Here is a 51,885-nt window from a genome sequence, read left to right as displayed (position 1 = left end):
GTATCAACCCAAGATGTGTAAAATTTCATAATGTTTCTATGTTTCAATGTCTTGAGAAGATGAATTTCACAGTAAAGCCTCTCGAGATCTTCGGGGTTTTGCAAGAAATCATATAGTTTGATTTGATTCCAAGCAACTTCAATTCCTTGATACTCATCAAATGCTCTATATCTGCATCAATTCAAAACAAAACAAAAATTCAAAATCATCAAATGCCCATTTTTACAAACTCGGAAAAACAAATAGTTGCTTCAGAAAGTAATCAACTTGAAGAAAACCCAAAACAAACAAAAAAAATAAAAAATCAAATTTTTAAGAAAAATAAGAAATGGGGTATAATAAATAATTGATGAAAAAACATGGGTTTGTGTTCATACACTGTCTTGGAAGCTCCTTTACCAAGAACTTCATTGTACTGCAACAAACAAGGAACAAAAAACATCATAAAACTGAGTGAGGAACCAAACATGATAAAAATGAAACAAGAGACAAAAACAAAACATGATAATATTAATTAATTACTTACTCTGCCATATCTACCGGTTGGATCAACTTCAACAAAGTCAGAGTCATCTGTTTCACCATTCATGTTGTTTTTTAAGGTTCTTTGTTACTTGCAGAAATAATATCCAGAGAGAAAGAAATTATCTGTTTCTCCGTCGTGTATGAAATGTAAATAAAATATTTATATATGGAATGGACCGCAACCTTTCAAAGAGAAAGAGATATAAAATAAAAAGTATAATAAAAAATTGCGGAATAATTGACGACAGCCAGAACATGAGATGGGGAGAAAAAGATATCAATAATTTATTTCATTACTTTATTTCTGTAAATAAATCATGAACAATAACTTATACTTATTTTTCTAGATAAATCATTAATAATCATCTATACACTCATCAGTACATGGCTTTAGTTTCCATATTTTTTCTACTATAGATTTTTTTATTTTTTTTTACTATATAAGTGTTTCCATATTTATAATTCTACCGTGTTCAGTTTTATCAAATTCACATTTCTAACGCAACATCCTCATTTATTTAAAATATAATATATTTGGATTCTCTCTAACTCATTCTCTTGAGTTGTATGTGTTGTCATCATCTCAACTGTCTATTTATATTTTTATTCTCTCTTTAAAACTGTTACTTTTACTATAAGTCATTGGATGAAGAGTAATAGAAATGACAGAATAGAAAGAGCGGTAAATGATCGATTTCAGAGCACAACATATGTTATGTACAACATCGTCGATCTTACTACATTTTAATAAAAAAAATCTTCAACTTGATGGTAGGTGCATATCGTCGGAAATGGATTCCCTGCAATTACTATTTGACTGCAGGTTAATCTCAACCTTCTAAATTTATTAAATTATATTATTTTGTTGATCAAAATTCAATCTAAAAATTTACATGCAATAACTGCATGGGATCCAGGTCGATTTACCGTCTCCTCCCTTTCAACCACCCATCTTGAATTTGATGTTTAAGTCTCCTTATATTTCTTCACTGTTTTGTATTCGTTCAGCAAGAGCAGAGTATTTTAGTATCACATTCTCCATTTCAACCACTCTCACCTTGAATTCAATGATTTACATCTCCTTCTATTATATTTCTTCGTTTTTTTGAACTATGGACTCGAGCTAATTAAACTGGTAAAAATGTGGTATGATATGATCTCAAACTTTCATCTCTAAACTAAAACACTTTTTCTTAGTGTTCAACAAAAAAAAAAAATTGTCTCAAAGTCTCCAACCTCTAATTTAACTTTTCCCATAACTCTCCAAATAGGACTATATTATCACGAAAAAACACATCTCAATACTAACTACGTTAGTTTTCACTCAAAAATATTGGCATCACGTACCATAGGAAAATGTTATTTAAACACAATTTTCTAATAAAAATATAAAAAAAGCTACACTTTTTGTTTTTTTAATATTTTTTACATGTTTCATCAGTATGATGTCGTATTTTTGTCCAACATTTTTGTGTTTATATAACATATTTCTTTATAAATATATTAATTAAGGGTTCAAACTCGTAATGCCCTGCTTCTACTTCAACATGCATGTGTGTGTCTTGTTGGTAAACTCCGACAAAAATAAAAGGAATATATTGAATAGTCTCAAATTGCAAGTCACTAGGTTTGATTTAGTGGTAAGATATTTGGTCTAGTGCTAAGGAGTTTGGATAGCATGCATGAAGTCAAAGGTTCGATCCGCTCTATTGTAAACCAAAAATAGTCTCAAATTGCATGTTATTTTATTTCAATTTATTAACCTTAACAAACGTAGTTATAATAATTTGATCACTTAAAAATCTTGGGTGTTATAACTAGTTTACTAAACTTAAAATATTTCAAACAAAATTTTGTGCTCATACAAAAAAAACAACATCAAATTTTAGTAACATTGCGTCCTCACAAACTTTGTTACATTATATGTTGTGTGTGGTAACAAAAAATTTATTCATAATTTTTCTTACAGAAATTTTATTTATAATTTTTTTTAATTGGGGTGAATTGACCAACTATAGTAATTTTTGTGGGAAGAAAGAGTAACATTAATATTATAATTAATAAATAGAGATAATGACTAAATTTGTCAATGAAAAGGAAAAAATGAGCTCCTATATATGATGACATATTGTGACATGCTAACTTTGAGAATGTGTCACCAAAGACTAGCAAGTAGCATGCCTCTTCATACTATTGTGAATTCAATATTAATATCTCTTCTTTTTTTACAATATTAGGCATTGATACATAGGGGTGTGCATGGTTTGGAAACCACACCACACCTAATTGATGGTTTTGGTTCTAAACCAAAATTATTTCAATAACAAACCGGTTATTTTTTAAAACTAATTTGGATTTGGTTATTAATCGGATCAAACCAATTTATAACCAGTTTGTAATAAAATTTAAGTTATTCACATGATCCAATTTTAAATAGGTTTTTTACTTAAACTAATTTTTTTTATTAGTTAATTAAAAAAATAGATTTATTAATTATTTTAAAAACATAATTTTTCATTAATTTTATGATTGAATTGGTTTATAATCAACCCACAAAATATTTTTTTTAAACCCAAATTATTTTTTACTTAGCCGAAAACTTGTTTTTTATATTGTTTTAAAAATATTTTTTATTATTTAAAAAAAGTGTAATTTTTAAAATTAAAAAATCTGATTTTGAAATACAAAAAAAAACTAATAAATAGGAAAAAAATTAAAATACTAAATTTTTGAAAAACTAAAAACATTAAAAACGGATTTTTTTAATTATTTTAAAAAAAACTGAATTTTTTAATTATTTTTAAAAACTAAAAAAATTAAAAACTGATTTTTTACTTATTTTTAAAATAATTATTAAAAATCTGATTTTTAAAATAAAATAATAATAAAATAGCATGGGTGGTTGGTGGTGGCCGGCCGCCGGAGCACCACCACCGGTTGCCGTGAAAGTCTCCTGAGGTCCGTCGGAAAACCGTCGTCCGCCACCGCGCCGGTCGGAACGCCGCCGCGCCGGCCGCCGGTGGTCCGGCGTTGACCGCCGGTTGACCGCCGGTCCTCCACCCCCTCTTTTAATTAATTATTTTATTATATAATAAAGAATTTTAAAAAATTGAAGATTGAGCCTGAATTAGCTATTGGGCCTAAATTTTCAAACCAATTCCAAACCAAATTACAAAAATGTGGTTATGGTTTATAATTGGTGTTTTTTTATTGGAGTGGTGTGGTTTTTTTTTTTAAATGGATTTTGCAAACTAAAATTGGATATGGATTGGTTAGTAATTTGGTTAAGAATAGCCAAATTTTTTGCACACCCCTATTGATACCAGTATCTCTCTTCTTCTTTTTTTACAATATTAGGAGGGTAGTATTTGTCAAAAAATATATATAAGGAGGTAGAATTTTTTTTTGGTTTACAGTGAGCTGGGAATCAAACTCGGAACATATTACATACTACTTAAACCCCTCACCACTAGACCAAACCTAGTGGTTTGAGGTAGTATCTTCTTTGTTAATAAAGAAATAACTTTTTTTTTCCCTTTTTACAACAATAAACTCAGCTTCTTTTTTTTTTTTTTGACAAAAAACTCAACTCAACTTTGCTCATTTCATTAGTGGTAATTAATCGATTTAATATAGGATGAAATGTAATCTTAAACTTAGTGACTAACATGATATTGACGCTCCAGCTAACAAATGAAGGATCTTTTTGTGTATTCCGCATTTAAGAAGTTTAAAAATTATTTATTCAGAATAATTTTTTTTAAAGAAGCTATTTATTCAGAATAATTAATTTTATTTTTTATTAATTATTATTTAATAAGTGTTCTAAGAATGCATGCTAACAAAACTTGTATAATATAACAATCGTTAATTGGTTTAGTGGTGATCGACACTTGATTTGATAGGGAATACCACAGTTCAATGTTCTGCAACTATGATCGGAATGAGACTGAAATCACTTGATGCGACCCAGAACCATATTAGGTTAACCAAAAAAACAAACTTGTATAATATAACACAGTCACGAGATAGTGGCTCCATAGGTTATAGGAATGATCTGAAATGTAAATTTGGCATGTGTCCCTGTTTGGAGGTTAGGGTGCATTGATTGTAAATTACAGCACACGTCCACATATATAAGTCGGTACTTATCCACCTCTCATGCAAACTTCTCTGTATTGTTATGTCGATAATAATCGAGGAACTAACAAAGTGTACAAATTTACAATAATAATTTTGATTTCAATGCATCACTTATACAGTATATTTAGGTTTGTGCTGATAAAAAGTTTAAGTGACTTGCATTTCGAAAAAGAAAAAAAAACTTTTGACTAGATTTTCCATTTGTATGTTGAACAAGAATTAATTTTGCCATTGTCAAAAAAAAAAAAAGAATTAATTTTTCCATTATTAACAGATTGGTTCTTTGTTATTTATTTTATTTTTTAAAAATAACTAGTGGCTAGACTCACATATTTAAATGTTGAGAAATATGAAATTCGGAATTCGAACTTCGGTCACTCCAATAATATCTCTGATAGCTACTATTTAAAGTTCTGAACTACACTCCGACCACACTCTAATAATATTCATGACAACTACTATTTGAACTATACTTACTGGACGATCATTTGTTATTCTGCTTTGTCAAATGGTATTAATTGTCTGTACATGAAGTGATAATTCCAAATTTTGAATGAAAAAGTAAAAAAATAAAATTACAAATGAAAAAGTAAAAGTTAAACATCATATAAGTGAAAAAATTATATTTAGTAAAAAAAAAATTAAATACTCGATGTCTTACCATTTTAGATTTTTTAATATTTGGTGAAATCAATTTATATTTTGTCATAATCCTACTGTGTTTTCATTGGGGTTAATGTTTCTAAGACCACATGGAGATGCGCCACTTCTCTACAACTCCATCTAAAATTTTAAGACATTAGATATATGAATCACTCTGTTCATCTTGTATAGAGACCGATTATTATTAATAATATTTTGCCGTTTAAAAAAAATCACTCTCTTGTATATACTATATTATTTGATGAGACTTAACCATTTATATTGAGACTCAAACGCTTTAGCACTCTAGCTTATATATATATGGAAAGCCCACTTTTGGTGCCAAGGACCATCGTTTTGGTTGTAAAATTTTCAAAGTTTGGTATCATATACTATAACATAAAATTTAGTAATTTTCATGACGAAACAAGTAAAATTATGGTCAAGGAATTGATCATGCAAACTTACAACATGCTATATATATGATTAATTAGATTTAGATTTATAAAGTTGAAGAAAAGGCGATGAAAAATGTAGATGATAGTATAGTACTATAAGCTAACCTTTACAAGTCAGGCAGACCCACCAGAGATGGCCAAATCAAAAAGGACAGTGATGAGTGATATAATTGGTATAATGATCCCACATGCATGTTTATGTTTATCTATAATAACAAAAATTATGGTATTCACCTATCGTTAGTTGGTTTAGTTGTAAATGATGTTGGATTTAGTAGGGATGACCACGATTCAATTCCCACGATTGTGATTGGGAGGAGGTTGAAACCACTTAATGCTAAAACGGATCACTGAACCAGATTAGACGGTTCAGTAGGCCGGATACCGGTGGTGAAAACAAAAAGCCTTTATGGTATTCATGTAATATTGTGCATGATCAACCACAATCATAAAAGCATGCATTAAAAATATTGTCTGCTTCTTCCCCTGCCGTGCACGCTGTACGTACGTCTTGTTTTCTTTAGACCAAAAAGCAGACACTCAATCACCATTCATTTTAATTAAGTTTGGTTTCATGCTTAGTTGTTTGTTCCCAATTGTCAATGTCCGTGGGGACTTTAGTGTATTAACTTAATTAATTAGGGTAGGCGCTTATGGTGGCTAACTAAAGCAAAGAATTATCATTAGCAAAAGCGACACAAATACATATAGTGTGTATTTTAATCGTCTTGTTTTGTCAAGTAGTTTGGACTAAAATTATCTTTTGAGATGAATAAGTGAAGAATCATAGATTCGAATTTCAAATTCTATATATAAATGTATAATATCTTTGCAAACTGAACTAAATGCAGAAATGGCAAAAAAAAAAAAACATTTTGTAGTTACAAAATATATTTAGTCCTATAATTTTGATAAACTTAATTACCATCAAACTAAATATACACCGAAAGCAACTCTAATGCATTATTCTAAAATTTATTGGTAGAAGAGTTCTTGTTACGACCACTAAGAACATTTTGATTTTTTCAACCTCAAGTCCACATCTCCGGTAATATTATTCATTTTGGGGTTAACCTAACACGATTTTATCCTTTATAGAAAATGTGTTTCGGTGGTTTAAAAGTTGTGAGTGTTGTATATAAACTACATTTAGTCTTGATTACAAAGCAATGTGAGACTTTTTTGGTGTATTCAAAACTCTTTCAAACACTACAAAGCATATATATATATATATATATATATATATATATATATATATATATATATATATATATATATATATATATATATATATATATATATATATATATATATATATATATATATATATACTTTGTTATGGTTTAATGCCGTGATGTTATAAGAGATGTGGAAGTTGAACCAAACATATGCTAACAATAAGTTTATTCCTCTAACAATAAAAATTAACTTACGTATATTACTTTTGTACGATAGAACTTACTTATAAAGTGAGTTAATAATATTAAATATGCTTGGATTTCATCCCCAAAAGCTAGCTAGCTCAAAGGGTGAGGTTGCTCTTACATATTTATACACTTCACATCCCGAAAACCTAAGCAATGTGAGACTTCAAACAAACTCCAACAACACAAACTCCTTATTCAACAAATAACACAAATATATGATTCTTATCATTTGTGTATCCATCATATGATTTGAAATTTTGTCAAAAAGTATTAGTGGTCTATACTGGCTTCCTTTTTTAATAGTTATGGCATAAGTATCATTAAGCAAGATAAGCATGGGAATTTTCTCCCCTGCACTCGTGGATATATATATATATCTTTTTGACTACATAGTGGCTTGATTCCACGTTATAAAAAGCACTTCCTCTTTGTTATATATATTTATATTTAAGCGATTATAGCCTTCAAGGGAAAATACCTTAATCAGTGTCAATTTGGAACGGTAATAATTTAAGCATCCACCCACCAGTTCTTCTAGAACTAGAAAGGATTATAGAGCAGCAACTAAAGTAACATTTTCCATTGCCGGTTGTTTTGTATAATTAATTTGATTAGATCATTTCCATTGAGTGTGATACTTTTGTGGATTATTTATAATGACTTTTTTTACCAGTAACTTCATTGAGTGCACCACTTTCTGGTTCTTTTCCTTATAAAAAAGTCATTTCTATCATCGATCAGCACAAGTTGTTTCATGACCTAAAATAGGATCTAATAGTACTTAAAATAATACTCAACTCCATAAATTTCGAAGATGAAGATTACCTACCTATGATATAGTATAAGCTTATCAAATACAAATAAAATAAAAATTATAGTACTATATAAGCTCCATAATGTGAGACTCTTTGGTTTTTATTATTAGGTTAAATTAAATATTTTGTCCTTTAACTTAATAATAGTTTCATTTTGATCTAGTAATTATTTGTCGTTATATTTAGGTCCCTTAACTATATATACAGTATTTGTTAATCAAATTGGTCTAATATTATATTCTGTTAAATTTTAAGCATTTGATCATGCAACTCTATTGGATCTTATGATGCACTGTCGACAAGTAATTATTTTCTTCTTCTTCTTCTTCTTTCTGGCGTCTTGGAATTTGATGTTGAGGGCACGAAGGTAGGGGAGTAGAGCATCTTTGACAGGAGTGCCAAAGGTATCATCTCCGAAGGGCGCTGTCGACAACTAATTATTTTCTTCTTCTTTGAGAGCCAGTGACAATTGCTGTTTTTAATTATGTAAATATTTAGGTCATTATAAATTTTTCAAATACCTACAAGCAAGTAAACAAACTTACCAGATTCTGCAGTAGGCCCTGAGCTCTTGTAATATTTCATTTTTTTTTTTATAATTTTTATAAAACTTTGTTGGAGAATTAATCAGGTTAGCTATGTTGTAGGTTGCAATCACTAGTATAGAATTTGACAGAAGCATATGATAGAATAGAAAATAACACAAAATCCAGACTGTTGGAGATTAAAATATTCCAACAGCTACGCTAAACTCTTGCTCTTCAGGAGCCAGTGATGCTACAAGTACAACTGCCTTCCAAGTAGTTATACAACCAATATAACTTTAGAATATCAACAAATGCTAAAACAATGCCTTTTAAGATCAACAGAAAAAATTATACTTTCAACAACGAGGTCAGCGCAATTTTGAAGGGAATAATTGTCTGCATTTCTCGAAACAATGGAAATGGGATCTGGATCATCGGCAGACATATTACCTACAGCTCTTTGCTGCACCATTTGCAGCCATTGGTTTAATCTAATGGCTATGAGATAAACATAACACAATAAAAAACTGTAAAAAAAACCAAAATATCCGCTCTCACTGAGATCTGAGATCAATGAGTATAAGAGAAGAAGAGGTCATGACTCACGACAACAGCAACAGAAAGTCCATGACAGTCACTTGTTCACAGAGGGTGTGATTGGCTCAAGTACTATGATGAAAATGTTGAAAAAACAAATAGCTAATAAGAAAATGTTGAAAAAACAGAAATGTGATGGATTTTAGGAATTGGGTGGAAACGGAACAAATTTTAGGACACTATGGGACCTGTTTCAGCAAAAACAGTAGAAAACCACAACCAAAATTTTGCCAAAAACATTCGCACATAAACCAAAATATGGTACTGTTAAGTAGTGTATCATAAAGCAAAAAATAATGACAGCAGAATCGACTACGACAACCCTATAATCATGCTAAAAACCTACTACAAATGCGCTGAAGGTCAAGGATTGGGATGCAGTCCATAACAAATTAACTTCTAACATTTACCTCATCAAAAGAAACTGTGAGAATTGAAAGATAAACAATCCATATGCATCCCCGATGCCATAAACATACTCTATGATAGAGTCATTGATGTTATAACAAATTCAAATTCGAGCATCATTGGGGACATGTATACCTGGGTCAACAACCAGGAAGATAATAATCACATAAAGGAGAGACTTGACAGATTTTGTGCAAGCCCCTCCTGGATGACTGGGTTCCCTGGATTCACCAATTATCATTTACTTCGCTATACTTCTGTCACAATCCTTTAATTTTAGTTTTTGGCACTAACCTTGATTACAGGGAGGACTCTCAGCCCAAGCCGCTTATCAAAAGATTCGAGCATATATGGCTTAAAGATGACACCAGTCACCAAATTATTAAAGAGGAATGGGATAAAACTGAGGGTAACACCCAAACTAAACTTCTGATGGTTTTTGAGAAGATTTATCAATGGGGCAATGAGAAGTATGGTAATGTGCCTAGACAAACTCAGGAGCTCAAGGACACAACTCCTACCAAAGGTGACCTTGAGCAGATTAAGAAGCTAGAATACAAGCTAGATGATCTCATAAAGCATGAAGAGGAATGGTGGGTTCAGAGGGCTAAAGCCAATTGGCTAGCCCATGGAGATAAATATTTGAAATATTTCCACTTCAAGGCTTCCCAAAGGAAAAGGAAAAATAAGTTTGGAGATTGCATTCTGATCCTAATTCTTTACTCAGTCAATGCCTAAAGGCCAGGTACTTTCCAAACACTGATATCCTTCATTCTCAGATTCGTGTTAACCCGAGTTACACTTAGAGGAGCATCCAACAATCTACTTGGGTTATTCAAAAAGGTGCGTGTTGAAAAGTTGGCAATGGCAACAACATTAGTCTTTGGGATGACAATTGGTTACCTATGCAAAACGGCTACAAAATCCTGACTCCTCAAGACAGAAATTATAACATAACTAAGGTTAAAGACCTTATCAGTTATCACCACTCAACCTGATATCAGATGGAATAACATCCTCATAGATCAAGTTTTTCTCCCTTTTGAAAGTAACATTATTAAGCAAATTCCTCTTCTCCAAGAACCAAATGATGATCAACTCGTGTGGCCTTACACTAAAGAGGGAGTTTACACAGGCTATAATGTTCTTAAACATTGGCAAGATAGCACTACTACACGCTCAGCAACCAACTCCTACAATCCTATTTGGAAAAGAATTTGGACTCTTCCCACCATCCCAAGACATAAGGCCCACCTATGGAGAATATATCAACAAGCTCTCCCTGTTAGAAGTGCTCTCAACAAGAGAGGAATCCAGTGCATTATCCTGAGCCCCAGATGCCTTCGGAAGGAGGAAACAATAAACCATGTTTTCATGGAATGTCACAAAGCAGAAAAAATGTAGTTTGGCTCTAAACTTGGGATTAGGTTTAATACCAACCACATAAATTTCACTGACTGGCTCACTCACAGCATTCACAACCTAAATAATGAAGACCTCAGTTACATTGCCTCTATCACCTATGGACTTTGGTATGCTCGCAATTGTCAAGTGTTTGAAAACAGAGATATTGACGATACAATTATTATTCAAAAAGCGCTAGATAACATTCTAGATTATCAAAAGATCACTGCTACAGCACAAACGTTTCAGCAAGGCGCTAGATAACTCTTTATATGTTTCCTATACCAACCATACATATATATCAGAGTTAAATGTCCCCAAGGCATAGCTCAAGTGCTTAAGCTGCGCCTAAGACATTTGAAAATAGTTTGAGAAGTAAATGTCCCCAATTTTCAAAGGAAGGGGGCTAGTAATCTAGACTTCAGTCGCAGTATAAGTAAAGTATGATAATTGTTTGTGATAGAATCAAACTTGGGTTCCTGAACGATTCGTCCTATGAGGAGCTCATGAACCTCAATTACTTGTTAAACAAACAAATTTAGTAAGTAGTAAGTAACCTTAACATATGAGTAGACCCAAAGATTTCACATTGACACAACAAAAACATTTGAGCTTATTAATTATTATTTCACAAAAACACACAACACAAATATGAAACAACCATCATATAGTACAGTGAGGACACACAACACAATATGATTTGTAAGAGTAGATATAGTTTGAGATTGACTCACAAAATCACTTGGCTAACCCTAATTCTTTATCAATTGCAATTTTGCCAGTTTCAAGGTCCTCATCAAAAAACATATCCCAGTGACCATCCCACTTGATGAAAAACTCAGTATCTTCATGATACTTCACCCTATGCACATCACCAGCAGGAGTAAACAAGTAATCCCCAACCGTTAGATCATATCTCTCTTCCTTCGTCAAATTCCAAACACTCTTCTTCCCTTCAATCACTACCAAATCATGTCCAAACGTATGATGATGAGCCGGCTCCACACTCCCGGCTTTAAACCTCACGAACGCCGACGTCGGAGTCTCTCTAACAATCTTCATTGACCCTCCCGGAATCAAATCAATCGGGTTCAATTCCCGGTTCTTCACCAAACAACAAACCGCACACGTGTCAACCGGTTCACCTTTTCCAATTTCCGGCATTTCAACCAGTGACTTGTCTAGAGAGTTCTCAATCTCCTCTGGCCATGGTTTGTTATCATTTGCCGGACACGGAGACTTGAACGGCGTGTTCAGCCATGTGTTAACAATCTCAATTGCGGTTTCAGTTGAAGTGTACTTGCCGGAGACGGCGAGGACGTTTGAATTGTTGATTGATCGAGCATTTACAGCGTCAGAGGGAGTAAGACAGGTGGTGGCAAATACGCCGGGGAATTTGTTGGCGAAAATGGAGACGCCAGCACCGGTGCCGCAAGCGACGAGACCACGGACCTCCGGGGAGGAAGATGATATGGATTGAGAGACTCTGCGGCCAACTTCAGCGCCGGCGGAATAGTAAGAGGATGTTCCGAGATCTTCGACTTGGATGTTGAGGGAACGGAGGTGAGAGAGCAAAGCATCTTTGAGAGGTGTGCCGAAATCATCGGCTCCGGCGATGATTTTGATATGGTTGTTGGAATCTGCCATTAGAGTGATGAAAAGCAGTAGAGAGAGACTCAAAAGGAATCTGGTTTGAACTATAATCGATTCAATGAATGTAGACAAACTCTAACTCATCAATAAACCCATATGAAAAACCCAAAAAAACAAAAACATTTATTTTCAGTATGAGTTCAATTCATAAAAACTTCTATATATATATATATATATATATATATATATATATATATATATATATATATATATATATATATATAAACTTTTAATTCAACGGTGAATTTTGTAAAATTCGTATTTGTTATAATTTTATTCACTTGATGACATGGACCACTTAATGAAGTGGTTCCTATTAAAATTTACCTATTAATTTATGCTATATTTATTTGGATCCGTAAATTTATTTGCAGATTTATCATGATTTTTATTTATAGTGGTGTTGAATTTGCATTTGGATTTCCATATATATATATATATATATATATAAAAAATAATTTCGTGGCTAAAAGTTTTACGATTAAAGTAAATAAGTGAGATATTTTAAACCATAAATCCTAAAAATTTGTTCTATATAGAAATTTAAGTCTTTAAGGGCCCGTTTGGTGCACAGGATAAGAGACAGGATAGGATAACTGTATCATATCCTGCCGCAATCCAGTGTTTGGTGATACAGCAGGATATGATAAGTTAATCCTGAAGCTTATCCTATCCTGTCTCTCTAGTTATAATTCTTATCCTGAATTTGAGCTGGGTTACCGGCAGGATATGATAAGAAAAAAAAATTACTGATTTATTTTATAAAATATATTTTAAAATACATAAAATAAAATTAATAAAATATAAATAATAAAATAATTAATTTTTAAATATATATGTGATTTTCTCATATGGGTAATTTTGTAATTTATATATTCTAAAAAATCAAAATTTTACTAAAATTACAATATTTTAAAGTAAAATGATTATTAAAAAAATTGACAAATAGGGATATTAATTTAAATTTTATAAAAAATTAAATATAATTCTTTTGCAATAGTAGTTTTATTATTTACGTATGAGATATATCATATATTTATTTGGCTTATCTAACATGTATATATTATTGAGTTATTTATTTGATCATGATTTATAAAAAATTAAACTTGATTATTTTCTCATGATTTTTATTTTAAATTATATAAAGTTATTTGATTACTTATTTATATTTTTTATTTATAAAATTTAAAGTATTACAAAATAATTTTAAAAAAATAACAATTGTTTTACAATAGTAATTTTGTCAATTTAATATGTTATATATCTTATCATATTATTATGAGCAAATATGTATTAAAAACAAAATATAATAGTTATCATGTTTGTTATCCTGTGTGCACCAAACACAAGATATGATAACTGAGTATAACTGTTATCCTGCTGTTATCCTATCCTATCCTTATCCTGTTTTATATCCTATCCTGTCATTATGCTATCCTGCGCACCAAACGGGCCCTAAACACTTTGAATCCCCTTATAAATGTAGGAGGGCTAACTTTAAAAAAAAAACGAGGTTTTTATTTTTAACCCATTTATTTGGTCATCCTAAACAGGAAACAAAAATAAAAGTAAGAGTTTTGAATATATTAATTTTTTAAATTTCAAAACACTGAATCTTCTATTTTTAAAACTACATTATTAATTATATTTTTTCAATCATTGTTCGGATACTACTGTTTAAAATTTTAAGTTTTTCTAGAGTAAAATAAATATTCCAAATCCCAAACAACGCATGTGTGAGTGAGGTTGGTGTTTTACATTTGCACGAGGTTATGAGATCCACGTCCTAGTAGGGACAGATCCAGAAATCAATCATACGGGGGCTGAATTTTTTTTTTTATATTTTTTGTTCTTATAAAATAAAGAGTTTTTATGTTTAGTCATATTAAATTTTAACTGAAAATATCCTCTAAAATCTTGTAGTTTGGTAAGAATAGTCCCAATTTTCAAATATTTTTACAAAAATTTGATACTTTTAGTCCTCAAAATAATTGCTATAAAATACAAATATGGACTAAAAGTAAATTTTTTGAAGGACAAAACTTAAAAACTCTTAATTTTATAAATACAAAAAATATATTTAACTCAAAATTATAAAATAAAATCACAATAATTTATTTAGAAGCACCTAAAATAAGAGTGGGTAAATTTAGATGTGTCATTAACAACTCATATACATTAAAAATTATATATACTAAACATATATGCATGGAGGAGGGGGGTTGGAGCCCCTATTTGCCCCCCTTGCGTCCGTCCCTGCGTCCTAGGAAGGAACCAACGGTTTATGAGTCCTAAAGATTCACTCACTCTCCAATCTACATTTACTTCATTTTATTTTAAGGATTTTATAACTAGTGCATTTGTTTTAGTTTGTTGTCAATGTAATTTCGTTCGTATGTAATTATCTTATGTTTTAGTTTGTTTTACTTTTTAGATTCATAGTAAAATTTATGTAATTAAACTATATTATTGTTTAGATATATCAATTCTACGATAAATCAAAAAAATCAAATATTACTTATACTATATAAGACCGAAGTGAGTACATTGAGAAAGTAGATAGGACGAGGTATGTGAAGGTCATGGTTCCAAATCCCAAACAACGCATGTGTGAGTGAGGTTGGTGTTTTACATTTGCATGAGGTTATCAGATCCACGTCCAATCTACATTTACTTCATTTTATTTTAAGGGTTTTATAACTAGTGCATTTGTTTTAGTTTGTTGTGGATGTAATTTCGGTCGTATGTAATTATCTTATATTTTTTAATATATAATATACACGATCAAGTAAGAAAATATTAACATGTGTCATAAAATCATATGTTAAGGAGATAAAAGTGTAAATGTTTTCTTAAAAAAAGTGAAATTAATTATTCAAGCATTTAAAATTTGATTTCTTCAATGTAAAAGTTAAGGCTTTTAGTTTCAGTAACATGTGCCAACATGACCCATATAAGTAAATAAGTTTAGTCTAACTTTAAATCAAATAATTTTTTTTTTTTTTGCTTGAATTTATTCTTGATCAAGTATACACAATGACTAAATGAAAATATAAATTTAATGGTTTTTTCACTCATCAAAAGATTTTTTATATATAAAAGAGAATACTATTACAAGTTTTTTTATAAATAAAATATAAATCTACCAATATTTTTTTGAATTTTTTGTGAAAATCTATACTATAATAACTTCTTACCCATAATAACATTAATGACTTTTTTTTTTGTAAAAATTATTACCTTAATGAAACTAATTTTATAAAATAACTGATCATTTCTCTTTTTTATACTATGTTTATTAATTTGTGTGAAATTGTCCACTTATAATTTGAGTAGTATAAATGGGTTTAAATCCTTTCTAATGAGTCCCATAAACTTAACTTAACTCAAATTGTGGTAGAGACATTGTATTATACTACATCCGTCTCAAAATATAAGAGTTACTTTGATTAAATGACATCATATTTTTTTAATAATATATTGATATAAATATTAACATATAAGATCTTGTTTAATTTTTTTGATGAGTATTTTTAAAATATCAAGTTTTTATAATTTTTACTAATAAAAAATTAAAGATATTAGTAATCAAAATTGTGCTATCATAAGTACATTAATTAAATTATGTCTTATATTTTGTGACGAAAGGAGTATATGTTTAGGTGTCGGGATTCGAACCTGACGGTGGTGTTCGCATGTAGAAGTGAGTATTTATGGAAATACATAATAAATATATACAATTACCTTTTTCTTTTCTTTTTTCCTCTCCCTCCCTCCATCAGTAGCGAGTAGTAACCTTCGCTCACTTTATTTACCCACTTCTGTTGCCGTTTTCTTTTCCATTTTCTCCACTTTTTCTCTCTTTTTCGGATCATGTCGCCATCGCCATCTTCTTGAGGTTCGTTCGTTTTTCTTTTTATTTTATTCTATTATTATTCTGCTTTTCCTTTTCTTTTGCTTTTGAGATATGAAACATTGACAGTGAAACAAGTTAGCTACTTTTTTTTTAATTTTTTTTATGTTGTTTAATTTGTCTGCTTCTGTTTTTGATCCTACATTCTTAAAATTTGTCTGTTTTTCTTTTTCTTTCGATCCAATTCATACCCATTAATCCAATTCAACTGTGTCTGACATAGGTTTTGCAATTAAGGTAGCTTTTTTCTGTTCTGGGTGCTTTTGTCTGTCAAAAAAACTTGGTGGGTCACCATCTGTTTGTTGAAAAGCTTAAACAAACAAAAATGAAGGATTTTCCTAGTTGTTTTGGTGAAAGTGGAGTTCAAGTTGCTGATTCTTCTTCATCATCTTCAAGTGCTGCTAGAAGTTCTCAGAATAATACTGTTAGTTGTGTTTATCAATGCCGGATACGCGGTAGGTTGTGTCCGATTACTGTTAATTGGAGTAAGAATTTGGTGGGTCAACTTCTCACTGTTGGGATCCATGATTGTCTTTGTAAGGTGGATGTCAAACCCTGGGTTTTCTCCAAGAAGAAAGGTTGTAAGAGTCTTGAGGCTTTTTCTGCTAAAATTGATGTCTTTTGGGATCTTTCGTCTGCTAAATTTGGTTCTGGGCCTGAGCCGTCGGAAGGGTTTTATGTTGGAGTTGTTGTGGATCGACAAATGGTTCTTCTTCTCGGGGATATGAGGAAAGAAGCTTTCAAGAAAACTAATGCTGTCCCTTTGCCGTGCAATTCCAATGTAGCTGTTTTAGTTGCCAAGAAAGAACATGTTTTTGGTAAGAAGATGTATGGTACCAAGGCTGTGTTTTGTGATAATGGTCAAATTCATGATCTTGTGATTGAATGTGATACCACAAGTGGCGTTAGTGATCCGTGCCTTATAATTCGCATAGACAGCAAAATTGTGTTGCAAGTGAAGCGGTTGAGGTGGAAGTTTAGGGGGAATCATACTATCCTTGTTGATGGCGTTGCAGTGGAAGTTTTCTGGGATGTCCATAATTGGCTCTTTGGTACTTCTCTTGCAGATGCTGTCTTTATGTTCAGGACGTGCCATTCTGAGGACAAGTTGTGGACTACACAACCGCTTTCTTCTGATAATGCTAGTATGCTGCAGTGGTCTTTCTCTGAGAGGTTTTCTGAGACCAAATATCTGGGTCTTGGTTTCTCACTTATTTTGTATGCCTGGAAGAACGTGTAGAGATGCAGAAATCCATCATATTTTTAATACTAACAGACATCTTAGTAAGTTTTTTATTTATCAACCGTGTCACTGAAATACAGTTGACAGAAAATGAAATGAATCCTTTAGTTTTGTTTCTCTCACCCCCTCCCCCCGCGTTAAATTCGCATCCTCAATTTAGCTAATTAGCTGAGATATTATCAGGGTTTTTGTTTTGGAAATTCAAATGGATGTAAATTTGCCTTGAAGTGTTAGTGTTATGGTTCATTTTGTTTAAAGTTTGTTTTCTGTGTTATTCAGGTACGTACTGCGATTTACAAACTTGTAGTACATGTCCATACTTTTAATTAGTATGTACATGCCTATTAATTAATTATACACAGTTCATGGTTGTCATATATTTCAACCTCTAGCATTGAGAAATTCATTTATAATGTGGGTACTCCAAACTGGTAATGCACAATTGTTACAAAGTTACCTAATTACAATGAATGTCAACACTCTGCCATTTTTAATGACTATCGGAGGCTTTCTTCTTTGCTATGGGAACTGAGATGGTGAAGCTATCATCCGTCTATGGAGGTCTATGGAGGATTAATCCTTGTTTTGTGCAATAAACTTGAGACATGAATATTTAGCAAATTGGGCATGAGATTTTGACCAATTATATATTTAAATGCTGGTAGGCCTGAGTTAACATTTTAGTTTTCTCTATCCTGACAATTGCCATTGTTTGTGAATCATTGTTGTTTTTCCATTAACTGTCTGCTGCTGAAATTGTGACCTGTAGGGCTATATTAATTTTCATCTTTTTGTAAGCCATGTAGCTTGTCTGTTGTATGATTCCCTGCTGTAGAAGTAATAGCAAAACATGCTAATTACAAAGAATGATAATTTCTTTTAAGATTGTTAGGCTGCAATTTCAGTTGCAAACCTGACGCAGAAGAAATCTTCTAACTATTGCAGGCTATATAGAAAAAACTCTATTGCTTATTGATATTTTCTTTATCATTCTTGACATAGTTTCTGTGTCAAAAGTGATGGCACCACTGCGCCATGGTAGGTATTCTTCTCAAACTCCAACACAGGCTATAACTTCACACTCCTATAGATCCTTTGGTAAATTTTATTGTAGCGCTGCAGAGTCGGTTAATGACAAACATATAGATATTCTGTTACCCCCTGCTTATCCCCTGAATCACAAATAAACTAGGCTTCCTTAAAACATGCACATTTGCATGTACTCATGCTCCCTAGGGTTATCATCCACATCTATGTGTTTTGTTCGTTTGGAGCCATCACCAAATCGTGATACCCTTTAAAGCCTTCTAGAGACATGTTATCAGAGAACCCAATATTATGGTTTTCAACCATCTAGTCAGTATTTTCTCTGAATTCCATATCCTACTGTTCTGCATGGTTAAGTTCTTGCCTCTTGGTAAGTTGGACTGTGATTTTCATGTGTATCTTTTGTTTTGTAATCCCTCATTTAGTATGAAGTTTGCTGAAGTCAGATGTATATAATTTCTAAGAACATCTGTTTCATAACAAGAGAATAACAGACAGAAGAAATCAAAGTTCTGTGTATCAATCTCCTACTTGCACATTTGTTATTTAGCAGTCCTGTAATTTTGATCTGACAATTTTCATAGGCTGGCAGATTTTTTACACTCGATGAGAAAATATTTTTCCCTATCGGCATTAACTTAAAATTCGAATTGCAAAAACTGTAGTTTACTGCGTCTTCAATTCCAAATGTCTGCCAAGAATGATGGCAAGGATTAGTATTAACCGTTGCAGATACAGAATTCAATTATATAGCATAGAAAACTAGATAGACGCTGGTTGCTCTTGGTTAATTTCGGCTTATAAGACACCAGACTTTGTTTTGTCCACAATAGCATGTAATGAAACATGGCACATCCATGAGTGGAGTAGGGAGAAAATCTGGACAATGAATTGATTGAAAGAGAAAATGCAAAATACTAAAATGAGAAATAATATATTCCACAACAAGCCCTTCCAAGTCTTTAAATTGGTCATGGTAACTCAATTCTATGACACTCGCTTAATTTTCTTTCTAATGATGATATTTTCTACTAAGTGTTTTTTTAGATAGACAAAATAGTAAATTATCGAAAAAGCAACACGTACAAAGCGGAGCGATGTTGAGCTAAAATTTATGGGTGCTACTAAGTGTTTTTTTTCTTTCTCTATTAACTTACAAGTATTGTGTGCTCTCTCTTACATTTACGCTTTGGATTTGAATCTTTTCTTTCACTCTCCTCCACACCGGGAATGAATTACCTCAAGTGTGATTTACACTTGAGAGAATAAAGTGTAATCTAACACCATCTAAATTCATTTTCCCTAAATTTTTATATGTTTTTCTCTCTTAATCAATGGTAACAAACCACACTTTATTCTCTCAAGTGTAAATTACACTTGAGAGAATCCATTCCCCCTCTACATCTATCACATTTCTTTCCATCTCTCATAATTATTTTAAAACTTATTAAAATTAAAAGAAAAATAGAGATGATCAAATTTATTACGCTTTATGCTCACTCTCAAATGTAGAAAACAAAATTTAAATGTTAGGAAACTTTCAAAGTTTCTTGACAAGTACAGTACTACTGTATATCTCTAAATAATCACCATAAATTATTGTGTGAAATTGTGAATACGAATCTTATTCGAATTATTACTATTATTACATGTGCCCTAAAAATAGAATGGACCAGACAATACTAAGAGTACCCGTTGACCCAAAATAATTGCATTTTTAAGGTAAAAAAAAAGGACGGTAACATAACAGCGTCTGATGCGGGTGCATGCCTCACGGGATTGAGATGGAACTGAACTGGAGTAGAGACCGTAAATAATGGTAATCCCATAAAAAGCTGGCTATGCCTATGTGCATCTCAACACTCTAGAAATGGAAAATTGTACGAACGATGTGGCAAGACCCACAATTAATAATGTCATTGTCATGTGTTGACGACAGTGGGAATGGATTGTATTGTATATAAGAAAAAGAAGAAAAAAACTTCATGTGTAGTCAGGGAAAGAAATAAACAAATATAATTTTCTCAATTAAAAAGAATATTTATACGAAGTACAGTATATAAGCACAGCCATGGGGAAAAAAAAAAAGGCAAATACAATGTCAAAAACAAATTATACCTGATCACTCTGTTTTGTCACAATATTTTAGAGCTACAACGCCATCAAAAACTTCACATGTCTTTAGATTAATATTTATTACGGAAGGTAAAAATGCAGAACAAAATGAATTCTCATTTTAATATTGAAAAGAAAATAAATGAGGAATTCTAAATATGCTGATTCATGCTAGTATATTGATCTAATAAAGTGCCAAAAAGTTGGTTAAATAACAACAATATATTTAAGAAATGCTGCATCATGACGATAATGTTAAACTCTTCAAGGCAGTTGTAAGTTGAGGAAGCTTGTCAGGAGCTCTCTGCTTGTACTCCTTCTCCAACGCTTTGGCCGCTAGAGATTGTAACTGTGATCCTTCTTTATCTTCCTTGTTCTTCCCTTTTGTAAGTTGTGCAATAGCAGAAGTGCACTGGAAATAAGGAACAAAAGTTAGTTACCAGGCATATGAGTGAAAGATTGAAACTAGAATCCAAAATTCCCAAGTTGTTCAAAAGAAAATCAACGGTCTATGAAGGGAAATAAGATATCTACCAAAGCAGAACTATATTCAAATAAAAGTATCATGTAGTTTTATGTTGCACATGACCACAGAAAGATGGATGAAAGGGAGAAAGAACTCACCAAGCATATACCAAAGAGTGCTCTGGTATTCTTGCCTCCAGTTAAGTCAATAGTAGATGCATAGTATTTCTTGGCAGTTTGGACGTTTTCTAATCCGCCAAGTGTATAAAGTACCTAACAATATCATTTAAGTCAAGATAATGTTTTTCGATAAAAAATAAGTCAAGATAATGTTTTATAACTCCTGCTAGGTAAAACCGTGCATCTCTAGGACTAGGATGCAAAGTTGGTGCCTTGCTGTTATTAGGGTGAAGAAACAGGCGAGAAGGAGAAGAATTTGATTTAAATTAATCTTAATTCATAAAGTAGTTACTTACATCAGCATAAGCCAAGTGATAGAGAGGAACAGTTGGTTGAGCTAATATCACTTCTTCATAGCAAAATGCTGCTTGTTTATACCTAACAGGAAGACACGTCCAAAAAAACAAAGGCAGCTGAATAATTAGCAACATAAATAAACCCCTACTAAAAGAGAAATGGCAGGATAAAATTCTTACATTTGCAGGGATAAGTATATTTCAGCCAGTTCCCTCCATGCATCGTGATCTGCCATGAATCTGTGAAAGTGAGATAAATAGTTCAGATATATGTTCTTCACTTCTGCTATCTGATGTAAATTATAAACAATATTTTCCTTTTATCTTCAATTTCAGAAGGAAAAAATATTAACAGCTGTCTTACATTTCCAGATATTTATTAAGCCATTCAATAGCCCCAGAAATATTGCCCTGTGCCTTTGCCATAGCCACCCTCCTCTTATGGATGATCTGAACAGAATTTGGCAAATGCAGAGTAAGACTACCAAAATAAATACACAATAGGTCCAACCCTCCCTCTAAATCCCACTATGGTGGGAGCTCTTCAGTATTTGGTTGCCCTTTTTGGTTTTCATTACTCAACCAGCCAGGCCTTTTTTAAAGGTTAAAGTGAAAGAATGTCATATATCAAGTGAAATTGACAAAACAAAAAAAAAAGGGTCATTATGATAAGATTTATGTTTCATCACATAACGTAACTGATCAACTAACTGACAGTTCCTCTCCCAATTTTTTCCCAATAAGGTTAAGCGAGTTTACCTGATCAAGAGGATTATCCTCTAAAAGGCTTGTGTAAGCCTTTTCTGCCATGTCCCACGAACCTTTTGCTTCAAGCAACATTGCCTCCAGCCTGCCTGTAATAGTTAGTCAACACAAATAGAGTAAACAGACTTGGCAAGAATATGCATATGCAAAACAAACTCATTTGCATTTCAAACTGTGAATGTATTTACATTATATAGCATCCCTTCTCGAATGAATGGAAATTATCCATGTTAGTCATCCACTGATGCCAAAATTTGTTCAAAAAACCAGAACTGGGCATCAGAAACCAGTGAAGGGTGTGTGCAGTTGCTTGTGTCTTGGGATGAGTAAACATTACAGTTAGGATGTATTTGGAAAATTATCACAGTTTTAGAAGTTTTAAATGTGACTACTAGAAATTAAAATAAATTGTTTCTTAGCCTAACAGCAACCATATGTTACAGCACAGATACATCATTATTACTGGGCAATTAAAAGACATATTTTATCAAATAAGACCAATTCAGTAACAGTAACCAACCTCTACCTCAACAACTGTCGCATGGTTCTATCTATAAGATCAGGTGGTGCCACTTAGAATATATATATATATATATATATTTCCCTTTAAGCTTATATTGAATAATATGTAGACTGTAGTAAGAGTTGCATTGATGGTGCTATTCATTCAACAACTCAGATCCACAAGGAAAAGGCATAGAAAGTTAGGAAAGTATCGACTTACCAACTCTTTTGCTCTCTGGGAACCTCTTCCGAAGAGCCTTTGTACAGTCCTAATACAGAAGTAAATTATTATTATCAATTGTCGATTGCCAAACAATAAGAATTCTCATCATAATTAAAGGAAATAAATGTAGCAAATACTCAATTAAGGCAACATAAAGAACATACATAAAGGTTCAGGAGCAATTACAAGAGCAAACAAGATATCTACAAAGAACAGGTACATCCAACACATGCATCCATCCCCTAGTATCTCCATATCATAAGTGAGTCAAACGACAGAATCTATTTGGATTGTCTAATTTGAGTTTATTTACCGATAAAAATACTAGTGACTAGTGAGATTGTTTGGGAGAGCTTATGACATATTCAGCAATTGTTATAAACTTTTATTTCCACAGGCTCTTCAAGAGAACTTACAAAAACAACTTATAGCTTATATGAAAACAGATCGACTTATTTTATCGTTTTAATAGAAAAAACTTTATTATTCATAAAAAAGTTAAATGATAAGTCTTATGCTGTAAGTGCTTAATTAATCTGCATATCCAAACAGGTCCTTAGTTGAGGTAGAATCATACAATGGAAAAGAAATATCTCAACAAAATTGAGTTATAATTGAGATTCACAACATCAGATATAAGCAAGAAACCAATCAAAAAACCAATTAAATTGAGATGAAAACCTGAGCAACATCAAGACTTTGACAATCCATAGCTGCAACTGCAACTTGCTCATACAAAGTCCATTCTGAATCAACAAAAAGAATCAATCATCATCAGTAAAATTCGAAGTTGACTTGCATAAGATTAGTCGCAATTATTAAATAATAAAAATTAGGTTAAGTTAACCTTCAGGACCGAGATTGGATCGGAGTTTGGAGTCATTCAAAATTGACAAACCGTGCTTGAGAACTTTATCAGAACGGCGAACCTTAAGCTTTCTGATGAGTGAAAGATACTCCCATGCTCCTCCGCCACCATTATCGACCTGAATTTCTAGATTCTTCAGTTGAGATTCCTCTGTTTTTGTAACCATCTTTGCCAAATTCACAGATCCAAACAACAAATCGATTATCGCAGGCCGCACGGGTTTTAGATCGATATGTTTGTTAGTATAATTTGGGAAGGAAAATAAATATCACACTGTTTTTTATCAAAATTAAAATTAAACAAAAAACATATAAAAACAGTTTTTTAATTTATTTTTTGGTACATACAGTTTTTTTAATATTAATTATAGAAGTTTTATTTTAACACATTTTGTATTAATTATTGTTATACACGTTTTCATCCATTTATTTACAATTTTATATATAAAAAAATTATAAATTACTTTAAATTAGAAATTGCTTCGAATAATTTTTCTTCAAATTTTTTTTTTACATATTTGTCTAAAAATATAATTTTCATTATACTTTTTTTTATAATGAAAAATTAAGGTGAGGGGATGATGTTAGAGTTCAAGATAGGAAATACACCGACTAGAAATACATGACACATGACTAAGAAACTTAATTATACCGTCAATTGCACAACATTGTGTGTTCTTCCTTTAGCCTTTAACTACCGGCTATATTTTGACAACTTTGTAAACGTAAGTTCGTTCAACTAGTAAGAAGTTGCCTCATATGTCCTATAAAAGTGTAAGTTCGATTTTTGTTGCATGCATTAAGACTTTATTATTGGATGATATGCATGTATTCCTATCAATGTTATTTAAGTCTTGAGATCCGATATAATCTTGGTGAATTCTTGAAACCTAGCTCACTTAATCTTTTATTTTTATCAAAATAAAATATAATTTGGCAACTTTTCTAATATGCAAAAGATCAAATGATTTTATCAAAATGAAAAATATGAAATGTTTGGCGCTCTTAAGGGGGTACCAACCACAAAAGAGAAGCACAAGTCACCAAAAAGTTAAGTTTATATTGATATTGATATGATATTGATTTTTCTTCAAGCTCATTTTTTAATATATTTTTAATTAAAACATTATTATTTTATCATAGGGTTTGTTTTTCTTCTTACAAATGATGTTTGAACCAACTTCTTTTTTGAAAGACATAATAAAATTGGGTCTTATAAGTTATAGAATTTTTTTCTTTCAATAGTGCCTTATCTTATAATTTTCACAATTTGAAAGTGTATAATCTTTTTATAAATGTACCAACCATTTTGTATGAACTTCAAACTTTTAATTTAAAATTAAAGATTTTTTTTAACAGAAAGACAAATAAGTAGAAAAAAGAGAAGAAGAATGGGGAGAATTTCCCAGGACAAAAGTAATATGACATTCTATATTCGGTTGTCAACTGTGTAGAGTATAGATAATGGCGGTATGTGATCTTTTTGATGGACATGGCCCTAAAACATAACTTTGAATGACAAATTATCACACCGGATAATTTGTGCTGGTTTATAATAATAATAATAATAATAATAATAATAATAATAATAATTGGGGGCTAAAATTGAGCTGGTTTATTATAATAATAATAATAATAATAATAATAATAATAAATTGGGGGCTAAAATTGAGCATGAAATAGGTGAATGAAAGAGGTGGAGATGGACAAAGATGATTAACTTTTTTTTTTTTGAAAAGCAAAATTTTATTGAACCTCAAAACCTAAGGCATAAGGCATACCAAGGGAGGGAAAGAAGCAACACAGTTACAAAGGAAGGACACTGGGAACAAGCGAACAAAAACAAGCCTAAAACACCAGCAAAACCCCCCAAAACAAACATAAAACACTTAGCCAACCAAGAAAAATAAATTAAAACAGCAAGCTAAGGTCAAAGCCTCCTGGAACACGCAAGCCACACCCACGAAACAGCAGCAAAACTCGCACAGCAGAGAGAAGTAGAGCAGCTCCCAGGTTCGGTGGAACGACACAGCCGAAAACACCAAAAACAAACAACAGACCCCATTGACGAAAACAGCAACCTGCAGAAAATTATCTATTCAAACAAATTCCGGGTTCCAAGCACCACTCATAAAACAAGCCGGTGAAATTTTCAATCTAGCGGCACTCCATTTCCACGAAATTACTTTTACATCCTCCACAACTTCAAGAGTCTCCTTGACTAAGTTACTAAAAATCCTATTGTTCCGAGCTTTCCAAATACTCCAAATCACCGAATGCCACACCAACCTATATCTGTTTCTAACCTTCTTATTCGTTGCCGCCTCACTTAGACAATAAAAAAGGTGGAAAAGATTTGGCGGCATAACAATAACAACTCCTAACCACTTGAAAATCGCATACCAAACCTCCAATGCCATCTTACAACGAAGGAACAAGTGACTAGAAGACTCACGGAAGTCCACACACCAAACACAATTACCCTCTCCACCACCATGGTGAATGACCCCTCTCAAAAGAAGATTCTCCTTTGTCGGAACACGATCATAGAGTAATTGCCAAGAGAAAGCAATCACTTTGGAGGGCGCCGGACTCTCCCAAATCTTGCCAAAAACCATCTTATATTATGAAGTGATATTAGGGCCTTCCACCAAAACCTTTGAAAGCGAGTCATAAGCGGACTTAACCGAGAAACTTCCTTCCGGGTTTAAAGACCAACTCCACTCGTCCATCTCATCACAAAGAGTCACATTTTGAAGTAAAGCCAACAAAAGGAAAACCCTCTCCTCCTCCCATTGAAAAAGAGGACGTCTCCATAATAAATTCCTAACTCGCCTTTCACCATCAATCTCCATCATCACCTCACTAACATTAGCTCCTTGTTGTAAGGAGATAGATTACAAGCGGGGGAACTTTATCCGAAGCGGCGTTTCCCCAATCCACTTATCGTTCCAAAAACTAGTAAGCGCGCCATTTCCAAGCTTTCGAACCAACGCCTCCGCCACCCAATTCCTCTCCACGACGCAACCCTCAGGGTCACAAATATCCCTCCACCAAAGCGAAGCAAAGTACGGAGGGTGACAATCACTCCACTCCGTCTTGTGCAAAATGTGTGAACCATACTTAGCCACTAACACCTCCTTCCAAAGAGCCGTGTCCTCTCTTTGGAGAAGTCTCCACCTCCACTTCATGAGAAGGCTATAAGATTTACCACTTTAAGATCCCGAACACCAAGGCCCCCATTTTTCTTCTCTTGACACACAACTCTCCACTTCACCCAAGTAATTTTCTTCCCGCCCTTCACACCACCCCAAAGAAATTCTCTTTGGATACGTCTCACCTTTTTTATTACTTGCACCGACATTTTCATGAAGGATAAGAAGAAAATCGGAATAGAATTCAAAATGGAGTTAATTAGAACTAACTCCCTCTTAGACTCAAGTGCTTATTCCCCCAAAAGTTCAACTTTTGACGAATTTTCTCCACCAAAGGTTCCCAAGTTGCCATTCTCCTAGGGTTCGCCCTTACCGGAAGCCCAAGATATTTAAAAGGAACTCCACCGTGAATGCAATTAACTAAATACAGTGAAAATGGAATACTATATGTTTTTTCATGAAACTAGGGAGAGAGATGGATTGCATTCTTGCAACATATAGCCTATATTAGCATGACATATGATGGGTTGTTTACTTTGTGAAAACATTTTTTAAAATACGTGTTCATTTTAACTTGCTAATAAGAAGATGCAAGATTTATAAGATAAATTGTGATGGAAAACTGGTTAGAGAAAATACATTTTTGAAAAATAGTGAAAATAATATGTTTACATTTCCATTGTTTGCAAAAAAAAATTAACACTAATTTTTAAAATTGAAAGTATAACATTTTCACAAAATAAACAAAATTAAATTTTGTTTTTGTTGCAAACGTGACAAATAAGTCACTTAATAACAAGATAGAAAAAAATGTTATGAAAGTGAAAATAAAAAGATTAGGTAAAATTGACACAATTAGGTAAAATTGACATAAAATAAACACAAAGATCTAGAATAAATTATGTATAGTGAGTTTAGCTCAGTTGATAAAAATATTCATTATATATCCACGGGTCCGAGGTTCGAACCCGATCATCCTACTTAAATGACTAACGGGCCGAAGCCCATCGTCATAATTTTGCAAAAAAAAACCGGCGCGTGTTTGAGGAAAACCGTCGAACACCGCATATGCATCAGTCGTAGCACGTAGCACGTAGCACGGTGACGTTCCCTTCCTCCCACTCTCTGTTGCAGCTCTGAACTAAAACCCTAGTTGTGCTTGTTCTCGAAGCACTCACTCACTCGCTCGCTCGCAGTGATAATGAATTCCATGGAAGAACACGATGTTGGCATCTCCTGCTACATTTCCAACCTTCCCGGTTTCCGCGGAGTTTTAAAGCAAAGGTTTCTTCATTACCCCTTCCTCATTTATTCAACATTCATAATTAATCATATATGAAGTTAATATCAGTTATATTAATGTTGAGTAAATTGAATTTGTGATATAGGTATTCTGATTTTATTGTACATGAAGTAGATTCCGATGGAAAAGTAATTGAGTTATCTTCACTTGAAGCCATTGCCGAGGAATCTAAGGTTTCGGAATCGGAATCGAAGGTATGATGATTTGAGCTTATTCATGAATTAATTTGCGGTTTTTATTAGTATTTGATTTCTTGTTCATGTTTCAGAGTGTTCAGGAAAATAAAACAGATAAGTCTGAAACTGCGGTTACAAGTTATGTTTCTCAAATTGAATCTTTTAAGTCTCTTGCTGGGGATTCTGATGCGTCTCGTTTGGAAGAATTTATTAATCAAATTAATGCTGGTGGCAAAGACAGTGTCCCTCCTATTATTCTTTCTCCAGATTCTGATAAATCCCATCGAACGGTTAGTATGAGTCTCGGGACTTTCTTGTTCTATTTTAGATTTTGGAGGCATATGATATGAAACATATATTAGCTAGTATTTTGATGATAGGTCAAAGGTTAGGGACTAAGGTGTCTCATTACTCGGATATTAGGTCATAGTCTAGGTAGGGACTAGGGTGTCTCACCCCATAATGGGTTGAAGTTTTCATCAGGGATCATGTGTAATTTAGATCAAGAAACTTAGTGTCAAAATGAGTCCTCTTGATTTGCAGTTTATTTGTTTAGGTTATATTTTAGTTTAGCGCTGGCCATTATGATTTGCTTTTATATTTAGACGAAGTGAGAAATATGATGCTGATTTGATTCTGCTATAGAAGCAAGTATACTGAATTCATTTTGTATTATAGTTGTTTTTTTTCCAATTCAAAACATCATAATTTTATGCTTCTTAAATCTATCAGGCAGTGCATATTTTCTTTAGGGAAAATTTCAAGTTCCTGGTCACCGACACAGTCGATGGACCTGATGATTCCTCAAAATGTATCCGCGTGAGATTGAATTCCGGTGGATCCAACAACACAGGCAAAAACTCTAGGAAACGCAAAGAAAGAGATAATAAGCCTTTTGACAGCAGAGGTTCAGACAATTGGGCAGACAAAGCTGGCAAGTTCCTTAGGTAAAGTTTCTGATAACAGGTCTGTTCTTAAATTAGAAGGTGTTTATGCAAGTAGAAATAGAGGAGTAGTAGGGGATAATACCCTAAACAACGGATCTTGATCGAAGTGTTGTGTTGTAAGACCCAGTTTCTTAGTATATTTTGTTATATAAGAGAGAGTGGCGGGATATAGAGGTCACAGAGAGGTTCGGGTTCTCTTGGACACCCTCAAGACTTACATTATTGTATCTCATTTTCTCTTTGTTCTATCTGAGTTTGCTCTGATTCAAGGGAAAAGTAGTCGGATTATACTCTATTTGTCTCTGTTCTTGTCCCTTATTCCTTCCGAGTCTATCAATTTCTAAAGCATTAAATTTAGTAATGCTCAATGTATTCCATGTTGATTTTTATATTAAAATTTGTTTTGTTGGTTTTACTCACAAAACTGCTCGATCACAACAAATAATAAAGAGACGTGTAAAGAGAGTTTGATTTTCCCTTCTAACTAAATTCACCAAGCACTGAAATTGAGGCTTCCGAGTTCTGACTCTTACCCAAATAACTTACGGCAGAGAGGACTGCACTTCAATTAAACTATTATCTTTACTAACATATTTTATTCAGTCATTGCCTAAAAGTGATATCAACTCTTGCTTGCATTTCATATTTGGTGATGATATATTCCCACCTTTATATACTGTGTTAAGTTTCTCATTGCTATTGGCTGAACGTTTCCACCAATGTAATTTATAGGTTTCATCTTTATAAGGAGAACAAAGATACCCAAGAAGCTTTGGGGGTGCTAGGGCATATGCTTGGCATCAAGGTGTGTTTTGCTCATACTGGGTATATTTAGTAGGCATTCTGATGACGATTGATCATGCGTACGTCTGGGAGTGTGTTTGACTAACCGCCACCACACATATGACTGCCTTTCACCGTGATAATACACAATCTACAAACTGTAGCTTCAAAATGAACGTGTGTTCACGTTTTACCCCATACCAAAACAAACACATTATGTATTTGTATGCGATAATTTTCTTTTCCTTGGTTATTGATGATTGGCATATGGAAACGGGAGCTGAGTAATAATTTATGTCTATTTGCCTTGTTTTTATTTTAATATTTGCTTATCATATCTATGATTGTATCTATGACTTTGCTTTTAACCTGGAGGTTAAAAATTTGATATTATTATTTAGCGTTGAGTGATTGTTTTGGCTCATTAAATTCTGATTGTTCCTTTGTCCATAACCACCCTTTTGAAAAGTAAATTAATATGTGCAATCTGCTCAGATTATAGTTGATTTCTAGAAAGTCTTGTAAGTTTTTTGACTGACTGGTAGTTAACTGACAGTCGAGATCATTTGGATTTGCGGGTACAAAGGATAAGCGTGCTGTCACAACCCAAAGGGTAATACATTTTCATATTTTTCTGATTTTGCAGTATACATTCGTTCCTTTCTTCATCTTCCATTTTTACTGTTCATTAGAGACAGGTGCTTCAGTTGGTTTATTTCTCATTTTTGTTTTCAGGTTACTGTTTATAAGCAGCAAGCAAGTAAGCTAGCTTCCCTTAATGAGAAGTTGTTTGGAATTAAAGTGGGTGATTTCTGGTAAGGGGATTGAATTATAAGTGCCCGATGTTCCTATTCATTAGTTTTTTCATGGATGTTGAAACTATAAATTTATTATTGTCCAGTTATGTCAATGAAGGACTTTGTCTTGGCCAGCTATTGGGAAACAGATTTACAACCACATTGCGGTGAGAGTAATATCTATACATAAAATTCATTCATCCTCTCTCAATTTAATATATCTTGTGGGTATAATTATTTATACTTGTTGATATAATTGCACCTTTTTATTTTTACCCATATATCTGACATGTTTTATCAGAGGTGTTGTTGCAGATTCTGTAGATACCATAAAAGCTGCTGCAGATTCCTTAGGACAGCATGGCTTCATTAACTACTTCGGTTTACAAGTACTTACTAAGTCAAACCCTTGTGCTCTCTTCCACTCTTTATGCGCGTCCTTTTCCTCTTTCTACTTGTTTATTATTGGATTAGTTACTTACACTTGGATTTGTTACAATAGCAGACAAATAGATAGTTGCCTTGTGCTAGTGAGAGGAGGAATTCCCTAATTGTATACTCATGTATGATAAAACTTTTTAAACTATCTGGTCCAAGATATTTTGTACTTGGCAAGTCTCTTTCCTAACATCAACAACAATAATCAAAATGTTTTCCCACTGGATAGGATTTGCTATGTGAATTAATGCCATGATGTATTGTCATCAATTAAATTTGAAGACATATCATTTAACTCTAAATCTATTTTAATGGCTTTACTTAAAGTTTTCATTTGTCCTAAGTAATAAAATTGTATTTCAGGCTGTGATTATTTTAGGACTTATTTTATTTTTCATCTTTGCATTATAAACAATTTATTGTACACACATGTTCACTGCTCAGCGTTTTGGAAGTGGTTCTGTGGCCACTCACTTTATTGGAGCCGCATTACTCCGGGGGGAATGGAAACGTGCCGTGGACTTGATCCTTGATCCAAGAGATGGAGATATCCTTTTATCGTTTCTGTAATATATAACAGATTATATGACTTAATCAATTAATTGTGCTCTAATAGTAGTGTATTTAATTCCTTTGTTATCCATAACTTGGCAATACAAAAATATGTAATAGCCAAGGCACGCAAGTACTATAAAGATACTAATGATGTTGCTGGGACACTTAAGCAGTTGCCCCATTTCTTAGTTGCTGAAAATGCTGTGGTAAGCTTGAGATGAAACCTATTTCTACATTATATGTTCTATTCGATAAACTTGATTTGAGAGTGAAGCTAATCTTTTTGCTTAACTGATATGTTCATCCACGCATGATGTCATAACCATGTTTTCTTGACAAATCTTTTGCAGCTGAAAAGTTTAAAACAATTTCCTGGAAACTACTTGCAGGCTTTGAAATCTATTCCACGAACTTTAAGGATGATGTGAGTATTTAAATAAATTGATATGTTTTGAAGTAAATGTTTGGCTAGTCACACTGTTACTGGTAGTAATTTTTTGTAGTTGGAGTAATTATATATGAAATATCAAGTATCATTTCTGTTGCTCAACAATTGTTGTATAACTTCAAGAGTCACTTTACTTTGGACACTGTACAGATATTATCGTTCCTTGCTTGAAAAATTCAAAATTTCTCTTTCGCATATAACTTTTTCATATTGATCCTTCTCTTTCATTCCATTTCAAACTAAAAAATACCGGAGTTATCAAGATGTTGGGTGGCATTTTGGCTGAGAAGGATTATGTTCTCATATTACATATTGTATAGGCTGGTTAGTATATAATTATATATGTGAAACATAACTGAAGAGCGCATTTATTTTTTCATCCTGTTTGTACGCTTCACTATCGCCAATATAAAATTGGTGGATTCAGTACTAAACCTCTGTTTTTGAGATACTGAAGCTCTAAATGGGCTATTTAGACTGTTTATATGGTGATGTTTTCTTTTATGTGTCGTGCAGAGAAAGTGTGCTATGAACACAAATAAAAGATGAAAATATTCATTTGATCATTACATTACATTACATTACATTACATTACATTACTTCTGTTCTTTTAGGTATGTGCATAGTTATCAAAGCTATTTATGGAACAACGCAGCAAGTACAAGGGTGCAAAAGTATGGTAAGTTGTGATTTATAATGATTTTCTAGATCCGACTTGCTTGCTCTGACAATTAACTTCCAATGTTGCATCTCCTGACATCCTTACTGCATTCAATGTAATTTTCATGCAATCCTCACCAAAAAGAATCATTATTATGGTAGTGGAAGTTAACAGATTCTTTATTAAGTCGAATTCAACTCTACTATGTGGCAGGAACTGAGCAAGTAGTATTAGGAGACTTGGTATACTGTAAAGAGAATTCTTCTGAAAAGGTTCCAGGTATTGCTGGACCTGAATGTGATGATGACTGCGTTGATAGTTATGATACTAATAATGAAGATGAAGTCTCTGGAGATATTCATGAAAAAATAAATAGTTATGTAAAGGTTAGTCTTTTGATTTTTGCCAATGACAGAGGTCTGTCACTAAACCAAGTTATTGCTTTAGAAGTATGTCCTTTTGTTATGACATATCTTTCTGGTAAATTATTAAATATAGTGTGTCTGATATGCAGACATAGAGATACATCCATGCACATTTTATTGGTTATTTCTATTTTTAGTCATTTTATATATTGCTATTCTATTGACAATTTAAGTTCAAAGATGAAGATGTGAAATTGAAGCTTCTTTTTATAAAAGAATAAATTCATTAATACAAAGAGATGATGATGACAAAGTTAAAAGGATAAGAAAACCTTGTTGAAAAAAAAGGAAAACAACAATATAGAACAATAAAACATGAACGAGGAGATCAGGAGATATTAGAGTTATTAGTTTTGTTAGTCTTAGTCTTGGGATTTGTGCTAATATGACAACACTTGACCTATTATGCATTTACCTGCATGCAGAATTTTACCTTTTATAACTTGACAGTCTAAGTTTATCTCTCTATCTGCATCCCTGTTCATTGATAATAATCGGCATGCTGAGTGAGCTATTAATGAAATCAGTAATTTATAAAGCAGTTCTATATCAAAATTTATGAATAGAACACAACAGTTGAACAACTTTTCTCTATTGAGGGGATTAATTCCATACAATTCTATGCATTGGAAGGTAGTGAAGTGTAAATTCGATTTTTTTTAATAAAAACGCAAATATTATTTAGGATCCAGGTAGAGTACAACAATGGGAAGGATAAATTATCAATTGGGAATTTTGAACAAAAAATAGTCACAACAAGGAAAAACAAAAGTTGTGTGGATGGTCTTCTAAATAAGGTTTACAATTTAAAGTGCGTTTACTTGATATCAGGCTGTGAATGCTGAAGATCTAAATTCAAAATGTTATACAATTGATGATGTCATCCTTCCTATGCCAGGGTAAGCTTGACCAAATAAAATGTTGAATTTCTAATATTTATATATTTATTTATTTATTTATTTGATTAGCTCTATATTTTTTATTTTGCAGTTCGCGGTCAATTTATCCAACCAATGATATTGTCAAAGTGTATAATGATTTGACAAATAAAGTATGTATCAATTTGACATCTTGCAATTCTAGCATCGAATTTTTGTATGTATATGATTAAGAGTGATATCCAAGGAGCTAATACTGAATGTCGTGTCAGTGCACTTTCAAACTATAATTTAAGGTGATATTTGGTTGGTTTGCATTTTGGGATTCTTAAGAAGATTATTTATTTCTTGTTGGACAACATTAAAAAATTGTTTCTTCTCTGGTTCATTTAATTGTGTCAAGCTGGAAACAACCCTTTGCTAATCAGTAATGATCTTAATTGTAATAAGTAGATTTTTCAATCTGGCTATAGGTTATGCCTTAAGGATTTGTTTGGGAATTGGAAGTGGAGTGTTTGAGGGAAAAGACAAGAGAGGAGGAACGGGAAGGGAGGAAAGTCCCCACTTTGCATGGGGGTTTATTTTTCTCCACCAAGATTAAAACCCCCTAATTTGAGAGAACTCAAATAAATGAATTAGGAGAGGATTCTGGAAGGTTTTGGAGGGCTCTGAAAAATTTCTCAAGTCATTATCCCTTTTTATAATACTCCCAACAAACAAAAATATCAGTCACAAGTCCCTCTCCTCCAAAAACACTCTCAAACAAGGCAATGGCTTCCCTTCTCATTCCCTCCCCTCCAAACTCCCAAACAAACTCTAAAGCTGTAGGACACCAGCCTGAAGTTCCTGCCATATCGATGTGATCAATATTAATATTCAGTGGTTGTAGTTGGTTCTTAGAATTGGCATTTCTAGTATAGGATATAGCCCTTCACTTCTTCTCTTTCTATCCCTCCTCTGTTTCTCCAGCTAGTTCTATGTATGTATATGGTTCTTTTTGCAGCATTTTTCATAACTTATTGTTCGGTTCATAAATAATTTATTTTGCTAATTAGTTACATGCTTGTTTGTACTGGTCAGGATGGAATCAGTTTAACTGAGAGCGTGCATAATGCAAAGTATGTAATAATAAGAATCTCGTCTCAAATTTCAATTGAGTCTGATTTTACATTCATTCTCTATTTTACTTTTTTTCTATTTTGCCTGTCCCCTTACTCTAGTTTATTTTTATTTATTATCAGGGAATTCTCGATTACTAATGTTACTGGAAGTTACAGGAAGGTTTTTCAGAAACCAATTGACTTTGAATGGTACATGCCTAAGTTAACCCTGTGCTTGATTGCATAAACTATTGCTTTACCCTTTTTTGGATGTAGTCCACTTGTTGAATACTGTCTTTGAATGGATGCAATTGCAGGGAATTACTTACATATACTGATAGTAATAAGCCATTGGTTGAGACAGATTTAGATAAAATTGGGAAGTCTAAACCTATAAATGTCAATCCAGTGAGTCCACCAAATGAGCAAAAGGAGAAAGTCGTTGATTGCATTAGCCAATTAGAGAGCTCTGATGATGGTCCAAAGGTTGAGACCGATCATGATGAGATTGCAGGCAAGGAAGTAACATTACCACATGATGAATCTGTCCGTGACTCCAGCTCTCAAGACTTCCAGACTGCTCTCAAACTGTCCTTTACTCTTCCTTCTTCATCTTATGCGACAATGGCGATAAGAGAGCTTCTGAAGACATCAACATCTGTAAGCACCCAAATTGAAAAAGCCTTTTACTTTGTTCACGTTAATCATGATTCTGATAAATTTCTATTATTTGTAATTTTCTTTTGAACCATAGACTTGTAAAAACATATAAATGTGAGCAAGTTTGATCCTTAAATATTTCTTTTCTTGCCACTTAGCAGTTTTATGTGCATATAAATCTTTTTAAAATGCTGCTGCAGGTTGCTTATCAGAAGACATTAAACCAGTAATAATAACAGAGAACACTAGAAAGGAAGTTTCAGCTCAAATATTACTAATTTTCAGTGGATGATTGGATGTTATATGTATCTTGTTGGAAGAAGTAGAGCAGTATCCTCTCTTAGTTCGATCTGTATTTTGCTGGAGAGCAGTGAAATTTAACACTACAACAATTTCTGCTGAAAATTATAGTTGAATACTTTCAAGTACTAATAGTATTAGTTTTATCTAAGAAGATTTCCATGTATTGTTTTTTAGTCGGTTGTGATTGCGCACACTCATATTTTTCCATTGTAGAAATTCTTTTATTTCCTGTTGTATTTTTTAGCTGCAACAATCCATTCCTATGCTTTCTTTGACACATAGGTAGGAAGTTGAATGTAGTTAATTGTTATGTATTTGTTCTCTTTTTCAATAACTCAACCAATTTAATGTCTTAAAATTTACAGAGTGAGAGAGCCTGCAGCAGAAGGTATGTTTAAAGTTTAAACCAAATTATTCTTACTGGTTCCAACTTTTGTCTCGATTATTTATGTATAGTTGTATACATTACGACGAAAGATTCAAGAAGGAATTGGCTCTGGTGTATAGAGGAATTTATGGCTTAAAAAGTAATCATAGTAAATCCCCCATTTCTTATGGACCTGGATTCCATGCATTTGACTTTTATGTGCAGTTGGACCATTTATAGCCGTCCGATCAAGGTCGGACGGTCATGATTTAAAAATATTATTTGTCGACTGCATTTGTTTAAATCGTTCGATTGTGATCGAACGACTATAAAATGACTGCATAGGAAAGTTGACTGCACCTAATCCATTTCCATTTCTTATACATACATAAAATTGATATCATGGTGTTGCCAAATTTAACAACTGCTTAATTTATCTACCAAAAAAAGAAATTAGCATTCTCACCCATCTAACGGCGGATCCAGTTCATACTAATGTTGATATTTTAATAGTTTTCCTGATGATATGATCAACATAGTGTGAATGGTTTGTCAAAAAAGAAAAGAAAGTGTGGAATGTTTTTGTTCAAGCAAGTAGCCAGTTAATTGTGAACTAAACGAGATTACACACACACACGCTTGTGTACCCGATGAAACATAAAGTATATTGCGACAGCACACGAGAGAGATGAGAATAGTACTATAACGCAACGTTTATTTATGTTAGGGGTGGTGGGGGGGGTCCGACCAACGTTGTCTTTTTGTGTTTTAAGTCTGCCTGCCTGCCTTTTGGCCCACGTTCTGTCGCTAGACACTGCATCATCCATCCCTTCCTGTTTAGTGTTTCGTTCAGTAGTAGTAATATTTCAGTATTTATTTTTTCAATTATTATTGATTATTGATATAATGCTATCTCTAATAGACATACAATAAAACCCATATCCGCGGTTATCCGCTCAAACCATACCCGCTTTGACGGGGAAAACCCGAGTTGACTGGGTTTGGGTTCGGGTTTTTCCCGATTTCAAAATATGGGTTTGGGGCGGGTAATGGGTACATTGATACCCACCCCGAATCCGTCCTCGAACCCGCCCCGCTTATACTAAAAATTAGATTTCATCTCTTTTAAATTAGAAACGTTTAAACAATCTCTTAAATTACATTCATATATTTATTTTTTATTTTTAATTTGAGTATTAAACAAACCATTTTCTCTATTTTTTTTTCTTTATTTAAAAAAATATTGTTGAGAGAAAATAATTTTGGACATTTAACTTTTTTTTTAATAAAAAAAATACTAAAATACAATCTAAATTCATGTGAAAAGAGGCGTAATGGGGATACCCGAAACCCGATGGGGATATCCGATCCCCGTTGGATATGAGTTTGGGGTTATCATTTTTATCCCCACTAAAATTTGGGATGAGTTTGGGGAAACCCAAACTTTATGAATTTAGGTTTGAGGAGGCAAAACTCGTGCCCGCCCCATTGCCCGCCCACATTGCCATGCCTAATCTCTACATACAATACAGGGATTCCTCCCAAGGAGTAATATATTTGTTTTCAAAAAAGAAAGATTTCCTTGTTTGAAATTATTGTGGACGAACTCACGTGTGGTCTGGTCTTTGCTCTGACTCACTCACTGAGTGCAATGCAATGCAATGCAGTTTCTAAGCAAAGAGAGAGTGTCCAGAAAGACAGAAAGTCCAGCAGAGACTAGTAGACGTAGACGATGGTAAAGGAAGAGGTTGCACGTGGTGATGACTGGTGAGCCTGGATTGTAGTACGTACGATATGTGGAGTGGAGTGAGTGAGTGAGTGGAGATTCCCTTCCTTAGAATCAATGTCCCCACACTCTGTTTCTTTTTCACGTGTCCTGTCATCTTTGTACCGTTAGTTAATTACAGAGTCCTCACCTCATCTCATCTCATCTACGCCATCCATCCACTCTCCCTTCCTCGCGCGTATAGATACATTCAACTCCCAAATCATGTCTTGTCTTTTATAAGACAAAGACTTTCTTTTTAACATTGGCTCAATCAAATATTTACTCTATTTTCAACTAGTTAAAAAAAAAAAATGAAAGTTAGAGATTGTATGTTGAAGAGAAAGTGTTGTTAGCTCTGCTAAAATTTGGATTTTGTGATAATGTGAAAAGAAGGAAAGGATTTTGAATATATATATATTAGAGGGGAGAGAGAAACAAACATTAAGAAAAAGAGGTGGTGGCAAGGCAAGGCAAGGCAAACAAACATGTTGGATGAAGGAGAAGGAGGAGCAGAACAGTTTGAGTTAGAGCAATTGAGGTTGAGGACTACAACTACTAATACTACTAGTCTTCTTCTTCATTCCTCTTCTTCTACAAACAACAACAACAACAACACCTTCCACTACATTCCTTTAATTCATCCTCCTAATTACAACAACAACCACCCTTCTAGTTCTAGTTCTATTTCCAATTCTCAATTTCAAACTCAAACAAATTTCTTCCCTCCATCAATATTATTGCCCCACCACTCTCCTACACATTATCACAATAACACTACAACCTTTAATTCTAACTTCCAGATCCAATCTCCACCACCTATGTTCACCGATTCCACCTGGACCAACCATCAACTTCTTGCACTCTTCAAGATCACATCTACCATCCACAATTTCTTCCCAGATCAACTCATCACATGGGACCATGTCTCAAGGTATGTATGTATGTCTCTTTAATTCAATAATAACTTATCAATTCATATATATATAGTATGATAGCATAATAAACAATTAATGTATATATATGATTCATTTTTCTAGATGCGCTATGTCAGTGGTAAGAATTTAGTCTTGTAACCTTTAAAGAAAGTATCGCGTTCAAAATTCATTAGGAACAATTCCACCGACAAACCACACACAAAAACCCCAAGATATATACACAATGATGGAAATTAAATTGACTTTAAAATTTAAAATTCATCATTGTGTATGTATAGTTTATTATTGGATTTAGTTATACTTATGTGATGTGCAGGAAGCTAGCTGAGGTTGGGATTAACAAGAGTGCTGAGAAGTGTAAGGATAAGTTTGAAGATGATAACATATCATCATTTTTCAAGATTCATAATAATCATGATCATAATTACCCTCCTCGGTTTATTAGTGAGCTTCAAGATCTTTATCAAGGTGGTGTTAGTGCTGATGAACAACAAAATTCTCATGAAAAGGAAAACACCCAACAACACCAAGAAGAAAATTCAAGAGATGGTGATGATACTGACATAGTAGTAGTGACCAAACAATGTGATGATGATGACGACGACGACGACAAGGTGATTGAAAAATCAAAGAGAAAGAAGTGGAAGAGACGCAATAGGTTTGAAATGTTGAAGAGTTTTTGTGAGACAGTGGTTAACAAAATGATGGCACAACAAGAAGAAATACACAATAAACTACTTGAAGACATGCTCAAAAGAGATCAAGAAAAGCTTGCTAGAGAAGAAGAATGGAAAAATCAAGAGATAGAAAGGATGAACATGATGGCAAAAGAACAAGCTATTGCAAGTGATAGACAATCCACCATAATCCATTTCTTGAACAAATATCTATCCACAGATGGAAATGGCAAAGGACGTTCTTCTTCCCAAAACCCTAATGATCAACCTTCTAACAATCTTGAAGTTGAATCAACACCTTCTTCTTCTAATGTGATAGCACAAGCACAACAAAACCCTAGCTCAAGTGAGACAGTAGTGGAATCAAATTACACTTCTACCCTTGTTGTGCCAACAACAATGGAGAAATTAGAGGATAGGAGAAGATGGCCAAGAGATGAAGTGTTGGCACTAATAAACCTCAAGTCTACTACAAGTGTAATAAATCGAAGCAACAATGTTGAAGAAAAAGAAGGAAATAGTAACATTAAGGGACCTTTGTGGGAGAGAATCTCTGAAGGGATGTTAGAGATGGGATACAAGAGAAGTGCAAAGAGATGTAAAGAAAAATGGGAAAACATAAACAAGTATTTTAAGAAGACAAAGGATGTTGTCAATAAGAAGAAAAGGTCATTGGATTCTAGGACATGTCCTTATTTTCATCAACTTAGTTCTTTGTATAATCAGCAGCAGGAGGGAAAACTAATTGATAAATCTCAATCTCAATCTCAATTAGTAACAAATCCAATCTCAAATTCAGCTGACAAAGTAGATGATCAACCACAAGCGGAGTCTTCTGATTCTCCAGTGGGGTCTAGTGTGGTATAATTAAGAATGATGTAGCATGTTGATTATGCATGTTAGCAAGTGAGAAAAAATATTTTTGATGTAACCTTTTGTTAATTTTGGTACTATATAATAGTATATCATTTTAGTTTGAATTCCTTTACTTGCACATTTCTTGTGATATATTAATATTGATGATGATAATAATAATTAGTTCAACTATATATATTTTTTGGTTTCTTTTAATTGTTCTTGGTGGTGGGAGGGAGGAAAGCGGCTTACAAATAAATATTATCTCCGATCTCTTTTATAAGAAATAATTGATTTTTTATGTTTATTGAATAGCTGATATATTCCCTCGGTGATATTTTATAAAAAATTTTCAGTTTTCTAAGTTTATTGTATATTAATTAATGTATCTAGAATGTATTATAATTCACATACATTAGTTACATAATAAACCTAAAACGGTGAAATTTGTTTATAAAATGTCACATAAAATATCTAATAGTTATTTAATGAATCTAAGACTTTGTTTATTTTCAAAATGAATTATAAAATATTGTATTTTTAGGAGACTCAATAACTAAACACATTGCAAAAGTTTTCTTTTAGATTATTATTTAAAAATTGTGAGTAAATTATCTAAGAACAAATAAAAATTAGTCACATAAACATATTTATAAGTAAAATAAAAATTAATCTATGAGCACTCCTTACAATTTTATTCATGTGACTAATTCTATTGACTGTTAGTTAAATTATCTACGATTCTACAAAGTAAAGTAAAATGTCTCACACTCTCACACCACCTTTGCAATAAGATTGACTTTTAAAAGAGAGTCGTTGTGGTTGTGTGGCCCCACACAGTAGAAAACAGGTCCATGCATATTTCACTGTCAAACACTTCAGTGTACTTTTGGGCCATGTGCACAAACCAAACACTTACTCGTGCATTTCGCATACATAGACCCACCAACTTATGTTTTTGTTTGGTTCTCCCTTGGTTATGATTGATTCTGAAGATTGCAAGGAAATTGAAACAAAAAAAATTAAGTTAATAAAAGTTGATATATAACTGATCCTCATTCAAACAAAGTCATTTAAGATGTTTTCTCTTTAGACTCTGATGGTTTTTTTTCCCTCGGATTTTATTATTTTGCCTTTCAATAAAAATTTCGGTTGCTACGAACCGAATTTTTTTTGCCTTGAAAAAAAAATTCGGTTTCTGTTAACCGAATTTTCCCTGAATTTGAACTAGAAAAAACTTCGGTTTCTGCGAACCAAAGTTTTTAGCAAGGGCAAAATTGGAATATTTGGGGGTATAAAAGATACATGGGAGGCCTAGAGAGAAAACATCATCATGTAATACTCAAAATTATGCGTTGGTATACCTGCATTTGTCAAACTGGTTTTTATATTTTGAGACGGAGGGAGTATGTCATTGAATGTATGCAATTGCACGGAATTACTACTTAGGTATACTGATAGTAACAAGTCATTTGTAGAGACAGATTTAGATAAAAATTTGGAAATCTAAACCTATAAATGTCAATCCAGTGAGTGCACCAAATGAGCAAAAGGAGAAAGTCTTTGATTGCATTGGCTAATTAGAGAGCTCTGATGTTGGTAACAGGTTGAGACTTGAGACTGATTATCATGGGATTGAAATTGAAGTGATTCATTCCAAGGCAAGACTAACACTTCTGTTAATTCATCATTAATTTTGCCATACAATTGGTCATTCTTTCACACAACATTTGATTTAACATTAACACTTGCTAGTATCAAGAATGTTTAATAAAAGTGGCAAGCAACTTATGCACTTGTGTGGGTATATAAATGAGTAAACCGTCAAATACCTCCTAAAATTTTAAAATTAGTCAAATATCCCATGAAATTTGAAAATAGACAAATACCCCCCTAAAATTTTAAAAAGTCAATCAAATTGCCCCCTGACGTGGACTTTGACCGGTAGTGCCAGGGGGCAATTTGATTAACTTTTTAAAATTTCAGGGGGATAATTGCCTATTTTAAAATTTCAGGAGGATATTTGACGAATTTTAAAATTTCAGGGGGGTATTTGACAGTTTACTCGTATATAAATAGATATAGAACCATGATACTCCCTACCAAGTGGTGATTGGCGTTGGACTTGGTAGGGAGGATCACAGTTCGATCCCCCGCAATGGTGATTGGAAAGGGGCTAAAACCACTCGATGCCAGAATTGATCCCCGAACCATATTAAACGGTCCAATGGGCCGGATACTGGTCGTGAAAACAAAAAAAAGTAAAAGAAAGATATAGAACCTATAGAGAGCCTAATAATAACAGAGGAGAGGAGTGCCAAATTGCAGTTATAGAAAAATGCATTTTTATCAATTAAAACATTCTTATCCTTCTTTCTAAAAGAACTAGGGATAAACCCGTGCGTTGCACGGGTTTGGTTAAAATATATAATTAAAATATTTTTATAAATAAAAAATAATAATTATAATAAGTATAATCACATATAGTTAAAAGATAGATACTAACTTAAAATATGATTATGTTTTTATATTTATAAAAAAATGATTATGTTTAATATTAGTATATGTATAAAATTTTAAAATAGGTTGTTTAGAAATATGAGATTTTTTATTGATTTATATCGTAATTTTGTTTATATTTTAATGTAATAGATCTCTTATAATATTTTATAAATTTGAAAGGATGCATCATATTTTAGTTTAATAGTGTGATGGTATAAGATCTTAGTTTTCTTTATATAAGTTGCAATTGTATAGTCACATGTCACTTTGTTTTTTTATTTTTGATGTATCCATTATTTTATTTTTAATAAGAGTTGGAGGCATGCATACATACATACATACATACATACATACATACATACATACTTTTTTTATCACGTGATCTCATTTTATGAAAATTACGTATAAAATAGCGTGACAAGTTACTTCCTTCTATGAAATTTAAAGTACCAAATAACTTTTCTACTTATTATTTTTTGTTGATATAAGTTTGGATACTAATTTCATATAATTGAATTTAGGTTTAGTTATTTGGCTCAGGTAAAGAAAATTTAGTATTTTAGAAGAATTTAACATGTCAACTTATTATTTGCTTAAAAAAGTGATATTATTCTTATAAATATCTCACTATTTTTTTTTCGAGCCGTAACTTACACATTTTTTTAACACTTTAGAATATGTACTTATTTTATTTAAATAGTTAAATTATTATTATTTAAATCAAATTAATAATTTTGGAAATTTTAGTAAATTTCAGAGCACATACACACACACACACTATATTTTGACTTATGAGCATTGATAATTGATGATTTTCATTTTTTTCTTGAAAAATTATAACTATCTACTCTACTCCTTCATACAATTTAAGGTCTCTCATATTTATAAAAAAGATGATTCTTGTTCTAATAATAAATTGATTTCTATATTGAAGTTTCTTCTCAAACATTTACTTGGTAAAATTATATCTCATATTTATTGGTCAGAAATTTAGAATATTTTTAGCCAGCGATTTTATTTATTTTCTTTTTACTAAGCTTAATTCATTTTTTTTATATATATTTCCCATTTTTTTATGAGTTTTGTCCCCACATTTTTGTCTTTTTTTATTTAATAATTTTTATTCGGATTTTCAGTTTAGTTTAGTAGTACTTATTAGAATGCAATTTTTTTAGAAGTTTTTTTTAGAGGTGTCACATTATTACAATTAATACAATCGACAGTTTTTCACATATTTTATGTACTCATTTCCTTATACAATTCTCTATATATTCTTATACAATCGACATTTTTTTATACAATTCTCTATATTGTCAAAAAAAAGATTATCGAATTCTAATAAGGCAATTTCTTGAAAATATAAATATTTTCAAGAAATTTAAATCAATAAAACCAATATCATTCATAAATTCATACACAAACTCATGCATGTTTTTGTGTTTTATCATCCTATCATTGTCATACATATTCATTTTTTCGATCCATCAAAAACATGTGTGGAATTAATTACCACACTAACTAAACTAAAGATCACAGTGAGCAAAACTTGTTTTCAAATTGATTGCAAGGTACCATTGCATTCCCAACATATTTTTTCCTGGCAAAATACTAATTAGAGTACACAATATATATGAAGTGATACATCATTCACTTCAAAATTGCTCAATCAATATATAGAGCATACGGTATATAAAATATGTACTAATTACACCACACATACGTAAAAAAATGGTAAAAGAGAAGTAAAGTTTTCGCATCAAACACGAATTGTCAGTGCTAGTTATTGCTAGAAATAAATGTATAAAATATGCTTGCAACATTAACAATAGTATCTCATTCGTTGAATACAAAGAAAAAAAAAATACAATGAGATCACAAAAGTTTCAGAAAATTACCATTCTTCTAAAATACTAATAACCCTTTGAAATAGAAACTTCACATGCCCATATATGTATGAGGAGGGGTTGTACATAAGACATATATATTATATATAATAATTAATTCACACAACCGTTTTTTATTAGTATGAGATTGAAAAGTTAGAAGAATGAAAGACTTAGTACCTACTAAAAAAACCAACATTAAAAGAGATGATTATTTCATCTTTCATAACAATTTATTTAAATTCATTTTTTTATTAATCTTTCATAACATTTTTCTTATAGGGGTGCACGCATATACTTATTATTCAATTATTAATTAATTAATATTAGTAGGTGAAGGAAACAAAAGGATGCACACAATATGCTTTGGAGATAATTGGACAAAGACACTAAATTGTGGTTACAAATACTATTAATTAATTATTGTCAAAAAAAATACTATTAATTAATTGAGAGTTACATAAGTAGATGAGGGAAATGCAAAGGCAAAAGATATTATAGACCATTGATTGCTTTTTGGTATCACGAGCCTTTTTTTGATTTGTGAACACCCACCCATAAAAAAATCATGACTTCTCTATCCCTCAATGTTGGTAATTTTATCACTCTAAAACTCAACCCTACAAACTACCCATTGTGGCGTGAACAGGCCTTAGCCCTTGCAGAAAGTCAAGATTTGGTTGGTCATCTAACAAATGAAGACCCAGCCCCTACTCAATTCACAACCCCAGATCCCAACAACACCACTAACTCAGAACAATTTGTCCCAAAAATAACTGACGAATTCGTCAAATGGCGCAAGGCAGACCGTCTTCTCCGAGGTTGGATAATCGGAACTCTCTCCGAAGAAGCACTTGGACTGGTTGTTGGCATAGACACTGCTCATGCCGTTTGGTCTGCACTCAAAGATGCATATGCAGAGGATTCACAAGAGCGTGAGTTTACACTCCGTCAACAAATGACGTACTTCCGCAAGGAAGAAAATCAAACTATTGGTGAACACATTCGCACTTTCAAAGGTCTATGTGACAGCCTTGCTGCAATCGGAAAACCAATCCCAGACAAAGAAAAGGTATTTTATCTCCTCACAAGTCTTGGCCCTGATTATGAAACCTTCACAACCACCATGTTAAAACCTCCAAGACCATCATACTCTGAGCTTATCTCACAACTCCAGAGCCTTGATCAACGGCGCAATTGGTTTTCCAGCCGTAACAACATGCAAAACTCACTTACTCCTCAAATGGCCTTTTACGGACAACAACAAAGATCTCGTCAAAATTCTTCTCGAAATCGGGGGAATTCTCAAACCTTCACATCAACAGGACGAGGGTTTCATGCTCAACAATCTAGTAACCAAAACAAAAGTCACCCCACGCTGACCACGCAACAACGTCGTCCTCCACCTCCAGGAGAGCGCCGCATGACTCCGGCAGAGCGAGAACTTTATCGAAATGAGAAATGTCAATATTGTGATGCTGTGGGTCATATAGCAAAAATATGTTGGTGGGTGCCAAAGAAACCCACACAATCTGATGATATACCTCAAGCACTTGCAGCACTCACTTTGGACAACACAATTGCTGAGACAGAATGGACCTCAGACACTGGAGCCTCTAATCATATGACAGGTAAAGCAAGTATGTTGAGTAACATACGACAATATTCAGGTACAGACTCTGTGCTCATTGGTGATGGTTCTTCTCTACCAATTCATGGTATTGGAGACTCCTTCATTAAGCAAAAAAATGTTACACTACCTCTTCATAATGTTTTACTTGTCCCTGACTTAAAAAAGAATTTGCTTTCTGTAAGCCAATTAACCAATCAATATCCTGTTAATTGTGAATTTTCTAATTCTGATTTTTGTGTAAAGGAACGAGAAACGGGGGAACCAATGATTACAGGGAGACGCAAGGGTGATCTATATGTCCTCTCATCTGTGCCTGAATCATATTTTTCTTATCGCTTCAAATCTGGGTCGGCGGATATTTGGCATCAACGTCTAGGACACCCTCAAACTTTAGCTTTACAACTTCTAAAGAATAAAGGGCTAATTGATGTAGTTGGAACTTTGAAATCTAAACATCTTTGTGATAGTTGTCAATTGGGAAAACTTAGTAAATTACCTTTTTCTTCGTCTGAGCATTCTAGTTCTACTATCTTTGAAAAAATACATTGTGATTTATGGGGCCCTGCTCCTATTTTATCTATTGCTAAATTCAAATATTATGCATGTTTGGTTGATGATTTCTCTAAGTATACATGGATTATTCCCTTACAACATAAATCTGACTTTGTTAATGCTTACTTATCGTTTGAACAATATGTTAAAAAACAATTTAACAAAGAAATTAAGATATTTCACTCTGATGGAGGAGGAGAGTTCATCAACTCCAAACTTTCAACTCATTTTCGTGCAACAGGTACTATCCATCAGGTATCATGCCCATATACCCCCGAACAAACAGGTATGGTTGAAAGGCGACATAGAATAATACGTGAACTAGGTATGACTATGTTGTTTCATAGTGGTGTTCCTTTATTTCTATGGGTCGAAGCCTTTACTACAGCTGTCCATCTTATTAATAGACTTCCATCATCTTCTCTTAATTTTGAAACTCCTTATTTTGCCTTGCACGGGACACATCCAAACTATTCTTCACTACGAGTCTTTGGCTCTAAATGCTTCCCCTACACATGGGACACACGACGTCACAAATTTGATCCAAAAACTATTCTTTGTGTTTTTGTTGGATATAGTGATACACATAAAGGGTATAAATGCTTTCACCCTTCTAGTAAAATTTTTTTTATCTCACGGCATGTTATTTTTGATGAGTTGTTTTTTCCATATAAGAGTAATCATCACAATACAATCCCCTCTCCTACACCACATGTAGTTAGTATATTTGACTCTTGGCTACCTCACACTAACCCTGATTCTTGTGCAGACTTGATAGAAACAGCTCCAACTCCACCGTGCTTAAGTCCGTTACCAACAAATTTAATGCATTCTTCTTCCTTACAGCTCCCTACAATGCATGTCAATCATTTGGAACAACACGCACAACCTAACCCAGAAAACCTTGAAAACTCTCAACATCATTTACAAACTGAAGAAGAAATTGAGTTTGGGATAAATGCTTCAACCCTACAGCCTGAGCCTGAATCATCTCTCCAGACCCAATCTCCACAAAATTTACCTATGCATTCAATGACTACTCGTTCACAACATGGAATTATAAAGCCTAATCCTAAGTATGCCTTAATCACCACACCTAGTGCCGACATCCCACGTAATCCGCATAATATTCGTTCAGCTTTAGCTCATCCTGGATGGAAGGCAGCCATGGATGAAGAACTTGAGGCCTTACATAAGAATCAAACTTGGAAACTTGTTCCTCGCACCCCTAACCTACATGTTATTGGCTCTAAATGGGTCTTCAAATCAAAACTCAAACCAGATGGATCATTAGACCGCCTCAAAGCCCGCCTTGTAGCAAAAGGATATCACCAAGTAGATGGAGTGGACTATACCGAAACCTTCTCCCCCGTAATTAAGCCGGGAACCATCCGATTAATCATCACTATAGCTCTTGTTCAGAAATGGTCCATTCGACAACTAGACGTTAAAAACGCCTTTCTACATGGTGTCCTTTCTGAAAACATATACATGGAACAACCTCCCGGCATCGTTGATCTTCAATACCCTAACCATGTCTGCAAACTTCAAAAGGCTCTTTATGGCCTTAAACAAGCGCCTCGGGCATGGTTTGATCGCTTTAGTTCTTTTCTTATTGATTATGGTTTTTTTTGTAGCTTGGCTGACCCATCTTTATTTATTTTGCATTCCACTGTAGGATCTTTAATTCTTCTCCTTTATGTAGATGATATACTTCTCACGGGATCCACTGCTTCTCTAGTTTCAGATTTCATTCAACTTTTGCAATCTGAATTTGCTATGAAGGATTTGGGACCTCTTCACCACTTCCTTGGAATTGAGATACTGCCGACAACCGATGGACTCCATCTATCTCAGACTCACTATGCTCTTACTATCCTTGAACGAGCTAACATGGTTGATTGTAAGCCAATGAGCACACCACTTGAAGCGAAAACCAAGATTGCAACAAATGACACTCCCCTTGATGATCCAAGTTACTTTCGTGGGCTTGTTGGAGCTCTACAATATCTCACTCTTACTCGGCCTGATCTCTCCTATTGTGTTAACTATGTATCACAATTCATGCATTCTCCTACAATTATACATTTAAAAATGGTTCGGCGTATCTTACGATATGTCAAAGGAACAATCAATGTAGGTCTTCATTTCACTTCCAATACTACACTTGATCTCTTTGCATTTTCTGATGCAGATTGGGCAGGTTGTCCTACTACTCGACGCTCTACCACCGGATACTGCACCTTTCTTGGAGGAAATATCATCTCATGGTGTGCAAAGAAACAACACACAGTCTCTCGTTCCAGCACTGAAGCTGAATATAGGGCCATGGCAAACACAGCAGCTGAACTCACATGGTTGACATTACTTTTGAAAGACCTTCATGTTCCCCTTGCCTCACCTCCAATACTCTATTGTGACAATATTAGTTCTCTTCACATGACCATCAATCCAGTTTTTCATGCCCGCAGCAAGCACATTGAATTGGATTACCATTTTGTTCGCGAACGAGTTGCACTAGGCCTTCTTGCCACTCACTACATTCCCACCAATGATCAAGTTGCTGACCTCTTCACTAAACCAGTGTCAAAGTCTGCGCTCGTACATTTCCAGCCCAAACTCTGCCTTCAACCTCGGCCTCGTTTGAGGGAGGGTATTAGCAGTATGCAGCTGTCCTTAGACAGCAGTTATGATACTTGTTGTACAGAGAAGGAAAAAGGCAAGACTGCAGCAAAGTGAAATCTCATATTGATGGCACAATCAATGGGGAGCTGTTGGAGATTAAAGGCTATAATTGCAGCAATTCAAATTAGTCAACTAACCAGTATTCCTATCTCCTCAAATAAAGGAAACTTCTCTATTTTTTAGGATTCATCAAGCTATAATTATGCAGAGCTGTTGCACATTGCTCTCTATATATTTATCTCTTTTCCAACTCTTGTAATCAGTGTTCACAATTATAAGAAAAACAAAGCACTTATCTTTCTCTCAATTTTCTTTTTGAAAAAAATAACAAAAATGAATCATTGATTTGGAGTATGAATTATAACCAACAAATAAATTTTGATCCATTAGCCTACTCTATAATAATAATTTTTTAGTAATTATAACTTGAAAAGATAAAAAATAATCAGAAATAAATATAAAAGAATTCAACAAATAAAAGAATTTACTTTTATTTATCTCTAATATTAACTACTATGCAAAAAACTCATTAAAATTATTTTAAAATAGAATAAGATAATAAGAAATTAATAAAAATTGTTAAATGTCAAATTATTAATTTAGATTTTGCATTAGTACAATCTTTTTTAAAAAGTAGTATAAATTTTTTATTAGTGAAGCAAAGAAATTATTTTGGATTTGGTAACCATAATTTGTAAGAATTTTGTTTTTTTTTTTTACGATAATTGTATATAGTGATAATTTGATAATTAAAATGATTTAAAAAAGAGATGATGAAAATGTTTTAATAGATATTGTAAATTTTTCTTATAGAGTGACACATCATCACATTGCTTGATTATGAGTAACTCAACCTTCCTTTTACTAGTAAAAGATTAGCCATCAGAAAAAGTTTTTTATATTTAAACCGTCAACACTTTATCATTTAATGAACTAATCATTTGTGAATTCAGTTAATCACCTGATGTAAATGGGGTTAACTGGAAACAACAGAACAAATACTCAAACTTCCAATCTGATGAAAAGTTAAATTGTGATAGAAATATAGAATTGATCAACCTACTAAAAGTAAGTGTTCAGAATCATGCTATCTAACAGTCAACACAGAGACCTACACAATGAATTTTCCAGCTGCAATGACATGCCAATCCATCCATATAGCATTAAATCAGATCTTTAAAT

At 33.0% G+C, this 51,885-nt stretch overlaps 8 protein-coding genes across 8 annotated transcripts in view; 4 read left to right on the top strand and 4 right to left on the bottom strand.

Moving 5' to 3' along the window:
* The window catches only part of LOC123890834 (probable serine/threonine-protein kinase WNK9), a 3,529-nt gene extending 2,552 nt beyond the window's left edge, over nucleotides 1-977 (bottom strand). The window contains exons 1-3 of the mRNA XM_045940537.1: nucleotides 527-977; nucleotides 378-415; nucleotides 1-171 (exon numbers count right to left, since the gene is read on the bottom strand). The exon at nucleotides 1-171 is cut by the window's left edge and continues 57 nt beyond it. Of these exons, the coding sequence (XP_045796493.1) occupies nucleotides 1-171; nucleotides 378-415; nucleotides 527-589 (272 nt within the window). The 5' untranslated portion in view covers nucleotides 590-977. The remainder of the gene's footprint in view (nucleotides 172-377; nucleotides 416-526) is intronic.
* A 7,973-nt stretch (nucleotides 978-8,950) lies between these two features.
* LOC123889009 lies at nucleotides 8,951-10,280 on the top strand. Its single transcript, XM_045938179.1, has 2 exons — nucleotides 8,951-9,021; nucleotides 9,848-10,280. Exons 1-2 carry the CDS (start codon nucleotides 8,951-8,953, stop codon nucleotides 10,278-10,280), a joined length of 504 nt encoding a protein of 167 aa, XP_045794135.1.
* A 1,255-nt stretch (nucleotides 10,281-11,535) lies between these two features.
* LOC123890833 (DNA damage-repair/toleration protein DRT102-like) lies at nucleotides 11,536-12,742 on the bottom strand. The gene has a single exon (XM_045940536.1). It carries the CDS (start codon nucleotides 12,591-12,593, stop codon nucleotides 11,685-11,687), a length of 909 nt encoding a protein of 302 aa, XP_045796492.1. The 5' UTR covers nucleotides 12,594-12,742; the 3' UTR covers nucleotides 11,536-11,684.
* A 3,595-nt stretch (nucleotides 12,743-16,337) lies between these two features.
* Nucleotides 16,338-18,012, top strand: LOC123890832. The gene is made up of 2 exons (XM_045940535.1): nucleotides 16,338-16,497; nucleotides 16,736-18,012. The coding sequence occupies exon 2, from the start codon at nucleotides 16,838-16,840 to the stop codon at nucleotides 17,750-17,752; it is 915 nt and encodes a 304-aa protein (XP_045796491.1). The 5' UTR covers nucleotides 16,338-16,497; nucleotides 16,736-16,837; the 3' UTR covers nucleotides 17,753-18,012.
* Nucleotides 18,013-20,903: 2,891 nt separating this feature from the next.
* On the bottom strand, nucleotides 20,904-24,510 carry LOC123890831 (ER membrane protein complex subunit 2). Its single transcript, XM_045940533.1, has 9 exons — nucleotides 24,198-24,510; nucleotides 24,032-24,096; nucleotides 23,348-23,396; nucleotides 22,618-22,712; nucleotides 22,223-22,308; nucleotides 22,039-22,098; nucleotides 21,859-21,940; nucleotides 21,542-21,655; nucleotides 20,904-21,329 (listed from the first exon to the last, which is right to left on the bottom strand). The coding sequence occupies exons 1-9, from the start codon at nucleotides 24,382-24,384 to the stop codon at nucleotides 21,159-21,161; spliced, it is 909 nt and encodes a 302-aa protein (XP_045796489.1). The 5' UTR covers nucleotides 24,385-24,510; the 3' UTR covers nucleotides 20,904-21,158.
* A 1,806-nt stretch (nucleotides 24,511-26,316) lies between these two features.
* Nucleotides 26,317-26,835, bottom strand: LOC123889007. The gene has a single exon (XM_045938178.1). It carries the CDS (start codon nucleotides 26,833-26,835, stop codon nucleotides 26,317-26,319), a length of 519 nt encoding a protein of 172 aa, XP_045794134.1.
* Nucleotides 26,836-28,417: 1,582 nt separating this feature from the next.
* LOC123890830 (multisubstrate pseudouridine synthase 7) lies at nucleotides 28,418-37,200 on the top strand. The gene is made up of 20 exons (XM_045940532.1): nucleotides 28,418-28,656; nucleotides 28,761-28,869; nucleotides 28,944-29,141; nucleotides 29,584-29,798; nucleotides 30,531-30,603; nucleotides 31,138-31,194; nucleotides 31,317-31,396; nucleotides 31,483-31,545; nucleotides 31,680-31,767; nucleotides 32,261-32,363; nucleotides 32,474-32,577; nucleotides 32,722-32,795; nucleotides 33,434-33,498; nucleotides 33,694-33,866; nucleotides 34,737-34,804; nucleotides 34,896-34,956; nucleotides 35,864-35,901; nucleotides 36,025-36,093; nucleotides 36,201-36,543; nucleotides 36,744-37,200. The coding sequence occupies exons 1-20, from the start codon at nucleotides 28,574-28,576 to the stop codon at nucleotides 36,771-36,773; spliced, it is 2,094 nt and encodes a 697-aa protein (XP_045796488.1). The 5' UTR covers nucleotides 28,418-28,573; the 3' UTR covers nucleotides 36,774-37,200.
* Nucleotides 37,201-39,210: 2,010 nt separating this feature from the next.
* On the top strand, nucleotides 39,211-41,657 carry LOC123890829 (trihelix transcription factor GTL2-like). The gene is made up of 2 exons (XM_045940531.1): nucleotides 39,211-39,912; nucleotides 40,233-41,657. Exons 1-2 carry the CDS (start codon nucleotides 39,467-39,469, stop codon nucleotides 41,458-41,460), a joined length of 1,674 nt encoding a protein of 557 aa, XP_045796487.1. The 5' UTR covers nucleotides 39,211-39,466; the 3' UTR covers nucleotides 41,461-41,657.
* The last annotated feature ends 10,228 nt before the right edge of the window (nucleotides 41,658-51,885 follow it).

Source organism: Trifolium pratense, linkage group LG6, assembly GCF_020283565.1.
Source record: "Trifolium pratense cultivar HEN17-A07 linkage group LG6, ARS_RC_1.1, whole genome shotgun sequence".
Taxonomy (NCBI): Eukaryota; Viridiplantae; Streptophyta; class Magnoliopsida; order Fabales; family Fabaceae; genus Trifolium; species Trifolium pratense.
Note: the sequence above shows the minus strand (reverse complement) of the source record. Positions and strands in the feature narration are given on the sequence as shown.

Coding starts and splice junctions, on each gene's coding strand:
- LOC123889009 (XM_045938179.1), top strand. CDS start 8,951: ATGGAAATGGGATCTGGATCATCGGCAGACATATTACCTACAGCTCTT. Junction 9,022..9,847: donor TGCACCATTTGCAGCCATTG/GTTTAATCTAAT, acceptor CCTTGATTACAG/GGAGGACTCTCAGCCCAAGC.
- LOC123890833 (XM_045940536.1), bottom strand. CDS start 12,593: ATGGCAGATTCCAACAACCATATCAAAATCATCGCCGGAGCCGATGAT.
- LOC123890832 (XM_045940535.1), top strand. CDS start 16,838: ATGAAGGATTTTCCTAGTTGTTTTGGTGAAAGTGGAGTTCAAGTTGCT.
- LOC123890831 (XM_045940533.1), bottom strand. CDS start 24,384: ATGGTTACAAAAACAGAGGAATCTCAACTGAAGAATCTAGAAATTCAG. Junction 22,309..22,617: donor AGGATAATCCTCTTGATCAG/GTAAACTCGCTT, acceptor AATTCTGTTCAG/ATCATCCATAAGAGGAGGGT. Junction 21,941..22,038: donor ATATACTTATCCCTGCAAAT/GTAAGAATTTTA, acceptor TCTTCCTGTTAG/GTATAAACAAGCAGCATTTT.
- LOC123889007 (XM_045938178.1), bottom strand. CDS start 26,835: ATGGTTTTTGGCAAGATTTGGGAGAGTCCGGCGCCCTCCAAAGTGATT.
- LOC123890830 (XM_045940532.1), top strand. CDS start 28,574: ATGAATTCCATGGAAGAACACGATGTTGGCATCTCCTGCTACATTTCC. Junction 28,657..28,760: donor CGCGGAGTTTTAAAGCAAAG/GTTTCTTCATTA, acceptor TTTGTGATATAG/GTATTCTGATTTTATTGTAC. Junction 35,902..36,024: donor GAGAGCGTGCATAATGCAAA/GTATGTAATAAT, acceptor ATTTATTATCAG/GGAATTCTCGATTACTAATG.
- LOC123890829 (XM_045940531.1), top strand. CDS start 39,467: ATGTTGGATGAAGGAGAAGGAGGAGCAGAACAGTTTGAGTTAGAGCAA. Junction 39,913..40,232: donor ACATGGGACCATGTCTCAAG/GTATGTATGTAT, acceptor TGTGATGTGCAG/GAAGCTAGCTGAGGTTGGGA.